This window comes from Solanum verrucosum, unplaced genomic scaffold (assembly GCF_900185275.1).
Source record: "Solanum verrucosum unplaced genomic scaffold, falcon-dt-bn FXZP01000118.1, whole genome shotgun sequence".
Classification (NCBI taxonomy): domain Eukaryota; kingdom Viridiplantae; phylum Streptophyta; class Magnoliopsida; order Solanales; family Solanaceae; genus Solanum; species Solanum verrucosum.
The window spans coordinates 1669472-1734170 of NW_026020568.1; the positions used below are offsets into that span (position 1 = coordinate 1669472).

General features: G+C 32.9%; 5 protein-coding genes across 6 annotated transcripts; 3 read left to right on the top strand and 2 right to left on the bottom strand.

Annotated features, from left to right (window-relative positions):
* Positions 1-624: 624 nt before the first annotated feature.
* On the bottom strand, positions 625-2028 carry LOC125810619 (geranylgeranyl diphosphate reductase, chloroplastic-like). The gene has a single exon (XM_049490091.1). The coding sequence runs from the start codon at positions 2026-2028 to the stop codon at positions 664-666; it is 1365 nt and encodes a 454-aa protein (XP_049346048.1). The 3' UTR covers positions 625-663.
* A 6070-nt stretch (positions 2029-8098) lies between these two features.
* On the bottom strand, positions 8099-19665 carry LOC125810456 (geranylgeranyl diphosphate reductase, chloroplastic-like). Its single transcript, XM_049489933.1, has 2 exons — positions 19590-19665; positions 8099-8874 (listed from the first exon to the last, which is right to left on the bottom strand). The coding sequence occupies exons 1-2, from the start codon at positions 19663-19665 to the stop codon at positions 8099-8101; spliced, it is 852 nt and encodes a 283-aa protein (XP_049345890.1).
* A 3310-nt stretch (positions 19666-22975) lies between these two features.
* LOC125810503 (germin-like protein subfamily 1 member 13) lies at positions 22976-26971 on the top strand. 2 transcript variants are annotated; one of them, XM_049489978.1, is made up of 2 exons: positions 22976-23126; positions 23218-23945. In XM_049489978.1, the coding sequence occupies exons 1-2, from the start codon at positions 23000-23002 to the stop codon at positions 23760-23762; spliced, it is 672 nt and encodes a 223-aa protein (XP_049345935.1). In that variant the 5' UTR covers positions 22976-22999; the 3' UTR covers positions 23763-23945. The 2 variants fall into 2 exon arrangements, with proteins under 2 accessions (XP_049345935.1, XP_049345934.1); XM_049489977.1 differs by lacking the exon at positions 23218-23945 and adding an exon at positions 26421-26971 and having other exon boundaries at positions 23000-23126.
* A 17560-nt stretch (positions 26972-44531) lies between these two features.
* Positions 44532-45516, top strand: LOC125810504 (germin-like protein subfamily 1 member 17). Its single transcript, XM_049489979.1, has 2 exons — positions 44532-44698; positions 44813-45516. Exons 1-2 carry the CDS (start codon positions 44572-44574, stop codon positions 45361-45363), a joined length of 678 nt encoding a protein of 225 aa, XP_049345936.1. The 5' UTR covers positions 44532-44571; the 3' UTR covers positions 45364-45516.
* Positions 45517-46089: 573 nt separating this feature from the next.
* Positions 46090-47089, top strand: LOC125810502 (germin-like protein subfamily 1 member 17). The gene is made up of 2 exons (XM_049489976.1): positions 46090-46228; positions 46356-47089. The coding sequence occupies exons 1-2, from the start codon at positions 46102-46104 to the stop codon at positions 46904-46906; spliced, it is 678 nt and encodes a 225-aa protein (XP_049345933.1). The 5' UTR covers positions 46090-46101; the 3' UTR covers positions 46907-47089.
* Positions 47090-64699: the final 17610 nt, after the last annotated feature.

Sequence of the window (64699 nt, forward strand, 5' to 3'; positions counted from 1 at the left end):
AATAAATAATACGAAAAAATTGCATAGAATCACGTAAAGTAAGGTTGAGAATAAGAAGAAAATGAAATATAATAATATAAAATAAAAAACAAACTTTTAGAATAATAAAAATTAAAAAAGAACTTAAAATAATAGAAGTAAAAAAAATTAAAACAAAAAATTAAAAATAGAAATAAAAAAAAAAATTAAAAAGTAATCAACTTATAATTACACCATGTAATTACCAGCAATTCACAGTCTCGTGAATTGTAGAATGTAATTACCCCTGTCAATTACACCAATTAACTGTTGATCAAGTAATTACATGTCCAACTAAACATGACAGACAATGTAATTACACTTAATTACATTAAATTCAATTATCAGGGTGTCCTTCCAAACAGGCCCTAAGTAAAATCAATTCAAATTATTATTGAAGAAATTGTTCATAAAGTAAACCAAATGTAAATTGAATATTAATATAATAAAATTTAAAATAGAAGAAGAAGAGAGATACTCTATTTAATTTATAATCAAAATTAAATATTTCCTTACCATAGATTAAGACAAGAGGAAATAAGATGTAATGAAAACACATACATAGAGTCTAGCTTGGTTACACATACAACAAATGACATAATAGTAAACATAAACCAAATTGAAATATTTGACTACTAAGATAACCTATACTCTTGAGAGAATTTTTTGGGCAGATGCTTCCACTTCTCTCCCCATAATGTTACACCTAACCAAACTTGAAATTGTGTTCATCACCATTTTAGCATCTTCCCACCTATTCCCACTAGCCAAATTCTTATACAAATAGCTATCAAATGTCATCCTTTGCACATATTCATCTCCACACAACTCCACCAATGCCTCCCTTGCTGCATTATTACCATAAAACACTTTTTGCAACACATCCAAGAACTTGAATGTAGTAAAATACTTGTCATCCCAATTCCTTAAATATTCCCTTTTCAAGTCGTCTTCATTGATCATATTCTCTCCACCCTCTGAAGCCTTCACGATTGCTTCCCCACAAATTCTTCCGCTTTTCGCCGCGAAATATATTCCTTCGCCCGAACATTTTGTTACGTATCCGGCTGCGTCCCCTACTAGAGCGACACGTCCGCGGACCCTAACCGCGCGCGGATGCTCTGGTATGGGATGAGCTTCTACTTTGATCACTTTCCCGCCTTCGATTTTTGGTTTGACTCGTGCTCTAATAGCGTGTTGAAGTGATTTGATATCGGATTTTGAGCAGACCGTCCCCGTCCCCACTGCCACGTGGTCGCATTTAGGGAACACCCAAGCGTAAAAATCGGGTGACACGTCATTCCCTATGTACATCTCAGCTAAATTTTCGTAATACCCCATTTTGTCCTCGGGTAATTTGATCCTCTCTTGGAAAGCAATGGCAGTAGTGTAATTTCCAGCTTTGATCGATTTAGCTACACGGCTATTGGCTCCGTCGGCGCCGATGATGACATCGACGGCGAGCTGATGCTGGCAGTTATCCATGGTGTAGTGAATGACGTACGGCTCGCGTGTGGATGTGGGGACCACGAGGTTGGTGACCAGTGCTTTGAGAAGAGTGGCGCCGCTAGATTCAGCCCGCTGCCGGAGGAATGAATCGAGCACTTCTCGCCGGAGCATTGCGATGAATTCATGGGGTTTTAGGGTTTTACCGAAATCGACGACGAGATTTGACGGAGAAACGATTCGCATCTGAGTGACGCGGCGATCGATGAGATTTAAAGGTATTGAGAATTCGTCGAGCATGCATAGTGGAATGGCGCCGCCGCATGGCTTGGCTGTAGCTGGACTTCGTTCAAAGAGGAAAGTTTCGATTCCGCCAGTGGCTAGAGCTTCTGCAGCTGAAGACCCAGCTGGACCGCCGCCGATTACAGCTACTCGAAGCTTGCAGACGACTGGATTTCTGGGTTTTTGTTTGAAATGATGGGTTTGGTTTTGTGGGTTTTGGATCCTGAGTGGAAATGGCAGACATCGAAGAGGGTGAAGATGAAGGTATGTTTGGGCGGCCATTGCTGATAAAAAAGGGTTTTTTTTTAGAAGGTTTGAGATTTGGCAATGGTGGTAGGTTAACTATAGTGATATTATATAAACTTATTAAAAGATAGGCGAAATATTTGTATCACTTTGTATTCTGGATCCTTTTACTTACACATTTGTTATCTGGATCATTAAACTAAATAAAATACAATGTAACAAATTTCTTTGATCATTGACCAAACTTATGTGGCATTAGAATGTCTGAGTTGATAAATATGTGTAACTACACGCTTCTTTAAGTGATCGTGAATAACATTTTTGGGTTAAAAAATATTAAAATTATAAAAGAAATAATCTTTTTAAAAACAATTAATTAAAAAAATCCTTCTTTCTTCTTCACCCACTATTCGGTCCTTTTCAGCCATTTTCATCTCATACCCACCCCTTTTTTCTTCTTCTCCACAATCTATTAACATAAATTTATCAGATCTTAGGCACATCTTGAGTCCACTGATTAACCGTGAAGGGAGAAAGCGGCGCTGATGGTGCACGCCGAAGACCACTACTTTGCAATGGAGTGAGAGAGAAAGGCGGCACTGGTCAGTGGAGAGGAGAACGAGCTGGGTGAGGGTGCGAGGTCATGGTGACGAAGAGGTTTCTCGGGCAGATCTAGTGGTGCGGTAGCTTAGGTTGTTGATTTTGTGGAGGTTGGAGGAGGAAAGGAAAATAGTGATGGTGTGCGGCGGAGATGAAGATAGGTGAGGGAGAGAGTATATGCGATTTCGCCGGCAAAATGGCCATGACGACGACGATGACTTCTCTGATTGATTTTGGCCGTGAACAGTGAATGAGGAGAATGAAATGGCACTAATAATTTTTACGTCTCTTTTAACATTTATTAAAATTTTTATATGAAGATATATGTTACCTTTTATTAAATAATTTTGTTTAATTAAATTATACATATGACGAGTATGAAGAGTATATGTTACCTTTTATTAAAACATATTATATGGAGAATCAAATTTTGGTTACCTTTCATTTAAAATAATTTTGGTTAATAAATAAAATTTTACGGACATTTATTAACATATGAAGAGTATATAATACCTTTTATAAAATAATTTTGGTTAATAATTTTAAAAAATAATTATGAAATAATTATGACATGACACTAATATATATGACATGGATATGACATGTCATTTATGTAAAGGAAAGTGAACTACACACATGGTTGGAGGGGCTAAAAAGTTTCATTCTAATTGAATCTAAGGGTTCAGTTGACAAATGGTTAAGTAAAAGGGTCCAGAATACAAACGGATACAAGTACAGGGATCCATCAGACCATTTCATCTAAAAGATAAAGATGCTAAGATTAATACTAGGCAAAATGGTCTGGTGGACCCTTGTCCTTGTATGAGTTTGTATTGTGAATCCTTCTACTTATCCGTTTGTCAATTGAACCCTTGAACTCAATAAAACACAATTTAACAAACCGCTCTGACCATTGACCATGCTTATGTGACAATAGATGTCTGAGTTGGCAAAAACATGTAACTATACGCCTATTAAGGCGAGTGAGGAACATTTTTACTTAAAAAAAATATTAAAAATTATAAAAGAAATATTTTTTAAAACCATTAATTAAAAAAATCCTTCTTCTTCACCCATTACACCTCCTTGCAGTCATATCCATACCCAGCCCAATCCCTTTTCTTTCTTTTTCACAATCTATTTTCATCTAGATGATCTTGAGCATCTCCTTGAGTCCACTAATTCACCGAAGGAGGGAGAGAGCGGCGCTGATGGAGCTCGCCGGACACCACTGATACGCAGTGGAGGGAGAGAGAGAGAGAGAGAGGCGCGGCTGGTCAGCAAAAAGGAGAACGAGGCGGGTGAGGCTGCGAGGATCTAACCATGGCGGCGAAAATGGTGATGGTGTGCGGCGGAGATGAAGGCGAAAATGGTGATGGTGTTCGGCTAGATATGGTGCGGTGACTTAGGTTGTTGGTTTTGTGGAGGTTGGAGGAGGAAAGGAAAATGGTGATAATATGCGGCGGAGATGAAGGCAGAAAAAATATGTGTGATTTCGCCTGCAAAAATGGCGACGACTTGGGCGTGAAACAGTGGAAATTGGAGAAAATGTAATAGGTTTTACTTTAAAAAATATAATTAAATATTTATTATTTTACCTTTAATTAAACAATTTTGATAAATAATTTAAAAAAAATTATGACATGACATTAATATATCTGATGTGGATATGACATGTCATTTATGTAAAGGAGAGTGAGCTACACACATGGTTGGAGGGGTTTAAAAAGCTCATTTTGATTGAGTTTAAGAGTTCAATTGACAACTAATTAAATAGAAGGATTTATAATACAAACACATACAAGTATAAGGGCCCACTACACCCTTTTACCTTAATACTATAAAGAACTGAACTTTTGTTTATTTTAATGTTTGGGGTTTTAACTTTAGTGAGTTTAGTAGGTGAATATGGTGGACACAAAAGGTTTGCAATCTTGTAATTTACCACATGACTTTGAAGTAGAAAGTGGAAGAACAGTGCGTTGAAGAAAGTGCCATTTGAATTTTGATAACATTGAAGTAGGAAGTTTTAGATTTTATTTTATTTTATTTGATCTTAGAAATTTAAAAATTGATTTAATTTTTATTATATTTTTGAAAAAGAGAGAATTATTAAAAACACCATGAATTAGGTGTAAATTATTATTTTCGTCCCGAATTATTGACTATTTAAGAACATCTTTTTACTTGATATACAATCCCTTAGTCTTACAATATGAGTAAAATTAAATTGGTACGGTCGTGTCAGCATGGGCCCAACATGTAAGTTGATGCATATTTGAAATTTTTATTCAAAAAGATGAAATGTTGTAAAGAAAATTCAAACTTAACAATTGAATAAACTCAGTTATACGTGTATAAGAAGCAATGTTAACTTTGATCAAATATACATATGATATGAGAAGCTAAGAGAATACTAATTTTTCAACTTAATTAGATGAACTGTAGGAAGAAATGATCAAACTTAAAGTGTAAATTTTCTGAACATGCTAAGAAGGAAAAACGTTTGCTGCCAAAATATTCAGAAAACCGTCACCGAATAAAAAAGTACTAAACTCCCATCCAAATATTAAATATAAGTTCTCCATAAATAAATAAAAAGTGAAGAAAATTGACGCGTTTAGATTTGGATTAATAAAGAAACAATCTAACATCAACGATATTCGTGGTTTCTATTTCCTCACCAATCGTGAAACATAGTCACAATTTCCGTTCTGACTTTGCTACAATGAATCTTCTCAATGATGTTAGCACTATCATTAGCACTTACAACTTTCACTCCCTTGTAGTTCTCTTCATTAAATATGCACATAAAAAAATTAGAAAGAAAAGTACAAAATTTTCAGAAGCAATATTCAAAAATCCATTGGGATGTGCGAACCTCGGTAGCCCAAATCTTGCTAACTTTCACTTTCATACTCAGCTCCAAGATCGAAGTGTCTTACACACCAATGCATGTATTCCTTAAAGTACCATGTATTTAAGAAATATTGTTATGAAATAATGACATCTTATTTCCTCAATTGAGTAGATATCCAAGGCAAAGGTTTAATTAGCAACTAATACCACATTAAAGAGAACAAAAATGGTCTTCTCCATGAAATTATTGTTACACAAGATAGAGGAAACTCTTTTAGTCTCAAGTCCATGTCACATGCTGAGCAAATTAACTTGCAACACTCTTATCTCCTTTCATGTTGAAAGTAATCAAATTTTGTTTTGTTCATATAAATGGGGTTATAAGACTTATGAGTTCGAATTATATATGTGAGTCATTGTATAACAATAGAGTATAAATGATCAGTCATTTTCATAACGAGAGTATATTAATTCTAAATGATAAAGTTATATAATTGGTATATCAGGCCATTTCCCTTTTAATAATAAGAGCTAGCAGATGACTTAGATCATACAACATATATACAAAAAACCTATGCCTCATTCTGAAACAAATAAGTATTATAGAAGGGGGATTAACCTGAAGCCTGAGAGTCATTAACAACAACACATATGTCCTGTAGAGGGTTGTTATAATAAGAATAAGCAGAGAACAAAAGTAATGACTCCATTGATGATTCGAACTCATCATATTTAGGAATATATTTGAGATAGAAGGTGCTTACCATTCGAGTAACCCCTAAAACCACGGTGTATTGGTACCTAAAATCACGGTGTCAGCGAACCACTCAAAGACAGTAAAGTACACTAGAATTTGTTTGTGTAGACTAAAAAGAAGTTAAGAGAATTTGTTGTTTAAAAAATGTGAGAAATCCCTCTATTTATAGATAACAAAGGATGATATGAACATGTGTTTATTGTGCTTTATCGGAAAGGTCACAACTCTTTAAAAAAGTCACAACCTTTCCAAAAAGTCACAATCCTTCAAAAAGTCGTAACTCGTCGAAAAAGTTACAACCCTTTATTTTTTATTCACACCTTTTAAAACCAAACAATTTCAACTATGTAACTTCAAAGTATGAACTCCAATATTTTACTGGACTCTAGGACACTATCCTTTTATGGAGTTCTAGTCTAGTTGTATAAGTTCGAGTTATGGGACATAATTCTGGAGTTTCACTCGTAAAAGTTGAAAACTTTTATATATAGAATAAAATTATATTAAGTTAGTATTAGTTAGTGATTCGAACTTAGATATATTGTTGACACCAGTTCTATATTATTTCTTTGTGGACCAAGGATAAAAGGGGCTTGGCAGAAAGAGGAGTGTACCATGAGAGAAGCAAGGTGGTTAACCTCTTTCAAATGTATACAACATGAAATTTAGCAATGTAATTGGACTTTCATGTCGATTCGAATGAATCATTTTCTTTCCTGCCCAGTAATTTCAATCCAAGTCGAAATAGAAAAAGCCACAAGCAACACTAGGCTTGATCGCCGATTGAACATTATGCAGGATATTCATTCCTTACTCAATAATAAAAATTTAACACATTTTCAGACTATTATAGAAGACACTGCTAACTTGACAGACAAAGTTACAGGGAGTCCAACAAAGTGGCTGATTACCTTGCAAGATTGTCCACAACATTGGACCAATCTATATTAAATCACATATTTGATCAAATTCCAGCAGGTGCTAAAGGTCCTTATCTTATATGCTTAGCATATATTAGGATTATGAGAATGTAGTCTTATTACGTAATGAAAAGGCGTACATATAGATAGACTTATTGGTTACACATGCAGCAATGACATACTAATAAACATGACCAAGTAAAATATGCCCTTTTAACTTGTCTCATTAATTCATATTTATGCTCTCCAACTTTAGGTGTGTACACGTAGACATTTAAATTTGAATAAAATTGAACAAATAAACACATACGTGGCATCCTACGTGTGTTATGTCACATAGGATTTACGTGTCTACTTGTTCAATCTTATACAAGTTTAAATGTGTACTTATACACACCAAAAGTTGAAGGACATATATAAATGTGAAATGAGACCAAATTAAATGACACATTTATGTATTATACCTAAAATATCCGCGAGAGAATGTTTTGGGCAGATCCATCCATTTCTCGCCCTAGAAAATTACACCTGACCAAACTTGAAATTGTGTTTATGGCAATTTTAGCATCTTCCCACCTATTCCCACTAGCTAATTTCTTATAGAAGTAGCTATCAAATGTCATCCTCTGCACATATTCATCTCTACACAACTCCACCAATGCTTCCCTTGCTGCATTGCTACCATAAATCACTTTTTCCAACAAATTCAAGAACTTGAATGTTGTAAAATACTTGTCATCCCACTTTCTTAAGTATTCCCTCTTTAGATCATCTTCATTGATCATGTTTTCTCCGCCTTCTGAGGCCTTCACTATTGCTTACCCACACATTCTTCCACTTTTTGCCGCGAAATATATTCCTTCGCCTGAACAGTTTGTCACGTATCCTGCTGCATCCCCTACCAGAGCAACCCGTCCACGAAACCGAATAGGACGCGGATGTTGCGGTATTGGATGAGCCTCTACTTTAATCACTTCTCCGCCTTCGATCTTTGATTTGACTCGTGCTTTGATACCTGAAATGATTTGATATAAGGTTTTGAGCACATCATGCCTGTCCCCACTGCCACGTGGTCGCATTTGGGAAATACCCACGCGTAAAAATCGGGTGACACGTCATTTCCTATGTACATCTCAGCCACGTTTTCGTAATACCCCATTTTGTCCTCGGGTAATTTGATCCTCTCTTGGTAAGCAATGGCAGTAGTGTAATTTCCAGCATTGATCGATTTAGCTAGACGGCTATTGGCTCCATCGGCGCCAATGATGTCATCGACGGCGAGCTGATGTTGGCAGTTATCCATGGTGTAGTGAATGACGTACGGCTCTCGTGTGGATGTGAGGACCACGAGGTTGGTGACAAGGGCTTTGAGAAGAGTGGTGCCGCTAGATTCAGCCCGCTGCCGGAGGAATGAGTCGAGCACTTCTCGCCGGAGCATGGCGATGAACTCGTGGGGTTTAAGGGTTTTGCTGAGATCGGTGACGATGCTTGAAGGAGAAATGATTCTCATCTGAGTGACACGACGATCAATGAGGTGGGAAGGTATTGAGAACTCGCTGAGCATGCATAGTGGAATGGCGCCGCCGCATGGCTTGGTTGTAGTTGGGCTGCGTTCAAAGAGGAAAGTTTCGACTCCACCGGTCGCAAGAGCTTCTGCAGCTGACGACCCAGCTGGGCCGCCGCCAATAACAGCTGCTTGAAGTTTAGAGACTGTTGAGATTTCAGTTCCGATTTCTTCTTCTTTACCTTCAATGGAGAAATGCAGCAAAGAGAATGAGGACAAACAAGTAAAGAAGAAGAACCCTAGGATTTGTCGGAATGTCTCAAAGCACACGAGTGGAGGCAAGACATTTGGGCTTTCTCAGACTGGGAAGACATTTGGGCTTCCTCAGACTGGGCCTCGAAATACAAATTTGAATATAGGCCCAACTTAATAATACCTAGAAGTAATTTCAGCTAGATTGTCTATTTTATCCTTTTTCTTTCTTTTCCTAGACATTGTTAAGAGAATAAAGTTTGTTATTGAATTAGCAAATAGTAGTAGGACACCTGTACAGTCAGTTAGGAATAAAATGTTCTTTTGATTTCCACATAGCTGTATATATACATGTATTTAGAAGATGATGAATACACAGAAAATTTCTAAAACTATCTCTTTACTGTTTTCTTGCAATTCCTACATAGACAACTAGATTTCTTTTCTCTCGTTTGAAAAGATGGCATTGCTTTTGTGGGTTGGGGTTTTTGATCAGTTGAAGTGGGGGACGTTGAAGAGGGTGAAGAAGGGATATTTGTGTGGTCATTTCTAATAAAAAGGATTTTTAGGAATTAATGATTTCAAGATTGACAATGCTTGTAAGGTTATAATGGATTATTTATATATATATATATATAACAAAAAAGGTAAAGATGCTAAGGTACTTGATTTCAATTTACAATGACCTTTAATTTTGGATATGCATAAGTATACACTTAAACTTGTATAAAATTGAATAAATAAACACATTCATCATGCATGGCAATTGACACCCTACATAACAATTCTGTGTACTACGTGACATCCTACATGTATTATGTCACGTACAATATGTGTGTCTACTTGTTCAATTTTATACAAGTTTAAGTGTCTATTCATGTATACCAAAAATTGGAGGGCATAACTACCAATTGAATCTAAGTTAAAAGTCATATTTATGTATTATGCCAAAAAATAATGAGTATATTAGTTGTGTCTTAGTAGTATTTTGTATGGTACATTTTTTTAGTTGACATAATACATAAATATATCCTTTATTAACTTAACTTTAGTTGGCACATGTGCCCTTTAACTTTGGGTGTGCACAAAAAATAGACACTTAAACTTGTATAAAATTGAACAAATAGACATATGCATCCTACGTGACATAATACACATAGGATTTCACGTAGGACACCAATTGTCATATAGGACGTCACATATGACACATGTGTCTATTTGTTTAATTTTATACTAGTTAATGTGCCTGTTTGTGCCCATCAAAAGTTTGAGGACATAAATGTCAGCTGAAACCAAGTTAAATACTCCCTCCGTCCCATTTTATGTGAGGTACTTTAACTCGGCACGAAGTTTAAGAAAGGAAGGGAGACTTTTAAAACTTGTGATCTAAAATGAATGATAGAAATTTGTGTGGCTGGAAATCATTTCATTAAGGGTAAAATGAACATTTTATAGTTAAATTGTTACTTTATATATAAATGTGTCATTCTTTTTGGGACTGATTAAAAAGAAAAGTAAGTCATATAAATTGGGACAGAGGGAGTAACATATTTATATACCTTTTTAGTTTATGTACATTTGTTATACACTTCATCTACTATTGAGGTGTGCATTACTAATACCATGAATTTGTATTGAGGTGTGTACTATTTATACATGAAAATCCATTATGTCAATAATGCATGTAAGGTTGACAAATGGTTGGATTGTATCGAATTTGGATGAATTGAATATATATTGTGCAAAATGGGTTGAATTACAGATCGATCTATATAAAATATGAGCAAATATAAATTTAGTCAAATATAATTTTGATAAAATAATTCTAACCAAATTTAATCTCCTGCAGCCAAATACATTACTCTCTCCGTCCCATTTTATGTGGTAATATTTGACCGGGTACGGAGTTTAAGAAATAAATGAAGACTTTAAAATATTTATCAAATTGCCCTTTAAAAAGTAGACTCACTTTTCTTTCTCCTCATAAATGTATTAGAGTATTATTTTAAGATTAAGTGGGACCAACAAGGGTAAAAGAATAAAGGCATAATACATATATTGACCCCTAAACTTGGCTTCAAATTTTAACTTTGACCTCCAACTTTCATAATGCACAAATAAACACTTTAACTATCCTACCTTTAAATAAATAAACACGTGATTTTTCGGAGCCAAAAGCGTGAAATGCAAACGCTCCTACGTGTATTAGTGACCCACTCAATGGCTGCCAACTATTCAATGCATGTGGGCCCGTTTTCCTGTCTATTTGACACCTTTTCAATTTGTCATGCATTTATTTCAATCTCTTTTAATGGATATGGACCCCACCTCACTAATTCCATTCCCTTCTCTTTATTTCTGCCCCACAACTTCTTCCTTCACTTTCATTTTGTGGTAAATTAATATTTGAAGATGTCAATTATTCAATTTATAATTTATTTGTCTTATTTCTTTTTTTTAATTTATGTGTATTCAAAGATTACATTTAAGATGCTATAAATTATTAGACTTAATATTTTAAAATTTTTATTACAAATTTGAAAATTACGTAATATACACTATTAATTACAATAATTACTAATTTAAAATATTTTTTCAATCTAATAAGAGCCTACAAACACACTATACGTTATATTTAAAGTACTATAAAACATAATTAAAATATATATTTTTTAGAAAATTTTTTGTTGACTCTTGAAATTCTATTGGTGACACATGAATTTGAATAGATGGAACAATATATATTATTGAAAGTTAACAATACTATAAGTTATTCGAAAATGACGTTAATGATTTTTATAAATTATAACAAATTAGCAACTAAAATATTTTTGAAAAAACATACAAAAAATTAGTTGATGAATCAGCCACCACACCGTGGACATGTATGCTTTCTGTGATTAAAATTGAGTTTAAGGGTTATTTTGGTCATTTAAGGATTTTTCTTTAAACTTCAAGCTTTATTAATAGTGATGTATTCATTTTAGAGTTAACATGAACGTTTACTACCATATAAATATATATAATTTATTCAAATTTAAAATTTAAAACTATTTATTTAACGTCAGTTAAAAATTAACTTTTAAATTAATTATTAGCACAGGCTCTTCATCACTAGTATATAATATAATAAGCGGGAATAGAGAGGACCTTGGGGTCGACACGTGTTCCTTTTTCCTTCTGGACAAAAAAAGACTATACATGCAGGAGGTCAACCTGTAAAAAAAAAGGGGGACCCATATTTTACTATTGAAGGATGCGTGTTTCTTTTAAATTTCTTTTACCATACTAAATAATTGTATTAAATATTATAAATCATGATAATTAATTACTTAAATATTTAGAAGATATAAAAATATATAAAAGATCTGATTGACTCTTCAAATTTTACCCGTGACGCATAAATTCGGACAAATGAAATAATATATATTATTTGAAAATTTCTTAGAAAGTACTATAAATTACAGTAATTAACAGCTAGAAATATTTCAAAGACAAAAAAAATTGATTGAATCTCAAAAAAAAATTTAGTACTACACGTTTTCCTTTTTCCTTCTTGCCAAAAAAAAAACTTCATTATAATTTTTTTTCGTAATAACAAAATTTTTTATTAAATGTCACTTGCATTTTGCAGTGAACAACAAATAATGCAAAAAAGAGGGGAAAATTGTTGAAAAAAATATAAAAAGGGTTTAATTGTCCTTTCAATGCTTTTTTTTTTACTGTTAACCCCCTGGATTTTTACATCTGACGCGCCTAATTTGAGTGTATTTCACGCATTTTGCCAGGTAGGATCCGAGTGTTTTTTTTGTTTAAGTTTTGGATAGTTAAAGTGCCTATTTGTGCACTTACAAAGTTAAAGGTCAAAGTTAAAATTTGAAGCCAAGTTTAAGGGCCAATATATGTATTATGCCAAGAATAAATGTACCTTTAAATACGTTACCATATAAGAAAATGTTACATTTTTTTAGAGACTGACCAAAAAGGAAATGATGCCACATAAAATAGGATGGAGGGAGTAATATTTTCGCACCCCCCACCTCCACCTTACTCCCACCTCACCCACAATTTTTTTAAAAGAAAAAATTACACCCCCCTCCCAACTTCCACCCTTCCCCATCGGGCCCCTTATCCCTACACAATCCATAATTTTTTTAAAAATAAAAAAATCAAAAAAATAATAATTAATTTTCTTTCGCCCTCCACCTAGACCCCCTACCCCACCTACCCCCAATTTTTTTAAATAAAAATAAAATATTTCAAAAAAAAAGTTAATTTTTTTCACATCCCCCACTTCCACCCTAGCCCCCACCCGGATGCCCTACAACCGCCCCACCCACAATTTTTTTAAAGAAAAAACGGAGAAGGACCTAAAATACCCCTCAAGTATTTGAATTAGTACAAAATTACCTTCCATCCAACTTTCAGCCTTAAATACCCCTGACGTCCACCTATTGGCTCAAAAATACCCTTATGTCTAACGGACCATACTCATAAGATGGATGGAGGGCACTATTGAAATTACTTAATATATAAACTCACATGATTGACTTTATTTTGAACGGAAAAGGGCCTAAAATACCCTCGAAGTATTGAAAATGGTACATAACTACCCCTCATCCACCTATTGGCTCCCAAATACCCTCTCCATCCACCTATTGGTTCACAAATACCCTCCCCATCCACCTTTGGGTCCAATTTTAGCCACTTCATTAACGGAGCACCATTTAAAATAATTAAATAATCCTTTTAATTACGTGGCGCTCAACCATTGGTTGCAATTTAATTATTTAATATAATTTTAAACCCACCCACTTTTAACTAAACCCGTCCGCCCCAATATAAAAAGAACCCTAAAACCTCCGTTCCCAAATTTACACTCCATTAAAAAAAAAAAGGTTAGGCATCTACTCTCTACACCCCCACCCCCCACTTCTTATCTCTTTCATTTTTTTTGATAGTTGGAACTTTTCCACCATTTGAAATTTTATTTTTTTCAATTTATGACAAACAAGAGAGAAAAAAGGAGGAAAATAACGATGCATTCATATAGAAATAATTAGTTCAATAAAAGATGACTTGATTAAGCAAATATGTACGAATATCACATTTTTCTTTTGTGTGTACCCAAATTTCAAAATAAAAGGATAAAAATAATTATTTCTCTTATTCTCAGCCTCATCCCACCATATAAATAATACAAATTAAAAGAATACATAAACATGTGAGTTCAATTCAAGTTTGAGTCCCAGATATCTTAATTAAGAATAAGAGATTTAAAAAAGAGAATAAAAGAGAAAATGAACAAGACATTTGGATAATTGATAGAAAATTTTATATTAATAAAAATAATAATTTTTTTAGATGAACAATCAGTCGGGGTGAGTATGAATTTTAGTTGGATCCTCATTTATGACTTGGGTTCCATTATAATAAGTTGGGAGTTGATTAAAAATAGGCCAATAGGAAGATATCCTGAAATTTTTCAATATTATTTTCAAGTGTATCACGTCAAAATATGAATCATATGTGGTTTTATAAAAAAAATAAAATTTTAAAAATATGATTTTTATTATTTATTTGAGAAGAGTTTAAATTTGGACCAATCACATTAAGCAACTTACTAAATAAATATTTAATAATTCAACTTTAAGAAAGCTATTAAAATTAAGGGCAAATATGAGCCAAAGGATTAACATTAAATGTATTTTTTAGCCAAAAGGTGGACGACATGGGTTTTTTAAGGCCAAAAGGTGGATAGAGGGTAATTTTATACCAATTCAGATACTTAAAGGGCATTTTAGGCCCTTCTCCGAAATTTTTTTTCAAAAAAAAAGTTAATTTTTTTTTCACACCTCCCACCTCCACCCTAGCCCCTACCTGGACCCTCTACCCCCACCTTACCCCCTACCTGGACCCTCTACCCCACCCTACCCTACCCACAATTTTTGTAAAAAAAAAAATCAAGGAAAAAATTAATATTTTTTAACCCCCCACCCCCACCCTACCCTCACCTGGATCCCTACCCCCACCAGCCCCAATTTTTTTTTTTTTTTAAATTCAACAAATTAAAAAGAAGTTTAGTTTTCTTGTCCTCGTCTCACCTCCACCTCAACAGTGCTTGCTTCTTTAAATAATAAATATATTTTTTAGTGCAATTAGTGATTTTTATTAGAGCAACGTTCACATATAACAAAAATAAAAATCATATTTGTATGTTATAACTATAGTTTGCATAATTGCGCTTCATAACAAAATTTATGTTTGTTATGGAGCTTTTAATTTGAATAATTCGCTACAAACATCCAATTTTATACAAATTGTTCAGTTTTGTATAAATTTATTTATACATTGTAATCTGTATAATAAGATCTGTATTTGTATAATTATAAGTGTATATGACGAAAATATATGAATTTGTATTTGTATATACACTTTTCTCTCGCGTTATACAAACATAAACGTATTTTATACATTTTATACCGACATGTATAAATGACTAATTGTATACCGAAAATGACTAATTGTATACAACATCAGATGACAAAAAAAGGGGATGTTTGCTGCGAATTGCAATTAAAATAAACTATGACTATAACATTTAATTTAAATTAATAGTTTGCTATTTCATACAACTTTTCCTTTTTATTATAAGTGAGTGATCTATGAGTTGGATTTTCACATTTTACCTATTTTGTTCATATTTATATGAGCTTTTAAAATAGATCAGTTCATATTTACCTATGACTTATGAGTGATCCATTTAAGTAAACGGAAAAGGGCTTAAAATATACTTAAACTATTGAAAATAGTATAAAATTACCCTTCGTCCATCTATTGGCCCCAAATACCCTTAACATACCTATAGATCCTATACTACCCTTCTTTTTAACTGCCCATAATTTAAATCTAATAAATAAATTAATTAATGACGTGACACTCATCTATTGGTCACCCTATAATTAACCTAAATTAATTTAAAAATTCGCCCATTCACAAATCAAGCCGCCCCGCCCCCCCAAATCAAATTCCAATTAAAAATGGCTTCCCCTACAACAATTTTACAATTCTGATGAAAGCAGCCGACAATATATCATCAAACAGACAAACACTCCACTTTCGTTTTACCCTTTCAATTCCACAACCCAAATCCGGTTGAACAAATCGGTGAACACTGTCCAACCTTCCTGAATTATTTTTTGATATAAAGGAAAAAAGGACAAAAATTCAGGTTGATAATCTAAAATAATAATGCAATTATCTTGGTCAATTAAATTTGGAAATGGGTGCCTTTTTTAGTCTAAAATTGATGTCATGTGTAGGTGATTGTTGTTGTTGTTGTTGAGAGCTTTCATTTTTTTTTAATTCACCCTTATGTAGCACATTCTATCCATCGAAAAAATCACAACCCATTCAATGACCATTAGTTTCTTATAACTTATGTAACATCTATCATATTCATCTACCCACATTACTAATTAACCCTCATTCTACTTATTGATTACATGAAAGACTGCTTCTCTTATAAATTGTGATGCATCTTCCTTGGGTAGGAGAGATGAAATATGTCAAGTGTGAAAAAATATTGTAGTGTGTAGTAGTGAAATAGAGCGTTGAGACAAAGAAAATATTCTAAGTAGGCGTTTGGCCATGCGATATCATATCATGATATGGTATTGTGAGATGGAATCAGCGTTTGGACATGCGATTTTACGCTGATTCCATTTCATGATTCCATATCATGAGATATGATTCCATATTCTCCAAAATCCATGATATAGAATTATATGGTAATTCCATATCATAATTTGAGATATTTTAGTACAAAAATTGATCCACGAGTTTATATTTTGTTAAAACAACCATACATTTATATCTATTAACCATATATTTCATATGTAAATAAAATTTATAATCACATCATTACTTTTTAAAATTTATTATTTTCACCGACATAAAATTTATTATTCTCACCAACATATAGTCACTTTAACTCACACCAACCGATTGTTAAAGTGATGAAATATTTATGGTCTATGAGCTAAATATAGTTGCTGATGATATTGACCAACAAATGGCTCAAAGTAACAATGTTGGTTCGTCTTCTCGGTCACATGATTGAGAAATGCAAGTTCAACGTGAGGAAATTGTCCGTACTATGTGGGAGAATTATATTAAAGACTGGTACACTACAATTTATGTTCAATTTTTTTTATTAAATTAAAGTTAGATGAAACAATTACTTAAGTGGAGAACAAATTAATTACTTTGTAATAATTTGTTATGCGATTTTATAATTTTTTGTTTATTTGATAAGATTGAATAAACAATTGGGGCTATTTTAATAGTTTTACAACTTATAAGATTTTTATGTTTATGAGAAAATATACAACACAAAAATTCCATATCGCATGTTCAAACAAAACTTCAATTTCATCTCATGATACCATATCGCATGACCAAACGGGCCCTAAGTCTTCAACTACATTGACTATATAAAAAAGAGTATTTATATGTTGAAGGATGACGTTCCTTTTTTGGACCTTTGGACTCTTAAACTAATCTGGAGTTAGCTTGAGTAGTACGATGTTGTTGGGCTGTTGTATCCCGAAGAGGACAATTCAAGAGTGATACTGTTGTATTGGTGTAGATTATACCACAATGGGCTTGAATCCCCTTAATCAGAGCGACATATCCGCGTCTCAGCCTAAATGATTTGCTTTTTCATTTTATTTTAAACTGTAGTTTATTATATTTGTGGTATGTATTACACCAACAACCTTTTTTAAACCAAATTGAATTTCTTTTGGTGTCTTTTTCGAAAAACAATTCATTTCTCATTCAAAACTTTTAAAACCAAATTGCACCCTTTCTTCTCTTAATATCTTCTCGAAAAAATCTTCATTTTTCATTCAGATCTTTTAAAACCCAATACTTTGTACATTAGTTTCATTTGCTTCTAGAAAAAATTTATGGGGATGGAAGATATAGGAGCTTATGCTCTTGTGTCAGTAGTTAATGGGAGACCCTTCATGTAACCTATTTATCCAGTCTCCATTTTCATTTCTGAAGATACCTCCTATACCAAAGCTTTTCTTGTTGGCGAAGGGTGAAAAAATTTCCACCTTTTTCTATATCTATATCTAGGGGTGTATAAAACCGAACTGAAAACCGAATCAAACCGTAAACCGAGTCAACCCAAAAAAAAAACCCCCACTAGTGGTTTGGTTTGACTTGGTTTGGTTTTGAAAAAAAAACTCGACTATATTTGGGTTGGTTTGGTTTTAACTAAAAAAAATCAACCCGAGACCAAACTAACCCGACATTATATATATAATTTTAAAATTTTATTTTATACATAAAAATATTTACTTTGATATAATTTTTAAATATTTCTTATACTTTTTGATAGTTTTTATCTTTTAATATATTATTTCAAGTTTGAAACTTAGAATTATGAATAGACCAACAAAAATTATAGTCCACATATGTTGGTAATTATAATAAAGCTTAAATCAAAATCAAATTAATACTCATGCAAAAAGAAAATCAATTCAACACTAAAAATGACAATAATATTGAATATTTGTTCTTTAGTTTTACATTGATTTAGACAATTAAAGTACATAATCTAATTTTAATTTCCTTTAATATTTAGTCATGTAACTAATACTTATTAAACTTAATTTTAGCATGATTTAGTACTTTTAAATTATGATCATTTTCATTATGACTTGTTAATTTGCAATATTTGTTTTGCGCGATTTCATTATTATTATTATTTTTGTTGGATATTTTAATGTCATTAATCATATCATATTGTGTTATATTTTTAAGAAACATCTTAAATAGTTGTATTTTGGTAGGACTAAAGAAATATTTGAAATACAAAGTAAATTATATGTTTGTATGTATACTTTACCGGAAAAACCCGAAAAACCCGAAAAAACCCGAGGTTGAAAAACCCGAGTTTTATTGGTTTGGTTTGGTTTATAAATTTAAAAATCCGACACAAATGGTTTGGTTTGATATTTGAAAAACCCGAACCAACCCGGCCGTGTATACCCCTATCTATATCTATGCAACTAGCTAGTTCTTTCATGCTTACAAATCCATTCATCTTACTTACTCAAAAGCTTGGAATATTCAACTCGAAATCTTCCTTCTAGCTTTGGGCAACTCTAATACAAATAGAAATAATGTATATAGAAGGCTAGTCTTTTCTCTCTAGGTTGAACTAGTAGTATATATACAACAACAATAATATATCCAGTGAAATTCCATAGAGTGGGGTTTGGGGGAGGGTAGAGTGTACGTAGACCTTATCACTACCTCGTGAAGGTAGAAAAATTGTTTCCAAAAGACTCTTGACTCAAGTGTATCTAACCCAAGTAAAGGAAGAAGAAAACAATGGAGAAAGCATATATGTCAATAAGAAAAGAAAAGCAATAATAATAAAAAAAAAGAGTGACCAACCAAAATATAATAAACAACGTATGACAAGAACTATAAGGGTATGAATAGTCCTACGACAGACTCTAAGCCTTCTCAAGACAAGACAAGACAACACTCTATTCCTACTAACCTTCTACCCTAATACGCAACCTTCACTCCTTCTTAGCTAAAGTCATGTATGTCGTCGGTAATATATGAAGTTGTGCTATGTCCTGTTTAATCAGTTCTCCCCAATACTTTTTCGTCCTACCCGTCTGTGGCTCTATAACCACCCTCTTGCACTTCCTCTGCACATATCCAAACCATTCCAGTCTTGCTTCTCTCATCTTATCCGCCACAAAGAGTATTGAAGTAGTAATATTCAGCCAAAATAAATGGAATGCAAATATAACATTTTAACTTGCCACTGTTCTAGTTTACCCTCTGCAAATTAAATAATGAAACTTGATATACGTTTGGTCTAAAACAAGTCATAAATGTTTGTGTGATTATAAATCATCTCATTATGAATATTTAAATTAGGCATAATACATAAACATGACCCTTAACTTGGCTTCAGCTAGTAACTATGCCCTCCAACTTTGGGCGTGCACAAGTAGACACTTAAACTTGTATAGAATTAAACAAGTAGCTAGACACATGTATCCTACGTGACATAATAACAAAATTTTCATGCAGGGTACCATGTAGGACGAATGTGTCAATTTGTTAAATTTTATACAAGTTTAAGTGTCTACTTGTACACATCCAAAATTAAAGATCACAATTGTCAGCGGAAACCAAGTTAAGAGTCATGTTTATGTATTATGCGTTTAAATTAAATTGTTAATAAATATAGAAAAAAGTCTGTCACATAAATTGGACAGAGGGAGTAATTACTTTGGCAAGACTAGGGAGTCAGGGACCAAACTAGCACTAGCAGTTCCCTATATTAAGAAGCAAACTCAGCAAAAGCTTTTGGCCAAAGGAAGAGTTAATATCTCAGATGGTCACTTAACTTTGAATAGTTCACTTAGAAAGTCAGTCAACTTTGAGTTGTTCACTTAGAAAGTCACTGAACTTTGTTTTATAACTCAAAAGTCACTCAACTATTGGTGTTTCACTTAGAAAGTCACCAAACTATTGATATTTCACTTGGGAAAGTCACTCAATCAATTTAAATAATTTTTCATTAACTTTTATTTTAAACTATTTTTTAAAGAAATAATAAGATATCTATTTTAATTATCTTATTGATCCGCTCCAATTATTTAATTATAATTTTCTGAAAAAACGTACAACCATTGACCCAAAAAAAACCTTTTCCGTTCTAGTAATTGTATGACTAGTATTAAATATGTTACAAAATTATAAAAAAAAGAGAGGTTGAAATTGATAAAGAAGTAATTAAAACTAAACGCACAGTAGCAATGTTTTACTATTTTTTAAAAAAAAAAAAACTATATTTCAACAAAATCCAATATAATAATTTAAATAAGCATCTTGTTATCATTTTTAAAAAATAGTTTAATTATTTTTTGTATTTTTACAAGATTTAATAAAAATATTGTTTAAATTGATTGAGTGACTTTCTAAGTGAAATATCAATAGTTGGGTGACTTTCAAAGTGAAACACCAAGAGTTGAGTGACTTTTGAGTTATAAAACAAAGTTGAGTGACTTTTTAAGTGAACAACTCAAAGTTGACTGACTTTCTAAGTGAACTATTCAAAACTGAGTGACTATCTGAGATATTAACTCGCCAAAGGAAGTACAAAAGCCTAAATATATATGTAAAGAAATGAATAATGTTCCTAACTCAGCCTCACCAAAAGCTAGTTTATGAACGAAGCATTACTCAAATTCATATAACTATAAGGAGTCTAAATTCATTACATCCCACTTATGTGGGACTTAAACAATATATTAGCCACAAATAAAATAATTTAGAAATGGAGCATAAGATTAAATATTACACCATTTTGAAAATTTTAAGATTCTTGACACTCTGTGACATTATCCGGAGTTTGAATTCTATAAGTTTGAAGTTTGTATTTTTGTGCATAATACATAAACATGTCCTTTAACTTGATCTTAGCTAACAATTATGCCCTTCGACTTTGCATGTGCATAAGTAGACGCTTAAACTTGTATAAAGTTGAACAAATAGACACATACGTTCGATGTGGGGTCCTATATGAAAATTTTGCATCCTACGTGGCATCGTCATACATGTATTATGCCACACGCAAGACGCTTGTGCACACTCAAAGTTGGAGGGCATAAATGCCACACGAAGCCAAGTTAAAAGATACATTTATGTATTATGCCAATATTTTACTGGATTCTAGGACTCTCGTTGCCTGGAGTTCCAATTGTATAAGTTCGATCTCTAAGACACAATTTTGGAGTTTCACTTGTAAAAGTTGAAAAACTTTTATATATATAGACTATATTATTGGATTAGTACTAGCTACTGATCGTGATTTAGTGAGTCCTTTCTTCCATGTTGAACTGTTGATATTGGCCCTACATTTTATCTTTGTGGGTCGTGGAGAAAAGAGGTTTGGACGTGGGAAGAAGAGTGTACTACGAAAGAAGCAAGGAGACCAATCTCTTTCAAATATATAACTTGAATTCTAAGAAAGTAGTTGGACTCTCGTGTCAATCGGAATGAATCATTTCTTTTTATTTCCAGTATTTTCAATCCATGCCGAAATAGGAAAAGTAACAAGCACCACTGTGCCCGATCATCGGTCAATGCTAGTAGGGTCTAATAATCATCAATCCTTGCTTAAATATGAAGGTGATAGTTTAAATCTAACTGTATGGTCCAGAACAAGCTTTTATTGATCCAAGGGCTTTTTGTTTTTATTACAAGAAGTCCACTTGCAACACTTGCTTGAAGTTCGAAAATAGATCTAATGAACGTTTGGGCGGCCATTTCTGATAGAAATTGTTTTAGAGATCAATGGTTTGAGGTTTGGTAATGCTTATTGTTATAACTAAAAGGTAAATATGCTAAGATAGTGCATAGTACTCAAGCTTGGTTTATTTTATCGAGAATGGTCAAAATTGTGCCTAAACTATTCCGTATGTTTTACTTTTATGATCTTTAACTTGACTTCAATGGATAACTATATATGGTTTTCGACTTTGGGTGTGCACAAATAGATACTTAAATTTGTATAGTTGTATATAGTAGAACAAGTAAATACATGAATCAACTGATTGATATTATTTCAATTAGGATGCTTGTACAACTTTATACAAGTTTGAGCGTTTATTTATAGACGTAAAATTGCAAAACATAGATGTCAGTTGAAGCAATGTTAAATAACACATTTATACATTATATTATGCCTTTCCAAAAAGTGAAATGCTTCTTTTATGTCATTATCTTCTTGCCAAACCAACTAGTTTCTTCTATCTATTCGTCCCTCAACACCCAACCTATTATTTTCTAGCCTAAAATTACCCCTCTTCGTAACAGAAAAATCTCTGAATCTCTCTACATAGTTTTGTGACAACATATATATAATTGGTTCATTTGGAACTCTATACATCCCTACCAAATAGACTGATGCTGAATTTTCAATACCTTTTAGTTTTTTTCTTGGTATAAGTAGTCACACCTTTCAGATTGTTTGGAAAAAAATCAAAACAAAACTTTACTATAACAATGAACATGTGGTGGTTCATAACAACATTAGCTATTACTGCTTTCATTTGTAATTCCCCTGCTTATGCTTATGATAACAACCCTCTACAGGACATATGTGTTGCTGTTAACGACTCTAAGGCTGCAGGTAATTAATCATCCTTCTATAATACTTATTTGTTTCAGAATGAGGCATAGTTTTTGTATATGCTGAACTTAATTTTATTTCACCTGTACAGTTTTCGTGAATGGAAAGATTTGCAAAGACCCAAAGTTTGCAACAGCAAATGATTTCTTTGCTTCAGGTCTTAATGTTAGTGGCACACCCGGGTCTAGTGGTGCTACAAAGTTTTTGACTGTCGACAAAATTCCTGGAGTTAACACTCTTGGTATTTCTATTGGTCGTATTGACTTGGAACCTCAAGGTCTTGCACCACTTCACACGCACCCTCGAGCTACTGAGCTGATAACTGTCCTGAAGGGAACTCTGTACGTAGGATTTCTTGTCCCTGATAGTGCAAACTTCTTTAAGAGTCGTCTCTTCTCCAAAATTTTGTATCCTGGCGATGTGTTTGTGTTCCCAATAGGTCTTATTCACTTCCAGTATAATGTCGGACACAAAAATGCTACTTATCTTGCTGCTTTCAACAGTCAAAATCCTGGATTTGTCTTTATTCCTAATTCAATCTTTAGTTCAAATCCACCCATTCCGGATGACGTTCTTACCCAAGGCTTCCAACTTAGTAAGACACAGATTGCAGAACTTCGAAGGAAATTCTCTTAGGCTATAATATTATATGCCTTTAAAAATGTGATTCTGAAAGTTGTTTGCAGCCCGTTAGGTGCTCACTAACGTCTTATGAAAGCGTTGGAATAATACTTTACTCCGAATAAAATAAAGGGACAATGTATGTAACTTTAATGTTTCTTTGCAATATATACTAATGAATAAGCACCTTGTGTAATATGAGAGTGGAATTGACATACTTAATAGCTATATATAATTTCTGAAATAAATCAACAACTTGATTAATCAAAGTGATCGATGTGCATGTGTATTAATCTATAGAATATATAAGACATTTGTTTCAGAAGCAATTCATCCGAAACCAGTAACATTTATCGGTTCATTCACTCTACCACCATTCAATTAGTATAGAAAAAACAGTTTTAAAACTGATCACCGGTCAATGTTAGTAGGGCTAATAATCATTCTATACGTAAATTGGAAGGTGACAGTCTCAATCTAGCTAGCGGCATGGTCCAGAACAAGCCTTTATTGATTCAAGGAATTTTTGTTTTTATTTATTACAAGAATCGCTTCTTTGTCCACTCGCAACACTGACTTGAAGTTGAAAATTAGATTTTATTTTGTTTTAAGGCCCCATTATATATCTATTAGGAAAAAGGTCCAAAATTGCCCTCGTCGTTCGCAAAAAGGTTTGATTTTGCCATTTGTTATATTTTAGGTCAATTGTGCCCCCCACCCCCACCCCCACTGGGCACATATTTGCCCTTATTTTTCAACTTAACCAACAAAATTATTGTTAAAAAAAAAATGAAGAAGGGCCTTAAATTTCATCCACCTTTCGGCTCCCAAATACTCCTGATGTCAACATTTTGGTTTAAAAAATAGCCTCGATATTAATCTTTTGGCTCATATTTGTCCTTAATTTTAATAGTTCTAGTAAAGTAAAGTAATTGAATATTTATTTATTATGTTGCCTAATCTAATTGGTCTAAATTTAAACTCTTGTCAAATAAATAATAAAAATCACATATGCTTCATACTTTGACCTGATTATGCTTGAAAAATAGTATTAAAAAGATTATTAATTTCATGTTATCTTCCTACTGACTTATTTTATATCAACCCCCAATTTATTATAACTAAACTCATAACTGGAAATCCGATTAAAATTCATACTTGCCACGTCTGATTGTTCATCTAATTTTGTTATTAATATAAACATTTCTATTAGTTATCCAATTATCTTGTTCATTCTCTCTTCTTTTTTTTAATCTCTTATTTGCAATCAAAATATTAGTGACTCATACTTAAAATGAACTTATGCATGTGTTCTTGTTATTTTAATTTGTATTATTATCATGGTGGGATAGGAGAAAAGATTATTTTCATTCTTTTATTTTAAATTTTGGGTACACACAAAAATAAAAATATGTACACAATTGCTTAATTAAATCATTTTCTATTGAATTAATAGTTTTTATAGGGACAAGACACAAATATCCGCCTAAACTATGACCGAGTTACGGTCTTAAAACCCCTCAAACCCATTTTCTTTTTGTAATTTTTTACACCTTTTTGGCTTGCGTGGCCTCCAAATATCTCCCACGCGGTTCAAGTAAGTGAGAGTCACAGAGTGTGCCACATAAGCCAAAAGGGGTAAACAATTACAAAATGAATAAGTCTGGGATAATAAAACCTTAGTTTAGTTAAAAATGTGTTGTCTTTGTAATTTCGGTCATAATCTAGAGGGGTACTTATGCCTTATTGCATTTTTATATGAATGTCGTCATTATTTTCCTCCTTTCTTATCCTTTGTTTTGTCATAAGTTTAAAAAAAAACTAAAATTTAAAATGTTTGGACAAGATCAAAGAAGAAAAAAAAAATTAAAAGAGAGGAAGTGAATGGGGAGGAGGAGGTGAGGGTAGAGAGTATATGGCTAACTTTTATTTTTATTTTACTATAGAACCCAAATTTAGGCCAATCACATGAGTATATGTTAGTAATTTCAAATTATTTAATGTGGAATGACCTAAAATGCCCTAAACTATGAAATTTTGAACAATATTTTTCCTCCATCTACATTATGAGTGTGGACCATTAGCAATGGAAAAAAAGTGGTTAAGAAAGGAATAGAGGCTATCTATTTATACAAGGAAAAGAGAAAAATATGTGTCCTAACTAACTTGATTACTGCCGTAATACAGTTGGCAACAATAAGATAAAATATCTAACTAACTCATAACTAACTTGGAGATCTGACTAACTATAGTTCCAATAGTATATAATTGTCTCATGTAGAACTCTATTCTAGCCCTACCTAAGACACATGAATCTCGATGCTGAATTTTGAATACCTTTTGTTTGTTTCTTGGTATAAATAGTCACACCTTTCGGGTTGTTTGGAAAAAAATCATAACAAATCCAAAGAAAACTAAACTTTGCTATAATAATGAGCATGTGGTGGTTTATAACAACTTTAGCCATTACTGCTTTCTTTTCTAATTACCCTGTTTATGCTTATGATAACAATCCTCTACAGGACATATGTGTTGCTGTTAACGACTCTCAGGCTGCAGGTTAATCGTCCTTCTATAATAATACTTATTTGTTTTGGAATGATGCATAGTTTTTGTATATATGTTGTATAATCTGAATAATATGCTTAACTTTTTTTTGTTTCAACTGTGCAGTTTTCGTGAATGGAAAGATTTGCAAAGACCCAAAGTTTGCAACAGCAAATGATTTCTTTGCTTCAGGTCTTAATGTTAGTGGCATTGCAGCGCCCGGGGCTGGTGGTGCTGCAAAGTTTGTGGATGTAAACAACATGCCTGGACTTAACACTCTTGGTATTTCTATTGGTCGTGTTGACTTGGAACCTCAACGTCTTGTTCCATTTCACACGCACCCTCGAGCTACTGAGCTGATAACTGTCCTGGAGGGTGTTATTTATGTAGGATTTCTTGTTCCTGATCCCGCAAACTTTTTTAAGAGTCGTCTCTTCTCCAAAATCTTGTATCCTGGCGATGTGTTTGTGTTTCCAATAGGTCTTATTCACTTCCAGTATAATGTGGGAAACAAAAAAGCTATTAATCTCGCTGCTTTCAACAGTCAAAATCCTGGATTTGTCATTATTCCTAATTCAATCTTTGCTTCAAATCCACCCATTATGGACGACGTTCTTGCCCAAGGCTTCCAACTTAGTAAGACACAGATTGCAGAACTTCGAAGGAAATTCTCTTAGGCTATATTATATGTCATTAAAAATATGATTTCTGAAAGTAGTTTGCAGCGCACTAGCTGAGCACCGACGTCTTATGAAAGCGTTGGAATAATACTTTACTTCTAATAAATAAAGTGGCAATATTGCAATATATACTAGTGAATAAGCTCTATGTTTGCCTTGGCGATGTACCTTGTGTAATCTTAGAGTGAAATTGACATGCTTAATAGCTATATATAATCAACAACTTGAATTAAGTGAGATAGAGAAATGGAAAGACTGGTAAAAATGAGTTTGCTGTCATGAGGGATCAAGAGAAATGGATAGCAATGATGCAAAACCAATTTTTAACCAAGAAAATATGTTAAAGATCCAATAATGGTACCTGGCCAGATTAAACAATGACAGGATTTTTCATCAATTCCAGGGATATAGAACTGTGAAAATCATCTGGTATTACCGGGGGCTTATGAGACGTTGCCTCTGTAGATGCTTATCCTACAAGTTGAGGACTTCTTCTTCAAAGAAAAATTGATCTCCAGATTCTCAAACAACATTAAGTCCTTAATTTTCCTCGGTATCATTGACGTTTTCTCTATCCTCCCCTCTGGATCTTCACTAGTATAGCAGTGGCCATTTCATGAAAAGCACATGATTCTTCTGTGAGATCATCTGTTCCAGGCAGCTGTAACTTCTCTATCAACCGCCTTAGGACAACTGGATGTATATCAACATCGTTTCCCTTACTGTAAGCGACAATAATACTAACACAATATACAGATTCATATCAAGTACGTACTTTAAAATTGAGATGGTTTTCCTGGAAAGGACATACATTTTATTAGTCGATTCAGATGCTTTCCTGGAGTTCCAACTGTATAAGTTCGAGCTCTAGGACACAATTCTTGAGTTTCACTTGTAAAAGTTGAAAAACATATATACATGTACTATAATGTAATGAATCATTTCCTTTCCTGTTTGGTATTTTCAATCCAAGTTGAAATAGGATAAGCCACAAGCAGCACTAGGCTCGATCGCTGGTTGAACATCAGTAGAATCCGATATTCATTCCTTACTCAGATAAGAAGATAACAGTCTCAATCTAGTGGCATGGTCCATAAAAAGCCTTTGTTGATCCAAAGTTTTTTATTTTTTTTATTACAATAAATGTTTCTCTGTTCACTTGCAACACTTACTACTTTAAAGTTGAAAACTAGATTTTATGCAAATTGCACACTGGTATAGTTGTCCCGGGCTAATAATCTACAAAGAAAGGAGAGGAAATGACATATCAATCTAAGATCCTACTCCTCTTAGAAAGGGGAGGAAAGGTCCAAAATTGCCCTTGTGGTTCGCAAAAACGTTTGATTTTGTCCTCTGTTAAAGCTTAGGTCCATTGTGCCCCCGCTGTTATCACATTTGCCCTTATTTTCAGCTTAGCTAACAAAATTACAAAAAAGGGATTTGAAAACGATAAAAAAAAGAGACAAGTTCTAAAATTCTCCGGGTGATTATCATGGGTGAAGACATTGAAGAGGGTGAAGATCTAGGAATGGTTTCAAGTTCGGCAATGCTTGTAAGTTATAATGAAATTATATATAACTAAAAGGTAACTATGCTAAGATAGTGCGAGTACAGAATCTTGGTTTATTTTATCGAGAATGGTCAAAGTTGTACCTATCCTATTTCAGTATGTCTTACTTTTATACTTTTCAAAAGGTTTAATACATAAATATGTCATTTAATCTGACTTCAGCTGATAACAATCCTCTCTAACTTTGGGTGTGCACAAATACACACTTAAATTTATATAAAGTTGAATAAGTAGATACATGTTTCAACTAATATGTATTGTTTCATGTCGGATGTATGTGTCTACTTGGACAACTTTATACGAGTTTCCAACTCTATACAAGTTTAAGTGTTTATTTATGCACACACAAATTTGCAGTAAAATGATGCCAATTGAGGTTAAGTACATTTATACATTAAATTACAGGTTTCCAAAACTGAAATGCTTTTTTATGTCATTATCTTCTTGCCAAATGAACTAGTTTCTTCTATCTATTGGTCCCTCAACGCCCAACCTATTATTTTCTAACCTAAAATTACCCCTCTTGCTAACGGAAAAATCTGTGAATCTCTACACAATTTTGTGACACCACATACCTTACCAAATTTACTCGACGCTGAATTTTCAGTACCTTTTGTTTTTTTCTTAGTATAACTAGTCACACCTTTCTGGTTGTTTGAAAAAAAAACATAACAAACCCAAAGAAAACAGAATTTTGCTATAACAATGAGGATGTGGTGGTTCATAACAACTTTAGTCATTACTGCTTTCATTTGTAATTCCCCTGTTTATGCTTACTAGTTTCCGTGCACGCGCGTTGCGCGTGTTAATGATATTTTAAAAAATACATACATATTTAGTTTTGAAAATTAATGTAGCAAAAATTTGCAATTAAGATTATTTTTGAAGAATTAACATAAATAGTTGTTCATCCAATTGATTAAACTATAAAAAAATCGGTGAGTATATAATATATTATATATGTATACTTCATTTGTAATGTGTACGATCATGTGTAACCAATATATATATATATATATATATGTATGCCGGCTAGAAAATGTAATAGTAAATCTACCCGACTATTTAAGAGAAGATACCTATATTTTGTGGTAGCTAAAATAGTTTTTATTCAATGATATCATATCAAAATAAAAGAAAATTTTCCTTTTAAAGTTTGATACTATATTTATATATGATGCAGATACTCCTAATTCTTTCTGTACAATGAATCAGTAAATTCAAATATGAAGATACATATGAAGACACATTACAGAATACAAAAAATTACGAAATAATTTTTTCAATACCAATCACATGATGCCATGAAGGCATATAACCTGTGATATCCAACTACTATATCAACAATAACAAACAAATTGAGATGAATGTCAGAGATGTAAACTTTTAACTTGGTAGTTCCCAAACTTTTAACTTGGTAGTTCCCACTTTTATAGTAAAATACTACAAGATATCATTTTATAACTCCCTCCAAATACACAAATAACGTCGCATTTATCTATAGCCGTAAACAATTATAATTACAGTACATTATAAGAATAAATCAATTAATGAAAATTCTAAAATCAGTCTTCCAAATAAACCAACTTCCTCCTTTTCATAGCTCATGAATTTCTGCAATACGGAGATAGTAGTCTTCATATATCATCCAATGAATGTTGAATGTTGCATGTAAATTGATATGACAATTATTCAATTCCAACATGTATCAACTTTACATGTTTCTCCATCTCCCATTTTATTTATTTCATGCAAAAGGAAAAATTTAAAGGAAAAGAAAGAAAATGAGAAGGAGGCCAGATTTTTTTTCGCTCAACTAAAGAAACAAAACTTGAAGGAAATGGAAATTATTTGTTACCTTTATATAGTGTTTTTTTTTTTTATGTTCTTTGAAATTCCTTTTAACATAATATGTAATTATTAACCTACACTTAAATACTTAATGAACTATTCAAATTCTACTGATTGTTATATTAATAAAGATTGGTTACTAATTTAAAAGTGTTAGAATTTGATAAGTCAAGTTAAAGAAAATGAAAAGAAAAATTATAGGAATTGTAAAAGTTAGGTAAAGTAATACATGATGTGTTAATTTAAAGCAATTAATCATGTATTATGTGAATTCCTTGGATATGTTTGTCTGAGCATTAAAGTACCACTTTTCCACTTCCAAATCCCGTTCAATTTATGTAATTGAAAATTTAATTAATTGAATTTTATTTAACTTTTACTTAAGGTGCGCAAAATAATATTTTTTAATTAGATATTTAATTAAATGTTTGATTTAATTAATATATATATATAATTGTCAATTATTATTATTATTAATAATAATTCAATTGTGAGAGGTTAATACATATTAAATATTGTAATTATAGGTTGCATAAAAATTCGGTTATGAATACAAATATTTATTAGAGAAAACTTATTGAGAATTCTAATATTTGACTAATTAAATATTTTATAACATTTTAACTTATAGTAGGGTAAAATGGTAATCCAACTTTGAAGTTAAAAGCTTCCCACTTTTAATGATATATATATATATATGTGTGTGTGTTGCTGTTAATGACTCTCAGGCTGCAGGCAAATCTTCCTTCTATAATACTTATTTGTTTGGGAATGAGACATAGTTTTTGTATATATGTTGTATAATCTGAATAATTTGCTTAACTTTATTTTATTTCACCTGTGCAGTTTTCGTGAAGCTCCTAACCTCAAAGTTGAATTACGAAAATATCCTTCACTATTTTTTTTATTAAATAAATAATGAAAAGTTAATTAGACCAAATATACATGGTTAGGTGTTAGAGTTTATCATTTCTTAATGAGGCTTTAATTGTTATCCTTTGAGCTTCTTCCGTTTACACTCATTCCAACATTAGTTTAATGCTTCACACTTAAGTTATGATTAAGTCAGAACATGGCCATTGTTACAAATCCACTTAATTGTGTGGATGTTTCTCTTAATTCATCTCTAATGTAATGTATGTATTCATTGTATTTATTATAGTTGTATTAACGTATTTGGTTAAATGATGAAAACGTGTGTTTTCTAAATTCTATAAAAGGGTAGTCTTTTCATCCTTGTGAGAACACACTTGAAGAGTTTTAAATAATATTCTCCACTCTATACTTCTCATCACAATTTGTCTTCCTTACCTGTTTAGTATTATTATATTTTTCTCTCATTTTACAACAACCATTCACTATTTGTTTAGTTATTAAGATTGATTCTACCTTTCATCTTCCGCATTATTCTTTCGTCTTCCGCATTAATATTTTTCTCTTAAAACCTTTTCTTATTCTTTACATTGCAATACTCTATAAAAGCTTACAAGTTGTCTTTGCCCTATTATTCTATTTGTGTTCTATCGGTCAGAAATTCTCCCTTTTCAGGTATATCTATAATTTATATGTATCTATATGTGGTTTAAATCTCATTCTTGAGATGTTTGAGATGGTATATGTTATTTAATATTAAAAAATAATTATCTTTTAAATTTTCCCAATGTAAGATTTAGTAATGTACAATACACTTTTCACTTAATGTTATAAACATAGAGATTAATTGTTTTATATGTATATACTTCCATGCATACTGTCAGAGAGTAATTCCTTTAATACTTTGTTAATTTTATTCGGTTAGAAATTTAATTTATTATCTACTTGCATATTGCAATTTGGTGTAGAAGTTTTTAGATTAAATGACTTTTTAATCGTCTTTAAACTGAAAGAGTAGATCATATTTGCTTAAGAAAAAGTTCAAATGAAATTCAAATAAAAATATCAATTTATCAATTTTTGTTCCCCATATATAGCTTTTATTGACGGGATGCTAGGTATCCGAACAACCTCTCTTTGTAAAGAAAGAAATTTTCTCTATCTTTGTTATGACAAATGTTATAGGCTTAGACTTTGATCTTCATCTTCAATTATTATTACATACTCCCTCCGTCCCTTTTTATATGTCACATTTTTACTTTGCACTTGCATTAAGAAATGATGTAACTTTACCCTTCTACCCTTATTTAATGTTTTTTTAAGTCAACTTTATTAATATATGACAAGATTAATTAACTGCTCTATCAAGGGTATAATAGGCAAAATATGGTAATTTATGCATAAATTTTATAAAATGACAAGTATTGTGATCCAGCTATTTATAGAAAAGGATGACATATAAAAAGGGACGGAGGGAGTACAATTTATAATTAACTTGCTATAATAGGCATACTACTTGCGTTATTATATATTAATAACTTAGCGATACATTCTTCTTTCTTTAGGTCATTTTTGGAAATGCTTAAAGTAAAAAATGATGTTAATGTAAAAAATCGTGTCGCAAATCAATAACATAATAAGTTGATACAAAAAAACACCAAGAACTAGAGAGATATCAATATCTACAATAAAAGTTTTGATCATGATAAAGAAATTGAAACATCGAAGTAGAATATATACAATTAAAAATAACATCTATAAGACAGTATTTGGTACAATATAATTATCACATATTTACACCTAATAATATTACTAATAAACTCATTTTATACCGTGCATATCTAACTAAATTATATAAGTACAGTTTTCAAGTTTAGATGACATTGAATAATCCACTTAATTTTTTTACTATTCTTTAAATTGAGCATGTAAGCCTTTTCACATTAAATTTTCTATTTATCATCATACACATATTTTAATATTATCTTTATCTATCTATATATATATACTAATTTACACCTGACATAACACTTATTAGAGACATGTTTTGATTATCTAGATTGTTATAAAAAATATTACCAATTAAATTAGGATACATGTGCGTGGCACGTGGCTAGAAACTAGTTTTAAAAAATGGAGATGGGCCTAAAATGCCTCTCAACTATTTGAATTGGTGCAAATTTACCATCCATTCACCTTTCGGGCCCTAAACCAGTGGCAGAGCCAAGACTTTCATCAAGGGTGTTCATACTTTAGAACAAGTAAAACAACAAACCTTGTTGGTCAAATTATAAAGATTGGAACATCACTTTTGTTCTCTTAAAAAAGAAACTAAATTTTTAAAAAACAAAATGCCTTAGTCTGGGCTCAAACTTAGGCCCTTGAGAGTCGACTTTGAGCAACCTTAACCATTGAGCTATCTTTCTTTAGTATGTCAAAATTGGTCAACAATTAGTTTATATCCAAAATTATCGATATTTAACATATATACTCGTAAAAATTATCCGACGAAGGTTGTTCATCTGACCACTCATGCTAAGGTGTATCTCCGCCCCTGCCCTAAACACCCTTGATGTAAATGTTTTGGCTCAAAAAATACCCTCGGTATTTGTAACACCCCGTATCTAGAAAGAACTAGAAAGAAGTTAACAAGTGGAAATAGTCATTTTTGGAAAGAATATAAAAATCTGGAAAATTTGTTAAGAAAGTTAAGTTGGATTTTTGATCAACTTCAAACGACTATAACTTCTAGCTCAGGATGAGTTAGGTGTGTTTCCAGATATCGTAGGAAAGATCTTAGAATAATCTTTCCAATGCCGCTAAGTTTACGCGATTCTGAGTTCATATGAGTGATATATAACCAATTGATGTTTGGTTGATCAAATAAGGAAAGTCCAATCCGGATTTTGAAAGGGTAGTTTGGTCTTTTCCTTACCCAATTAATTTTATTCGTTTTAGTGAATTAATTAAGGGTCAAAACTGAATTTGGTTAGTTTAGAAAATTGGAAACCTATGCTAGGGCTTGGAGAATGGAGAAAGGAGAAAGAAGGAGAAAATGCAAGATTCGTGAAGAACGTTCAAATTTGATTGTGGATTTCGCCAAGGATTCAATCCTACGAGGTATGTGAGTTCACATAGCGTTGGGTTCATTCACCCACGCGCCAAATATGTTTATTTCAGTATGATTTTCGTCCTAAAAGATTGAAACTTTGATGTTCTTGAGTTGTATTCTTGAATTGCTTTCGTTCTTGAATTTGGGATGAAATTGAGGAGTTCTTGAGGGTTTAAGATCGATTTTAGAGTTGTTTTAAGTTAGATTCTTGTGTACATTCGTTGGGTATCTGAATCTAAAAAGATATGGAGAAAAAAATCGAATCTAGGCGAATTGGGGCTAAAAAATGAAGAAGGAAAAAGTCGGGAAAATCTGGGTACCAGGTCTGTGTCGCGGACATGTTCCTCAGGATTGTCAAAATTTTCTCCACGTCACGGAGTAGTCACGGACCGTTCTGCCTCAAAATTTATTTCGCGACCAAATAATTAAATGCATCTCCGCGTCGTGGACTTGCTTCCAAACAGTGATTTCTTGATCTTTTCTCATGTTTAACTATCTAAAAACACTTCTAAGCATCATGAGATCTTTCCTATCACAAATCACAATCCTTGAATCCATAATTCAATTCAAAGATTAGTTAAAAGCCTGTCAAGAGAAGTTCATAGAGTCTTCCAAAAGTCTTTTACAAATGTTTTAACTTTGTTTTAAGACTTGAGTTTTGAGTTGAGTAAAAAGTAAAGATTGAAGTTCATTTCTTCAAAAAGAGTATATTGGGACTATGTATTCCCAAAGAGTAAATGTTTTCACATTTAAGCAAAAAAGGAAACTTTGATTTTCAAAAGAGCCTTTGAGCTAGTTTTTCATAAAGAGCCTTTGAGCTAGTTTTTCAGTAAAGAGCCTTTGAGCTAGTTTTTCAGTAAAGAGCCTTTGAGCTAGTTTTTTCCAGTAAAGAGTAAATGCTTTCACAATTAAGCAAGACAGGAAACTTTGATTTCCAAGATAGCCTTTGAGCTAGGTTTTTGAGCAATTATCTCAAATTACAGAAAGAAGTATGTTTTTTAAAACATAAGAGCTAGTATTAAATTTTGGGAGCAGTATTGAGCACCGATATGGGGGAGAGTTCAGACAACTCGCAGCCCCCATAAACCATGTAGCCACCATGGGTATAGGACGGCCCTGGCAGCGTGAGGCAAAATGTTGTATTATCACGATAGCTCTTAAGTGATGGTTGTCGGTTAGAGAAACTCCCACATCAATATTTTGTATTCTTATATACATAGAGTTAATTGTATATTTATATACATTCAGAGTTTATATTGTATCTTTACATACATACATAGTTATTATTGTATTTCTAAATACACAGAGTTGAAACCATGTTTTAAAGCTTTTCTTTATACTGCATTTATTTACACTGCTTTATATTGAAATCAGTTAAGTTGAGTTGAGCCAGGTAAGTTCTTCAGTTCCTTTCAAGCTTATGTCTTGTTTTAGATTTCCTCTCGCATACTTGTACATTCAATGTACTGATGCTATTTGACCTACATCTTCTTATGATGCAGACACATGTAGCCAGGATCAGCATCCAACGCATAATTGATTCTAGATGACCACTCAGAGTCAGTTGGTGAGCCTCCTTGCTTTCCGAGGATTCCTTTGGTTATGTTTTATTTTATTGCTTGCTTATATCAGTTGTAGTTGTTAGGATGATTGGGGGTCTTGTCCCGACATCCCTCAGAGTTTAGAGGCTTCATAGACAGAGTTAGTTGATGTTAGTTCACGAGTCTTTACTTTTCCCTTTTCAGTTAAGTTGATAGTTGAGTTGCCACTTTAGTAGTGAATGTTATTTATTACATTCTCAGTTATTTATTGAGCAGTTCAGTGTATTATTTTTAAATATATTTATCTTGAGTAAAGTCTTTCGCTGAGTAAGAAAGCCAGGCCAAGGGTTTGCTTGGGACCTGCAATGGTTCTCGAGTGCTAGTCCCGCCCAGGTATAGGCTCGGGGAGTGACAAACTTGGTATCAGGGCACAGAGTTTAAGAGTCCCATGGAGTCTATGAAGTCGTGTATGTAGAGTTCTAGTTATCGGTGTGAAGCACGGCACATCTATAATTAGGAGGCTGCAACATTTAGGAATTCCTTCACTTTTTTCATATTTATTTCGTGCGATAGAGTTAATCTCTATAAAGTTTCTTTTTACTCATGCTTAATTGTGAGTTGGGCTTTATTTTAGGAGGCCTTCATGGGGAGTTTCTTTCCCCGTGAGCTAAGAGATGGTTGCTGACATAAGGAGCAGGATGAGTTTATTCGTTGTTGGGTTGACTCGTTTGTCAATTAAGAAAAGTAAGGGAACCATGCTAATAGGTTACATGGCATAGCAAGACTGATGATCCATGTGCAACAAGTTGAGGAGGACTAGCTGAAGGATAGAGAAGAGTTTAAGAATAAGAGGGATAAGACATCAGGGAATGAATCTGGGCATCAAAAGAGTAATGCGAACCGGTCTTCTTTCCAACATAAGCAGAAAGGACCTACTCCATCATTTAGTGCACCTGCACCAAGGAACAAATGTGAGTACAATAGTCAGAATTCTCATAACTTCAGAGCTAGACCTGCGCATTCGCAAGGTAGTAAGGCACAATGGGCTACTAAGACTCCTGCATGTGCTAATGTCATTCTTGGTATGGACCTGTTATGCCTCAGTTGATTGTAGAACTCGAGTTGTCAAGTTCCAGTTTCCTAATGAGCCAGTCTTAGAGTGGAAAAACAGTTCAACAGTGCCTAAGGGTTGTTTCATTTCGTATCTTAAGGCAATGGAGTTAGTTTCTAAGGGGTGTGTCTATCACTTAGTCCGAGTTAATGACTCTAGTGTTGAGATACCTCATATTCAGTCAGTTTCAGTAGTAAGATAGTTTCCAGAAGTCTTTCCTGATGATCTTCCCGGAGTCTCTCCTGAGAGAGAAATAGACTTCGGTATAGACCTTCTTCCAGATACTTGTCATATATCTATTCCGCCATATAGGATGGCACCAACAGAGTTAAAAGAGTTAAAAGAGCAGTTGAAAGATCCTTTAGAGAGATTTTATTCAACCAAGTGTCTCACCTTGGGGAGCTCCAATCTTATTTGTGAGAAAGAAAGATGGTTCCCTTAGGATGTGTATAGATTACCGTCAGTTGAATAAGGTTACCATCAAGAATAAGTATCCTCATTTGAGAATTGATGATCTTTTCGATCAGCTTCAGGGTGCTGCTTGTTTTTCTAAGATAGACCTCAGATCTGGCTACCATCAGTTAAGAGTAAGGGAATGTGATATTCCAAAGACAGCTTTCAGGACCCGTTATGGTCACTATGAGTTTGTGGTTAAGTCGTTCGGTTTAACTAATGCTCCTGCAACGTTCATGGACCTTATGAATAGAGTATTTAACCCTTATTTAGATATGTTTGTTATCGTGTTCATTGATGACATACTAATCTATTCGAGGAATGAGAAAAATCATGCTAGTCATCTTAGAATAGTTCTCCAAACTCTAAAGGATAAAGAGTTGTATGCTAAGTTCTCTAAGTGTGAATTTTGGCTTGAGTCTGTGGCATTATTAGGCCACATTATGTCTGGAGAGGGGATTAAAGTTGATACTCAAAAAATTGAGGCAGTGCAGAATTGGCCTAGACCCACATCTCTAATTGATATTAAGAGTTTCTTGGGTTTGGCTGGCTATTATAGAAGGTTCATAGAGGAGTTCTCATCTATTTCATCCCCGTTGACCAAGTTAACTCAGAAGACAGTGAAATTTCAATGGTTTGAAGCTTGTGACAAAAGTTTTCAGGAATTGAAAAAGAGGTTGAGTGCTGCCCCAATTTTGACATTACCAGAAGGTACGCAATGTTTTGTTGTCTATTGTGATGCGTCTAGAGTTGGTTTGGGTTGTGTGTTATATCAGAATGGCAAGGTTATAGCTTATGCCTCTAGACAGTTGAAAGTTTATGAGAAGAACTACCCAACCCATGATTTAGAATTGGCTACTGTGGTATTTGCTTTGAAAATATGGCGCCACTATCTCTATGGTGTTCATGTGGATGTGTTCACCGATCACAAGAGTCTTCAATATGTGTTCACTGAGAAAGAGTTTAATCTCAGATAGAGGAGGTGGTTAGAATTACTCAAGGATTATGACATGAGTATTCTTTACCACCCATGTAAGACTAATGTTGTTGCTGATGCCTTAAGCAGGTTGTCTATCAGTAGTACCGCCCATGTTGAGGAAGAAAAGAGAGTGAGTGAGCGAAAGATGTGCATAGACTTGCATGCTTGGGAATTCGACTGATGGATTCCACAGAAGGAGAAGTGGTTGTGATGAATGAGGATGAATCATCATTAGTGTCAGAAGTAAAAGAGAAGCAAGACCAAGATCTTATTTTGCTTGAATTGAAGACAAATGTTCATCAACAAAAAGTACTAGCTTTTGAACAAGGGGGAGATGACGTATTGAGGTATTAAGGTAGATTGTGTGTACCAAGGGTGGATGAACTCCAAGAGAAGATCATGGAGGAAGCTCATAGCTCCAGATATTCCATTCATCCGGGTTCCACAAAGATGTATCGCGATTTGAGAGAAGTTTATTGGTGGGGTAGTAGGAAGAAGGGCATTGTAGAATTTGTTGCTACGTGTCCAAATTGCCAACAAGTTAAAGTAGAGCACCAAAAGCTCGGTGGTATGGCTCAGAATATAGAACTTCCAGAATGGAAGTGGGAGATGATTAATATGGATTTCATCACGGGTTTACCAAGGTCTCACAGGCAACATGATTATATTTGGGTGATTGTCGATAGAATGACAAAATCAGCCCACTTTTTGCCGGTAAATACCACCCATTCAGCAGAAGATTATGCCAAGTTGTATCTTCAAGAGGTAGTTAGACTTCATGGGGTGCCAATTTCAATTATTTTAGATAGAGGTGCACAATTTTGGAAGTCATTCCAAAAGGGCTTGTGTGATTGTTTTCAAAGGTAATTGGGATGATCACCTACCTCTTATTGAGTTTGCTTACAACAATAGTTACCACTCCTATTAGATGGTTTGAAGTTGGTGATGTAGGGTTGATGGGACCATATTTAGTTCATCAAGCTATGGGGAAGGTGAAAGTGATTCAAGAGAGGTTGAAAATGGTGCAAAGTCATCAAAAATCCTACATTGATGTTAGGAGAAGGGAGCAAGAGTTTGAAGTAGATGATTGGGTATATTTGAAAGTTTCACCCATGAAGGATGTTATGAGATTTGGTAAGAAGGGGAAGCTTAGTCCCCGGTATATTGTCCCTTACAGAATATTGAAAAGGGTAGGTAATGTAGCTTATGAGTTGGAGCTACCACAAGAGTTAGCCACGGTTCATCCGATTTTTCAGATCTCTATATTGAAGAAGTGCATGAGTGATCCTTCATTGATCATACCAACTGAAGCTATTAGCATAAAAAATAACTTATCTTATGAGGACATTCCGATTTAGATTCTAGATCGCCAAGTTCGCAAGTTGAGGACTAAGGAAGTAGCATCAGTCAAAGTCCTTTGGAGGAACCAATTTGTTAAGGAAGCTACTTGGGAAGCTGAAGAAGATATGAAGAAGAAGTATCCACATCACTTTGAAACCGGAGAAGTTCCAGACCAAGGTACTAATTCGCTTCTTAGTACTCTTTCATTTATAAGTTAGCATGTTGTCATTGCATTGATTGTTGGGGGTTTGAGCTGAATGTTACATGTTACACCCTTAGCCTACTAAGAGTAAGCTCATTCGAGGACGAATGGTCCCAAGGGGGAGATATTGTAACACCCCGTAACTAGAAAGAAGTTAAAAAGTAGAAATAGTCATTTTTGGAAAGAATATAAAAATCTGGAAAATTTGTTAAGCATGTTAAGTTGGATTTCTGGTCAACTTAAAACGACCATAACTTCTAGATCAAGACGAGTTAGGTATGTTTCCAGATATCGTAGGAAATATCTTGGAATAATCTTTCCAATGCCACTGAGTTTACGCGATTCTGAGTTCGTATGAGTGAGATATAACCAATTGAATTTGGGTTGTTCAAATAAGGAAAGTCCAATTCAAATTTTGAAAAGGTAGTTTGGTCTTTTCCTTACCCAAGTAATTTAATTCGTTTTAGTGAATTAATTAAGGGTCAAAACCGAATTTGGTCAGTTTAGAAAATTGGAAACCTACGCTAGGGCTTGGAGAAAGGGGAAAGAAGGAGAAAATGCAAGATTCGTCAAGAACGTTCAAGTTTGATTGTGGATTTCGCCAAGGATTCAATCCTACGAGGTATGTGAGTTCACATAGTGTTGGGTTCATTCACTCACGCGCCAAACATGTTTATTTCAGTATGATTTTTGTTTTAAAAGATTGAGACTTTGATGTTCTTGAGTTGTATTCTTGAATTGTTTTCGTTCTTAAATTTGGGATGAGATTGAGGAGTTCTTGAGAGTTTAAGATCGATTTTAGAGTTGTTTTGAGTTAGATTCTTGTGTACATTCGCTGGGTATCTGAATCTAAAGAGATATGGAGAAAAAAAATCGAATCTAGGCGAATTGGGGCTAAAAAATGAAGAAGGAAAAAGTCAGGAAAATCTGGGTAGCAGGTTCGCGTCGCGGACTTGTTCCTTAAGGTTGTCAAAATTTTCTCCGCGTTGTGGAGTGGTCACAGACCGTTCTGCCTCAAAAAAATTATTTTTCAACCAAATAATTAAATGCATCTCCGCGTCGCGGACTTGCTTTCAGACAGTGATTTCTTGATCTTTTCTCATGTGTAACTATCTAACAACACCTCTAAACATCATGAAATCTTTCCTATCACAAATCACAATCCTTGAATCCATAATTCAATTCAAGGATCAGTTACGAGTTAAGAGCCTAGTCAAGAGAAGTTCATAGAGTCTTCCCAAAGTCTTTTACAAATGTTTTAACTTTGTTTTAAGACTTGAGTTTTGAGTTGAATAAAGAGTAAAGATTGAAGTTTTCTTCAAAAAGAATATATCGGGACTATGCATTCCCAAAGAGTAAATGTTTTCACACTTAAGAATGAATGGAAACTTTGATTTTCAAAAGAGCCTTTGAGCTAGTTTTTCAGTAAAGAGCCTTTGAGCTAGTTTTTTCTGTAAAGAGTAAATGCTTTCACAATTAAGCAAGGGAGGAAACTTTGATTTCCAAGATAACCTTTGAGCTAAGTTTTTGAGCAATTATCTCAAATCATAGAAAGAAGTATGTTTTTTAAAACATAAGAGCTAGTATCATATTTTGGGAGTAGTATTGAGCACCGATATGGGGGAAAATTCAGACAACTCACAACCGTCATAAACCATGTAGCCACCATGGGTAGAAAAGGGTCATACTTTTTAGATGATTCCTTCAGTGCTTTTTAGCATAGACTTGTGGGGTCCCCTTAGTAGTTCAAGTTCTATACCCCTGACAAGGTATAAGACGGACCTGGCAGTGTGAGGCAAAATGTTGTATCATCATGATAGCTCTTCAGTGATGGTCGTCGGTTAGAGAAACTCCCACAACAATATTTTGTATTCTTATATACACAGAGTTAATTGTATTTTTATATATATATTCAGAGTTTATATTGTATCTTTGCATACATACAGAGTTATTATTGTATTTCTAAATACACAGAGTTGAAAACCATGTTTTAAAGCTTTTCTTTATACTGCATTTATTTACACTGCTTTATATTGAAATCAGTTGAGTTGAGTTGAGCCAGGTAAGTTCTTTAGTTCCTTTCAAGCTTATGTTTTGTTTTAGATTTCCCCTCGCATACTCGTACATTCAATGTACTGATGCCATTTGGCCTGCATCTTCTTATGATGCAGACACAGGTAACCAGAATAAGCATCCAGCGCATCGTTGATTCTAGTTGAGCACTCAGAGTCAGTTGATGAGTCTCCTTGCTTTCCGAAGGATCCCTTTGGTTATGTTTTGTTTTATTGCTTGCTTATTTCAGTTGTTAGGATGATCGGGGGTCTTGTCCCGACATCCCTCAGTGTTTAGAGGCTTCATAGACAGAGTTAGTTGATATTAGTTAATGAGTCTTTACTTTTCCATTTTCAGTTAAGTTGAGACTTGAAATGCCACTTTGGCAGTGAATGTTATTTATTACATTCTCAGTTATTTATTGAGCAGTTCAGTGTACTATTTTTAAAAGTATTTATCTTGAGTAAAGTCTTCCGCTGAGTAAGAAAGTCAGGCCAAGGGTTCGCTTGGGGCCAACAATGATTCTCGAGTGCCAGTCCCGCCATGGGTGTAGGCTCGAGGCGTGACAATATTAATCTTTTGGTTTAGAATTACCTTTATTTTTAATAGTTCCCGTAAAGTAAAATCATTAAATATTTATTTATTATATTGCCTACTCTGATTGGTCCAAATTTAAACTCTTGTCAAATAAATAATAAAAATCAAATACGATTCATATTTTGAATCGATACGCTTGAAAATAATATTCAAAAAATTATTAATTTAATGTTATCTTTCTATTAGCCTATATTAAATCAACCCCAATTTATTATAAATAAATTCATAACTGGGAATCCAGCTAAAATCCATACTCGTCCCGTCTGATTGTCCATCTATTTCTTTTATTAATATAAAAATTTCTATCAATTATCCAATTATCTTGTTCATTTCCTCTTTTTATTCTTTTTTGAATCTCTTATTTTTAATTAAGATATCATGGACTTAGACTTCAAATGAACTTACATGTTCTGATTCTTTTAATTTGTATATTGTCACGGTGGGGATGAGGATAGGAGAAAAGATTATTTTCATTCTTTTATTTTAAATTTTGGGTACACACAAAAGAGAAATGCAGTATACGTGTATACAATTGCGTAATTAATCTTCTATTGAACTAATTATTTTTATATGAATGTTGTCATTATTTTCCTCTTTTTCACCTTTGTTTTATCATAAGTTGGATTATTATTTTTTTGAAAATGTTGGACAAGATAGAAGAAAAAATAAAAGAGAGGAAGTGAAGGGGGGGGGGGGGGGGGGAGGATTTTGCAGATTCAGTTACGTACTCTTTTGATTCTTATTTATAAAAAATGACCCTTGGGTAGATAGTAGAGGACTAACTTTTTATTTTATTTTTAATCTACTATAGAACTCAAATTCAGGACAATCATATGAGTCTATATGTTAAGTAATTTCAAATTATTTTAATGTGGAAGGGCCTAAAATGTACTTTTTTTTTACGCTCCCCAGGAGCTCCCACCCCTTTTTGCTCCCTTGGTGACTCGAACTCGCAACTTTCGGGTTAGAAGTGAGGGGTGCTTACCATCCGAGCAACTCCCTCTCGTCCTAAAATGTACTTGAACTTTGTGATTTGGTACAATATTTCCTCCATCTACCTCATGGATTAGAAATAAGGGTATTTTTATTCCAAAAGATTTACTTCAGGGTATTTGGGGGTCGAAAGGAGGACAGATGATAATTTTGAGTGGAAGTGGACGACAATGAAGATGGATCTAGGAATGTTTGGGGGGCAATCGTTTTAGAGATCAGTGGTTTCAAGTTTGGCAATGCTATTAACTAGTAAGTTATAATGAAATATTCTAAGATAGTGCTGAGTACGGAGCCTTGATTTATTTTATCGAGAATGGTCAAAGTCATACCTAACCTATTTTAGTATGCTTTACTTTACTCTTTTCAAAAGGCATAATATATAAACATGTTTTTTAACTTGGCTTTAGCCGGACAATTATATATGTTTGTCAACTTTGCATAATTTCGTGACACCATATATGGTAAATCCAGCTACTTAAGCTTCGATTGAAGCTTCACGATCTCTAATAATAGTGAATACTTGACTCCATTGATAGTTAACACAGAATGGAAAGAGAGGAAACTGCCTCAGATTTTCATATTCTGGAAAAAAGTGGTTAAGAAAGGAATAGAGGCTATCTATTTATACAAGGAAAAGAGAAAAATATGTGTCCTAACTAACTTGATTACTGCCGTAATACAGCTGGCAACAATAAGATAAAATATCTAACTCATAACTAACTTGGAGATCTGACTAACTATAGTTTCAATAGTATATAATTGTCTCATGTAGAACTCTATTCTAGCCCTACCTAAGACACGTGAATCTCGATGCTGAATTTTCAATACCTTTTGTTTGTTTCTTGGTATAAGTAGTCACACCTTTTGGGTTGTTTGGAAAATATCATAACAAATCCAAAGAAAACTAAACTTTACTATAACAATGAGCATGTGGTGGTTCGTAACAACTTTAGTCATTACTGTTTTCATTTCTAATTCCCCTGTTTATGCTTATGATAACAACCCTCTACAGGACATATGTGTTGCTGTTAATGACTCTAAGGCTGCAGGTAATTAATCATCCTTCTATAATACTTATTTGTTTCGGAATGAGGCATAGTTTTTGTATATATGTTGTATAATCTGAATAATATGCTTAACTTTATTTTATTTCGCCTGTGCAGTTTTCGTGAATGGAAAGATTTGCAAAAACCCAAAGTTTGCAACAGCAAATGATTTTTTTGCTTCAGGTCTTAATGTTAGTGGCATTGCAGCGCCCGGGGCTGGTGGTGCTGCAAAGTTTGTGGATGTAAACAACATGCCTGGACTTAACACTCTTGGTATTTCTATTGGTCGTGTTGACTTGGAACCTCAACGTTTTGTTCCATTTCACACGCACCCTCGAGCTACTGAGCTGATAACTGTCCTGGAGGGTATTCTGTATGCAGGATTTCTTGTCCCTGATCCCGCAAACTTCTTTAAGAGTCGTCTCTTCTCCAAAATCTTGTATCCTGGCGATGTGTTTGTGTTCCCAATAGGTCTTATTCACTTCCAGTATAATGTGGGAAACAAAAAAGCTATTTATCTCACTGCTTTCAACAGTCAAAATCCTGGATTTATCTTTATCCCTAATTCGATCTTTGGTTCAAATCCACCCATTCCGGATGACGTTCTTACCCAAGGCTTCCAACTTAGTAAGACACAGATTGCAGAACTTCGAAGGAAATTCTCTTAGGCTATATTGTGTTTCCTGAAAGTTGTTTGCAGCGCACTAGCTGAGCACCAGCTTCTTATGAAAGTGTTGGAATAATGGTCTACTCAATTAGTCCTAATAAATAAAGTGGCAATGTATGTAACAATAATCTCTCTTTGCAATAAATACTAATGTATAAGCACTATGTTGGCCATGTACCTTGTGTAATCTGAGAGTGGAATCGACACGCTTAATAGCTATACATATTTTCTTAAATAAATCAACAACTTGAATCAAGTGATGCACATATGTTAAGAGTCCCTTACAATTTCAACTGGATCCAAATTGGTTCAACAGAACTAAAAAAATGCAAGATAGAGTAATGGAAAGACTGGTAAAAATGAGTTTGGTGTCATGAGGCATAAAGAGAAATGGATAATGCCAAATAACAAGAAAATATGATAAAGATCCAATAATGGTACCTGGCCATATTAAACAATGACAGAATATAGAGCAGTGAAAATCAATTGGTATTACCGGGGCCTTATGAGACATTGCCTCTGTAGATGCTTATCCTACACATTTATACATTATATTATGCCTTTCCGAAAAGTGGAATGCTTCTTTTATGTCATTATCTTCTTGCCAAACCAACTCTATACTAGCCCTACTAAATAGACTTGATGGTGAATTTTCGATACTTCTTGTTCTTTTCTTGTATAAATAGTCATAGCTTTGTGGTTGTTTGGACAAAGTCTATTTCAAATCAAAAGCATAACAATGAGGATGTGGTGGTTCATAACAACTTTAGTCATTACTGCTTTCACTTGTAATTCCCCTTCTTATGCTTATGATAACAACCCTCTACAGGACATATGTGTTGCTGTTAATGACTCTAAGGCTGCAGGTAATTAATCATCCTTCTATATTTTGTTTGGGAATGATGCATAGTTTTTGTATATATGTTGTACAATTTATGTCAGCTCTTATTATCTAAATAATATGCTTATCTTCTTTTTATTCCACCTGTGCAGTTTTCGTGAACGGAAAGATTTGCAAAGACCCAAAGCTTGCAACAGCGAATGATTTCTTTGCTTCAGGTTTTAATGTTAGTGGAAATGCAGTGCCTGGGTTTGGTTTTGCTACAAAGACTGCGGATCTGAACAACATGCCTGGACTTAACACTCTTGGTCTTTTTTTTGGTCGTATTGACTTGGAACCTCAACGTCTTGCTCCACTTCACACGCACCCTCGAGCTACTGAGCTGATAACTATCCTGGAGGGTACTATCTATGCAGGATTTCTTGTCCCCAATCCTGCAAACTTCTTTAAGAGTCGTCTCTTCTCCAAAGTCTTGAATCCTGGTGATGTGTTTGTAATCCCAAAAGGTCTTATTCACTTCCAGTATAATGTGGGAAACAGAAAAGCTACTTATTTCGCTATTTTCAACAGTCAAAATCCTGGATTTGTCATTATTCCTAATTCAATCTTTGCTTCAAATCCACCTATTTCGGACGACGTTCTTGCCAAAGGCTTCATGCTTAATAAGACAGAGATTGCAGTACTTCGAAAGAAATTCTCTTAGGCTATACTATATGTTATTAAAATAATGATTCTGTGTTTTCTGAAAGTTGGTTGCAGCACATAAGCTGCTCACCAGCGTCTTATGAAAGAGTTGGAACAATACTTGACTCCTAATAAATAAAGTGGCAGTGTATGTAACTATAATCTTTCTTTGCAATATATACTAATGAATAAGCACTATGTTTGCCATGCACCTGGTGTGATGAGAGTGAAATTGACATGCTTAATGGCTATCAAGTGTAAAGTTGAAATGATTTTCCTGGAAAGGACATATATCTTATTAGTCGATTAAGATGCTTTCCTGGAGTTTCAATTGTATAAGTTTGAGCTCTAGGACCAATTCTTGAGTTTCCCTCGTAAAAGTTGAAAAACTTTTATATACTTATACTATTATTTTAGATTAGTATTAGTTAGATCCAAACTTAGTGATGAACTGTTGACACTAGTCCTACATTTTTTCAACTATACAACATGAAATCTAGCAATGTAGTTGGACTCTAATGTCGATGCGAATGAATCATTTCCTGTAGAATATTTTCAATCCAAGTTGAAATAGGAAAAGTCACAAGCACCACTAGACTCGATCACCGGTTGAACGTCAGTAGGATCCGATATTCATTACTTACTCAGATAGGAAGTTGACAGTCTCAATCTAGTGGTGTGGTCCACAACGACTTTGTTGATCCAAGGGGTTTTTTGTTTTTATTGCAATAAGTGTTCCTTTTTTTCTTTTAACTTGCAACACTTGCTACTTTGAAGTTGAAAACTAGATTTTATGCAGATTGCACGCTAAGTCTTTGGTATAGGTGTCCCGGGCTAATAATCTACAAAGAAAGGAAAGGGAATGACATATCAATCCAAGATCCTTCTCCCCTTAGAAAGAGGAGAAAATATCCAAAATTGTCCTTGTGGTTTGCAAAAAAGGTCTGATTTTGTCCTCTGTTAAAGCTTAGGTCCCATCGTGCCCCCGCTGTTATCACACGGGCACACATTTGCCCTTATTATCCAACTTAGCTAACAAAATTATTAAAATGGATTTCAAAACTTTTAAAATGATAAAAAAAAGGTTCTAAAATTCTCCGGGTGATTGTGGCTTTTGAGTGGAAGTGGAAGACATTGAAGATTTAGGAATGTTTGGGTGGCCATTTCTGATAGAAGTTTTTTTCTAGAGATCAGTGGTTTCAGGTTTCGCAATGCTTGTAGATGACACCGTGCCTTACAATGAGATGATATATAACTAAAAGGTAAAAATGCTAAGATAGTGCCGAGTATTGAACTTTGACCCTCCAACTTTGGGTGTGCACAAGTAAACACTTAAATTTGTATAAAATTGAACAATTAAACACATGCGTATACATGACATCCTATATGACAATTCACATCCTACATAGCGTCCTATGTGTTGACATCCAATTTTGGACCTCCACAATATAAATTAATCATCGAGCTTCCTAAAATCTAAATGATTTAATATAATTGGCTTTATAAAAATAATTTTCAAGACATTTTAAGTAGTTTTGTCATTTTTATAAATTTTAAAATAATAAATATGATATTTTATATAATTATGTGTCTAATTAGTATATTTTATGAATGTTCGAAAATTGTCTCAAAAGGATTTTAGTTTTATTTAAATATTTGGTTATTTAGTTTAAATTAATTAATAGCTTATATTTTAAGTTAATTAGTTTGTAATTAAGTTAATTATTGTATAATTATGTGTCTAATTAGTATATTTTACGAATGTTCGAAAATTGTCTCAAGAAGATTTTAGCTTTATTTAAATATTTGGTTATTTAGTCGTTTATATTGTTAAATTAATTAGTTTATAATTAAGTTAATTATTGTTATTACTAGCCGAATCTATCTTAACTAAATTGAATTGGTTAAGTTTTTCTAATTCCCTTTCAACCGACCCCACCCCTATTTTTTTTTTACAATTAATACCATACCCATACAATTACAATACATGCTCTACTCCACCGAAAATTTTCGTCCCTTTTTCCATTTATTCCGAACCCTAGTTTCTTCTATATATTCTGGGATTACTCATTTGTAAAAAAAAAGAAAAATTTTACTTAAGGCAGCGAAATTATCTAAAACACCATACTAAATATACTTCAAGGAAAAACAGAGGAGATACTCTTGTTTTAGTGCTTGGGTTTGATATTCTTGCCCGGACTTCTCGGCTACTGTTCGTGCTCAAGTTTCCGTGGTGAAGGTTGTCATTTCGCTCTTTTGTTCTCTGTTTCGCTGCCCCGAGAAAGGTGAGAATATCGCCTTTATTTCTCTTGTAGCCTTTTCTCTTCTCAACCTTTGTGTATCTACTTCGGTCTCTCAAGTAGTTGTTTTCATTAAGATGTCTTTGTGTCATTTTCAAAGTGATCTAGTGCTTACTTGAATATGCTTTCTCTGTTTGTAGTCTGCTTAAGTCCTTGGTTGTTGTTCTCGTTTTAAGCTCGGCCTATTTATTCTTTGATCACTCCGACTTTGTTTTGTCTCCAGCGGTTTTGGATAAATTTTTTTGCCTTGTTTATATGCGCTGAAAATGTCCATGAAACTATTCTGTCACTCCTTTGTATATTCTCAGGCCTAGATTCGAAATTCATGCTAATGTAAATAGGCGTATATTTATTTTGCTTTTTACGATCGTTTTATGTTTTAGATGATTTCGCTATGAGGCCTATTTATTGTTTCTTCTATAGTTCTTGTTCTATCAATGTTATTATGTTTTGCTTGCTGGAATGATATCTGAAAAGAATGCTAAAATGTGTTCCCCTTCTCTTCCCCGTCTTAATGAAGTCGTAAAGATGTTGAAGCTCCTTTCCCGTTCGTATTTGTGGGTTCTTTTCTTACTCTATTAATACTGTCTTTGGTGCATGTGAAGCTTGTAATTTAATTTTAGTACCATACGAGTCGTTTGCCATTTTGGTTAATCTTATGAGAGCATAAGGTGTTTATCTTCATTTAATTATTAGGAGTTCACTGATTACTAAGGATGAGAAGATTTTTTATGTGCATTTATGCTGTAATAAAGAGCTAAATATTTGTTTACTGTGGGCTGTTCTAGCATTTTAGTATTCCCTTAACTTCACATGTTTCATTTTGGAGTTTAGTCATATTGATTTATGTAATAAGAAGCATGCTTTGACCCTTTTATTTTCCGCTGCTTGTTGTCACTAGTATGTATTTTCTCCTTTAAATATTTTGCTATGGAATTATTATTGGGGTATAGGTTTATGAAAGTCATGTGATCACAAGTTGACCATGGCTTGACTATCTCAAATTATAAATAAAAAAATAGTGTCCTTGCATTATAATTTGTTTGTGCTAGTTGAATGGATTATTTTTAATGCTATGTTTGTTGGCTGCCTTAGTTCTAGACTAGTATTTAATCTACTTTTTCAAGAGTTATAAGTATGTGCTTAGTCGCCTCTTTTTAGTTAATTAAAGGAGTATTTATCTAAGTTGGGCTACTTTTTCCTCAAAATTTATTATGTAGTAATAGATCATGTGCTCATTTATGATAATATGACATATTGATTAGTTTATGTTATGATTGAATATGTAATCTATGTCAGTTGATGTAACTCGGCATGTGACTTTGATATGGAGCTACCATGTGACTTAGTTTAATTAAATAATGTGTCGTGTGAATACTCGTTCTCGGTAAAAATGTAGTAAATTTTATAAATTAGTCAATGACACTATGTTTTGTCTTGTATCTTAGATTTTAACATTAGCTTACACCCAATTGATGCCTCATTTAATTATTGTTTATAACAATTCTAATTTCTTATCATTCTTTTTGTTACATGTGAAATCTGTCCGAGTCCATTAGGAACTCACATCTTTCCCTTTCATTCCGGGAGAGCCATAAAGACTCAAATTCCTTTATCGAGTCTACCGGCCATTGAAAATCGACGAACAGGTCCCGGAGTTGAAAAAATATTGAAGCAGATCGGAGAATTGAAATAATTCCAAAATTGTATTTTGTTACCTTTGGGCCTAAGCCCATTTATCTATTATTTTGCTAGAATTTAGGACAGGTGAAAATTGGGCCTAAGGCCCAAATAATATTTTATTTTTGTGTTAGTTTAGGACATCTACATGTGATTCAAATGGGCCAAAGGTCCAAAAAAGAAAATGGGCCCAAGTACTAGCCCAGGCGGACAGGAAACCAGACTTGGACCCAAATTCCTTCTCTACTCTATTATTTATATTTGTTTGCCTATCGTTACTTGCTATTAATCTTAAGGTTATTGCAACTTAATTTTCCCGACGGATAGCCATTCCGAATTAATGTTCTAAAAATCGACTTAAAACACTCACTTCCTTTTAATAGTTAATAAATTAATTTTATATAACACATAAGTAATAACAATAGGTTTTATATTTCAAGCATGCATTTATAATATAATTTTTTTATGCAATTAAAATTAAACTTCAATGAATTAAAGTATAAAATATTGAGAACCTCTTAAATTATATATCAATTAAAATGAAAGTAAATTGTTAAATTATGTTTATAATAACATTATAATTGGATTATTATTATTATTATTATTATTATTATTATTATTATTATTATTATCATTATCATTATCATTATCATTATCATTATCATTATCATCAGTTCTATTTTTTAGATAAAAGGTTATATGTTATTAAGAAAATATTTATTTTAAAATGCAAAAAAAAAAAAAAAACTGAAATAAAACTTAAAATATTAAATGATATTTAAATGTAAATTTTAAAAGAAACTTCCGTACTTGGGGTTTTTTAAATAAATAATTTTAATTTAAAAGTTCTTCAATTTGTTTAAAAGTAGGAGTGTAATGGGTATTAAAACTCCCTATTTAATTGGGTATTTTTTAAAATTCAAAATAATGATTAAAAACCCATAATTTTTTCCATACGTGGTTTATTTTAAAATAAATAATTATAATTTAAAAGTTCTTCAATTTGTTTAGATGTGAGAGTGTAATGGGAAGTTTTAAAACTTCCTATTTAGTTGGATAATTATTACTATTTTTTTTTTCAAAATAAAGATTAAAAGGATAGGACATATTTAGTTGGCAGTTTTTAAAAAATAATAATAATGCATTATTATTAGTATTATTACATTATATTATTATTAGTAGTTTAATTTAAACAGAAGTCTATTATTATCCATCATCATCATCATCATCATCATCATCATCATAGATCAAGCAAGTCAATATCCTTAGAGGTAGTCCAACTACATAAGAATCGAAATACACAAGAATTTTAACATAGTTTATCAGACTGCATGGTTTAATTATTTTACCCAAGCAAAGGGCCTGTCAAAAAGCTAATACATACTTTTATTAAGCCCATGTGTCTGATAGTTCTAACCGGGTATGAGGCGCCCTACTTATCAAACTCAATTTCGGGCTAAAAACCACGGCTCATCAGACGGAGTCATAAAGACAAAACCAATAAAAGTAGTACTAGATCTGACTGTACCTCAATCTCAGAACCAAGTCGAGAAGTCATACTAAAATTCTTCTATATTTTAATAAAGCTTAGATCCGTTCATAGTCTATATAAAAGAGAAGTTAGTTATCCGGCATAGATATAAATTTTTAGCCGGACATAGTCACAACTTCCAGATCGGAGATATAAAAAGATTTATAAATAAAAGTAGAGAATTAAATTACTTTGTATCAACAACTTTATTACTTTCGGCGAACCTCCGGCAAACCGAGAGCTTTACAAACTAAGAGAAATAAACAACTTAAAAAAAAAAAACTTTTGAAGAAAGAGTGTTTTTCGACGCCCCTCCTTCAAACTACAAAAGACCTTATTTACAGAAGAAAAAAACATCTATCTACTGTGATCTACAGTGATTTACAGTGACCGATCTATAGTGATTTATAGTGACCATGGGTCCCAAATGTACAGTAACAGTTTTTCTACTATGGGTTAATAGTGTATCTACTGTTAATCAATAGTGGTCATCTTGTCTTTCTTTTTCAACTCCCTAAGTAAATCTTCTGCTTTAGACAACATATCTTCTGTCACAGGTTTTGCCGATTCACAAAGCTGGGCCTCTTGAGCATCATCTGCGATATCATCACTTGTTTCACTTCTCATTGAAGTGTCTGATTTTTCATAGTGAGTGATATTGAGGAGTAGATTCCTCCTTATTTCATCCAAATACTCTTTTATCATTTCTTCTTTATTTCCATCTTGAATGGAAATTCTTCTGGCAATATGTTTTACGGAGTTGTCAGCAATTATTCCTTTGTGAGGAATAGTACCATAATCTTGGATTTTTTGAGAAATAGAGTCCAATAATTCTTGTTCATATAATGATTTAGTCATGAGATCCTTCTTCATTAATTTATCCCAGAAATTATTATAATAAATCCGATATAAGCATGGAATTTGTTCTTCAGTAAAACCTACTTTCGGGGTCCATTTATGGATCCATGGAATCGAGAATTCAATGAAGAAATAAATTTGTTCAATTTGTTCTATATAACAAACATGATCTGAGTGGTATAAATCATTAAGGTCTGGTGAAACCTTAACCCAGTTTTTGTATAACTTTAAAAAGGGATCAAGTAAAATCTTTACCGTCGGTCCGTGGTATGACCACCAGTTCAAGAACCAGTTAGAAATTGGGTCAACAAATATCTTTGCACACACCTTGATAAACCAAGTATGCTTATGCCTTTCATTGTTATAGTAAAGGACTTTGCTGAAAGCGTTAATATAATCCCAATAAGTGAAATTGGTAGGGATTTTATTGAGGCTGATATCCCTTTCTTTCATCGAGGATATACCCCAATCTTCAATTGATATAATCTGCTTTATGATCATTTTGGAGAAGTTATAAACGTTCTCGCTGGTGTTATAACCTGAGAAGTGCTGAAATTCAACACTACCTGTATTCGTTAAAATGATCTCGTAATATAAGCGGGTATTGTATGACTCTCCTGGGAAGTATAATCTGTTAAGTAAATATCGCTGGAATATCTTCTAGGGTTCTTCTTTTCTCTGTATCTCAGAGTTTTCAATAAGAAATATCATTTCTTTCTTTACTACCCTTTCATAAGATCTAATATCATCAACCTCTTCTTTCGCCACCGATGCAACAGTATCACTTTGCTTTTGAGATAAATATGCTCTTAGTTGGGCATATAATGGATTATTTTCTGGAATATCATCCAGATGTATCGAAGAAGTAGCTTCTTTTGAAGAGCTTGTTAGTTTTACCAAGCTCATTCTTTCCCTTTGTATAATTGGAGAGCTGGATGAGGATCCGTATGACGATCCTGATGTTTTTGAGGAGGAGGATCTTCCCCTTCCGCGAGTATAACTGCCCCTTCCTCTTGCCTTGGTTACCCAAGGAGAATCCATCCTGCAAAAATAGCATTTAGTTTTAATCATCTAAAAGGTCATAAACTTCGGAACAATAAAATCTTTCATAAAGTTCTTGTTTAATCATATAATTAGCGACGATATCCATCACCATTCCGTCTATAATTCTCCATAAAATACGTTCCTGTAAATCTCTATTAAGAGGAACTGCCTTCAAAATTGTAACCAAAGTAATATCAGTAAAGAAGTCAAGAAAACCCATTTTTTAAAGAAGAAAGATATTCTCTAGATAAGAAGTCTGGGAGGGAATTATCACTTCCCTTTTTATAATGAATTTCAAAATCAAAAGGGGCTAATTGTGCCTGCCACCTAGCAAATATTAATTTTGATGCATCATCTTTAAAATCTTTATCAAACATATATTTGACTGATTGAGCATCTGTTTTTATCACAAATTTCTGATTGTAAAGATCATCCTGAAATTTTAAAACACATTTAACGATAGTTAACATTTCATGAGCTATCGTTGCATATTTTTTCTGAGCATCGCTCCATTTTCCTGAATGAAACCGAATAAGGTATTCAATTTTATCATGCGGGTTAATCTGTTTTAATATTCCACCATAACCCATATTGGATGCATCTGTCTCAACGATCTTTGGCCAAGCAGGATTAGCAAGGGTTAAACAAGGCAAAGATTGAACTCTTTCTTTAATAGTCTTTACAAGATCTGTGAGACTATTAGTGTCACGCCCCAAACTCAAAGGGCGCAACTGACTCCTAAAGCCAAAACTCAGGCCCGAGCCGACCCTGCCGAACCATTTGCTATTAGCGCATGGCAGTCACATGCAATTAAGAAAACAAACAAGTATATCTCGGCTTAAAACTAAGCCCTCGGCCGGCAAGGCCCCTGTCAACAGATCTACAAAAGAACCAGCTACTCCCAAGAGTTCATATAAAGAAATATCCAACTAGCACAGAAGTCCTGATTGGGCCGTCGAGGCCACCATGATATCTATACCAAAACTAAAAACAGGTAAATATCAGTACAATACATCAAACAGCTCACAAGCTTCAGCAAACCAACAACATAGGCCAGCATGGCCATAACGTAGCTATAAACCCCACACACTAGTCTGCAAGCCTCTAAGAGTAGTAAAAATTGGTGGGACAGGGCCCCAACCTACCCATGAGAATATATACAACAAAATGTAACAAACCTCCCAACTCTGGCAGCTCCGGAGGAAAGGGGCTGACCAATCGGATAAAAGTCAAGTCTGCTGATATGGAGGTCTACTCGGTCATCTATCAGGACCTGCATGCATGAATGCAGCGCCCCCAAGGCAATGGGGCGTCAGTACAAAATAATGTACAGAGTATGAAAGGCAATAGACTATGATGAGGTATCATGTTATACTGGAATAATCTGATAAATAAATTAAGGATAAGATTATTGTACTGACCTGCTTCTAAATCTAAATTTATCAAAAATAATAAAAACAACAACCTAACCAAGCCCCCATAAGCTCGGTAGGTACAAACAACAAACAAGACCACCTACTCAGGCCCCCATAAGCCCGGAAGGTGCCAATCAACCTGTATACCCCTATCGGTAGTCCCCTAGCCCCGCAGGCAGTCACATAGCCCTCTTAGGCAACAACATAGCCCTCTTAGGCAACAACATGGCCCTGTAGGAAGCACATAACCTTCTTAGGCGTTAATATATATCCCTGTAGGCAACTCATAGCCCTTCTAGGCATCAATATAGCCCCGTAGGCAACTCATAGACCTTCTAGGCATCAATATAGCCCCGTAGGCAACTCATAGCCCTTTTAGGCATCCATATAGCCCTGTAGGCAGAACATAACCCTGCTAGGCATAGATCACATTCCTGCAGCTAACAACAATAGCCCAAAGGCAACAATAACAATCCAACAGCTAAAAGTGAGCAATTTAGTTATAGACAACCTATACAAATAGCCTCTAAGTCGTGTCCAACATACGAATGTTACTACTGAATAAGAATCTCGATAAAAGAGGATTATACGCACTCGAGCAGCCAATAATCAACAATAATAGCTATAAGTATAACAACGATAACAACTCAATTACATTGCTCCTGAGCTTTAAGAAAACATGCCATAGGAAGAGAATAGCCTTAACATACCTTTTTCGCTAAATTCACGTGGCCTAAAGACTTTAACTCATAACTCCCTCGATACTACAACAAGGTAGGACCATAATCAACACATAAAATAAAAGATACCATGACAATACAATAAAAGATATGTATTTTCGTCGCAAATTGATATTTGCTGCTTATAAAAGCTAGAGTCGATGAAAGAAGGGTCTTACCACGATCTTAGGTTCGTAATTCACCTCAAAACCTTCAAATATATTCAAACCCCTGCTGTCCCAACTCTAAAATGCGATATGCTACGCAATCGATAAAACAAATTATACCACGATGATGAGCCCAACGCGTAGAACAACTTTCCTCAAGGACTTATGTCGAGAAAATCTATATTTCACTTGATCCTAAAAATGGGTTTCTATGTTTTCTCTGTATATTTAGCTTAAAATGAAGAAAAAACTCGAAGAAGAAGATATATACACTTTCCACCGACCTAGGGCCCCACCTCACGCGCTTGCTTGCACAGTCCCACGAAAATGCGAATATCTCTCTATTCTGAAGTCGTATGAATGAACGGTTTGATGCGTTGGAAACTAGACTCGTAGACCTTCGATTCAATAGTTTGTGGGCCCCATAACTCTTTATAGATTGGGCAGAAAACCTCCAAGACATTTGACCCAAATTTCAGAGAAATCTTTAAGAAGGATATTACGATAACTTCCGCCAACTTTTATTTTGCCACTTACCTAACTTGAGATGCAACACTTGAACACTTAAAATAGGACATACCACATCATTCTTAATTTATTACTCACCCTCCTTGTCTTTCCACGAATATACGAGTTAATTTAGACGTTTTGAAAAGTCGGGGTGTTACAATTAGTCCAAGACTTCTTATGATCTTTTTTTAGCCTGTCGTATAACGGAGCTAAATCTCTAGACAAATTTTTGTAGAAGAGGGAAATATAATTTAAACTTCCCAGAAACCGCTGCAATTGCGTCCTATCTGTAATAATATCAGGAAATTTTGATGCGAATTCAATAGATCGCTGAATAGGAGTCATTTTTCCTTGACAAATCAAATGACCCAAAAATCTAACTTCTGTTTGAAAAAGACTCATTTTAGGTTTAGATATGACCAAACCATTTTGAATAACTATTTTCTTAAAAATGTCTTGATGCTTAATATGCATTTCAAGAGTCTTTGAGTAAACCAAAATATCATCAATATAAACTATGATGAAATCCAAATAAGGATTAAAATATCATTCATAATCTTTTGAAATTTCGAGGGAGCATTTTTTAAACCAAAGGGCATTACATTCCATTTGTATTTTCCAAATGGAACATTAAATGTCGTTCTATAAGAATGGTCTTTAAATATTTGGATTTGCCAATATCCAGATTTTAAATCAAATTTTGAAAAGATATTAGCATCATATAATCTTGATAATAAATCCCTTTTGTTTGGAATATGATACCTAATCCATTTTAAAAATTTATTTAAAGGTTTATAATTTATAACTAACATGGGAACACCTCATTCTTTTTCTGCTGCGTTATTAACATAAAAAGCAGTACACGACCATGGTGATTTGGAGGGCTTTATCAAACCTTTTTGTAATAAATTATCAATTTCCTTTTTGCAAAATTCAACCAATTCGATATTCATCTGACAAGGACGTGATTTGATAGGGATATTTTCCTCAGAGAAATCATCTTCATATGGAAGAGTTACAATATGCTTTTTCCGATTCCAAAAGGCACTAGGATGATCAACACAAATATCAATGGCCATTTTTCAGAAATGAGTTTAATTTTTTCCTGTATTTTAGCAGATTTTAAAGTATCGAATATATTCATACTAAATATCTCAAGTTGTAAATAATCAACATGCTTTTGTTTCATTTCAATTAGAGCATTAATATCTCTAGAAATAGGCTCGGTGATAAAAGTATAACTAATATCTTGATTTTTATAAGTAGCAGAAAATTCTTTAGCATTTATATTAGTAAAAGGATAAATTGCATTTATAAAAGGAGTTCCTAGAGTAATAGGAGGGTATAACTGATTTTTTACTAAGAAAAAGAAGCGAGGAATACAAACTTTATTCTGGCAAATACGAGTATTAGATAATTTATACTTTATATCTAAAGCATGACCAGATGCAGATTTAACCATATGAGTGGTTTTTTCAAAATATTTAGTAGGTACTAGACCTTCTTGAATGCAACTCACATCAGCGCCACTATCAATCATAACAATGTTAGTTATAGAAAAAGTATTATCAATTAATATAGTACATTTAACATACCATTTATGAGCTGTAACAATTTGCATCATTCCTAAAAACATATTTTGTTTCGGATCAATATTCAAAGTATTGGCAAAAGTATTTTCTTCAGCGGTAGAATCATCAACCTTATTTTTTCCTTTGCTATTAGCAGACTCAATCTGAGTAAGACGGTGATCATAAATAATATGATTTTGTTTAAGAAATTTAATTCCTTCCTTCAAATGTTCAATTTCTCCTTTTAAATCATCAAAAGAGGTATCGCGAATAATCATGGTTTGTTTAGAAGAGAGTCTATTATGAATTTCAGACAAGGAGTAAGGAGCAGAATAATTAAACTCATCTTTAACCTTTTTATCATTAGGAATATTAGATGAAGAGCTAGTTTTACCAGCAACCAATTGAATGATCTTTTCACGAAGAGTATTATCGGTAACTTTTCACGCAGAGTATTTGTCTGCAGTGATAGTGAACATATTCATGTCTTCGAACTGAGATTGTAGCTTGTAGAATTCATCATGTTCGCAGTGACAACTATCACCCTGACATTTGCAATCATCATTCGAATCTTGTTGAACCTTACTAGATGACTCAAGTTGCTCATCCTCTGTTGCATAACTTGCTTCAGAATCATCATAATCTGATTCGGAACCAGAAGTATATAGAAAACTATAAATCTTCTCTTGAATATCATCATCAAGTTCTAGAGTCTTAAGCTTTTCTAGCTTACAATTTGGAGCTATATGCCCAAATTTTCCACATTTATAACACTTAATCTTATCAAGATTTCGCCTTGACCTATTCCTAGTAAATCTATGAGATTTACTATGAGCCCTACGCTCATCTCTTTCTTCTCTAGTCCTTCTTCTAGATCTTCTTTTCTTATGATGAGATCTATGAGATTCTTATTTAGAAGTTTCTTGGTTGGTTCTTTTTGAAGCATCCGGTAAACCGAATTGAGTACAAAAATCTCCTAATTGAGACTTTTCTCTAAGCTTATCCATTTTAAGCTGTCTTGAGAGTTTTAACTCATTGCACAAATTTATGCCTTCTTGCGTACAAGCTCCAATAAGCTTTCCATAAGTAAAATCATTATAGGGAATAATTCCTTGTGGATTTCTAAGAGTCTTCTTTACTCTTTCTGCAAATAAAGAAGGTAAGCCATCAATAAATTTGACTTTCTAGAATTCTAAACCATTTTCGGGAAGTTCCATTACCCGACTTAAATAAGTGTCTTTATACCATCTAAACTCACCTAAATGTCTACATCTAAGACCATTTAGTAGAGATCTAATGGTTTCATATTGATTGGTAAATCTACCACTAAAATGTTCAAGAATAGTCAAAATAAGTGTATACACAGCGTCTTCTCTATTTTGAACAAGGGCAAAGCCTAAATTATCAACTCCTTCATTTACTGCCTTAGCATTAATTACTGCTGCTCTCGCATCAGAGGGCATATAATTATCCCACCATCCTCTTAGTTGACCGGTAAATCCTGCAATAATCATCTTGCAAATGGTCTTGTCAGTGTTACTAACACTTTTGCAGATAGTAGCATACATAAGCATCCTATGAACCATAATCGTCAACTGCCTATCAGTTAGCCCATCGAGATTCCATTAATAAATCTCACTTCCACTATAAGAAGTGTTAGTTTGATTCCAATCTCTTTCCTCTATTAAAACATCTTGAGGAGTAGGCCTGTGATAGTAATATGTTTGCATGCTAGGTTTTCTAGCATAAGCAGTATTACCACTATTCTTCTTTGGATACCGATGAAGTTTATTAACTTCCATTTCCATTTGAGTTTTGAAATCAAAAGTGGCTTCCATCTCATCTGCAAAATCTTCAGCGAGACTTATCGGTTTCACACTTGCACCAAATTGAGAAAACTTTTTATCAAGAAGATTTTCAAGGTCGTGCAGAGGTCTAAGAATAAAATCCTGAATCTCAGGAGGCCTTTGAATATGAACATCAGGCTGTTTTGACGAAGAAGCCTGTTCCGAAACTTGTTTCACAGATTTTAGCATATTATCAATTTGAACAATCAGATTAGACAGGCTATCCAATTTTTTGTCTAGAGAATAAATATGTTCACCAATAACTTTAACATATAGACCCAAATAATTATTTTGAGAAATAAGACGATTAATTTCATTTATACTTACTGCTGCGACTTCATTATCAATAAATTTATGAAAAATAGTAAAAGTAATACCAGTATTATTTGGTAAAATAAATGGAGCTTGAGGAGGATACATGGATTGAATAATATTACCTGATTCATTTTTGTAAGATCGTTCAAGAACGTTGATGAATAAAGACAAATAACTGGTTATAAACCAAGGCACAAAGAACATAATATGATTATGTAATGCACAAGTTTCATAAAACCCTTGAGAAATATTATTTAAATCTTCTTTACTATAAGTGTCAAAAAACCAAGTTTTAAATCGGTTCCATTTTTCATTTAAAAATTCGTTTTGAATATATTTTCTTGCCAGTGAACCTGGACTAAAATCAATTTGATGTTCACTCATCATTAAGTATCATTAAGATTAAAATCCATCTCGGATACAGAAGGAATATCTTTATCAGAAACATCAGATGATTTATCATTCGTTTAAACAATGTTTAACCGAGAATCAATTTTAATTTTTTGTTTTTCTGCAGATATAACTGTTGATAAAGTATGTAATGAAGCAGCGCGATTTCTAGCTGGACCATAACAAGGTTCTATCGGAGAAATATGTTGAATATCCAGTCTTCTATCAGATGCAAAAGAATGTCTACTATAAGGAACATTTTTTTCATCAAACTGCATACAAATTTTTCCATCTGAATTTTGACTAATATGAGAATATTCAGAATTAGTGACAGCATCGGTCATTTGCTCAGGTGGTATAACAGATTCTAAAATCCAAGTGGTAGGAAAATTAATTTCTTCCTATTTTATAGGTCTTCTAGTAGTGACCTTTGATCTGGCGAAATTAGTTTCTACCAAAATAGTTTGATCAGATGTATCATATAACTTACATCTATGATTCAAAGTAGCAAGTAATTTATAATAGATTCTATACGACAAGCAAATTAATTCAGATCCAGGTGCATAGTTATAACCATGCGTTTTAACATTCAAAGTTAAAACATCTAATATATTAGAATTAGTCAAAGATAACTGCAAATTGGGCTGAGCATTAAAATAAACTGGACCATAGGCCACCGTAGATTCTATCGAACCCATCAAGGATTGACGAAAATTTAAATTCCTCGCATCTCGTAGAGCAGCTAAGAAAGTCTCTGGTAACCCTTTAAGAGTTAAAGGTTTAAAAACAATTAGAACCATGCCAATATGTAAAAATTTATACTGAGATTTATATAATTCAATATCACGCTTATTTAATAAACGAATAGTTTGTTCGGACGAGTTTAACGCCAATGATTGTTCAGTTGTTTTAATCAGCTGTTTATTAGAAATCTTATCAAACCAACCATAATCATAAATGGTTTTTATATTAACTTTCGAAATAGTCCATTTGTTTAACAAATCAAGGTTTTGAAGTATATCTACCTCTTCTAGACGAGTGCTTTTAATATCTTCTTGATCCATAAAGAGAGAATATATCTATGCCAAAATTCTTCACATCAATTGTATATATACCATGAAACTTCCAAGGCTCTGATACCAATGGAAAAAATAATGTTGATGATTCTACTGCTGAAGAAAATACTCTTGCCAATACTTTGAATATTGATCCGAAACAAAATATGTTGTTAGGAATGATGCAAATTGTTACAGCTCATAAATGGTATGTTAAATGTACTATATCATCATCATCATCATCATCATCATCATTAGTTTGATTATTTTATATATAGGTAAATATAGAACTTATAGATTATAGGTTCTATTAAGATAACTATTGATAAAATAAAAGATTATCAACAGTTAATGGGAAGTTTTAAAACTTCCTATTTAGTTGGATAATTATTACTATTTTTTTTCAAAATAAAGATTAAAAGGACATATTTAGTTGGCTGTTTTTTTTAAAATAAAATAATACATTATTATTAGTATTATTATATTATATTATTATTATTAGTTTAATTTAAACATAAATCTATTATTATTATTATTATTATTATTATTATTATTATCAGTATTATTAGTTTGATTATTTTATATATAGGTAAAGATAGAACTTATAGATTATAGGTTATATTAAGATAACTACTGATAAAATAAAAGATTATCAACACAGTTTTTCATTGATTATAGGACTCCGTAGTAAAGGATGGAGAGTTATGAAATTGTTTTATCTAAAACTATTTTTTCCATTAATGTGTGTGTAGGAACTTTTAAACTAATAATAATTAAGATTAGACTAAAATATATAATTATGCATGAGAAAATAATCCGAAATTGATTTTGTTTTCACGCATATTCGTTTTTTAATTAGCTTTTTAATAGTTAATAAATTAATTTTATATAACACATAAGTAATAACAATAGGTTTTATGTTTCAAGCATGCATTTATAATATAAATTTTTATGCAATTAAAATTAAACTTCAATGAATTAAAGTATAAAATATTGAGAACTTCTGAAATTATATATCAATTAAAATGAAAATAAATTGTTAATTGGTATGTTTTTTTTTTTATATTAAACTTGTGTGTTTTATGTCAATTCACAGTTTCTATTGCATTACTTTATTTTTTGTTAAATTTCAAATGTCAGTTTTTATGTTGTTTTTTTTATTTACGAAATACAGTTTTATAATATTTATTTTTTAAAAATACTGCAAGTATAGGTACTTTCATTACAAAATACAGTTTTATAATATTATTATTTTTAAATACTGCAAGTATAGGTACTTTCATTCCAAACCCATCCTGTTTTAGGATATAGTCTTCTAGCATTGATAAGAAAAGCCTAAACTAAAAACAAATACATCACTTTCAAGTAATTAAAAATAAAATAATCTAACACAGTCAAATTTTAATAAATTTAATGAAAAGAAACAAAGAAAGTACATCTCCTTTTAAATGGTGTAATAAACTATACACAATTGCAAATCAATAATTAGATGAGCATCAAACTGATTCAGATTAACTTCAACTGATTAAAGGTTTACAACAACTTCGAAGTAAATAATCAAAGATAACAAACGAAGACCTTCACATAATACTCTATGATTTGCACATAAGAATTTGATAAATAAATTTTAAGAATAAACAAAATAGAGGGTATATGTATTAATTCTAATTTTTACCTTTTGAAAGTTTGACAAATATTGTTTAGGTATAATTAGAGTTACTTCAATAACTCAATATTTGCATATAACCTTGTGTTCTTCTCGCAATCAAAATCCTCACTCGACCTTTTCATCTTGTAAAATCATCTCCAAAGAGTAAGGTATTTCTGCTTTGAATTTATCAGGAACTATCCACAATGAATAACACGAACTTTCAAGTTCCAATGCATTGATTTGGATGTAATTTTTGAGATTGTGTTAAATTGGAAAGCCACGTATTGTTGAATATAGGAGAATAATGTAAAGTTATTACTGAAAATATCTATATATAGTACGTGACTTTCAAGATGCAGTGAACAATGTAGTTAAAAATTCCTTGTTTAGTGGATGGTTATTGAGAAGTTATATTAAGGAGTTATAGAACTGCCTTATTTGTGTTTATCTGTAAAAATATATTTTTTTTTGATATAAATTTAAATAAAAATACTGATATATTTAGACTCCTTACGTAAAATATATACTCATTTATAATAAATGAGTATATTAAAAATGATAAAATTGTGAATCCAATATCTGTAAAAATATATTTATTTTTTGATATAAATTTTAAATACAAAATACTGATATATTTAGACTCTTACGTAAAATATATACTCATTTATAATAAATGGGTATATTAAAAATGATAAAATTGTGAATCCAATTTTCCTTGATTAAATGATTTGTAAAAAATGATTATTTAAAATTATATGT

Coding starts and splice junctions, on each gene's coding strand:
- LOC125810456 (XM_049489933.1), bottom strand. CDS start 19,665: ATGAGAGAAGCAAGACTGGAATGGTTTGGATATGTGCAGAGGAAGTGC. Junction 8,875..19,589: donor GGTTATAGAGCCACAGACGG/GTAGGACGAAAA, acceptor TCTCCATTGAAG/GTAAAGAAGAAGAAATCGGA.
- LOC125810619 (XM_049490091.1), bottom strand. CDS start 2,028: ATGGCCGCCCAAACATACCTTCATCTTCACCCTCTTCGATGTCTGCCA.
- LOC125810502 (XM_049489976.1), top strand. CDS start 46,102: ATGAGGATGTGGTGGTTCATAACAACTTTAGTCATTACTGCTTTCACT. Junction 46,229..46,355: donor TAATGACTCTAAGGCTGCAG/GTAATTAATCAT, acceptor CCACCTGTGCAG/TTTTCGTGAACGGAAAGATT.
- LOC125810503 (XM_049489977.1), top strand. CDS start 23,000: ATGAACATGTGGTGGTTCATAACAACATTAGCTATTACTGCTTTCATT. Junction 23,127..26,420: donor TAACGACTCTAAGGCTGCAG/GTAATTAATCAT, acceptor TCAACTGTGCAG/TTTTCGTGAATGGAAAGATT.
- LOC125810504 (XM_049489979.1), top strand. CDS start 44,572: ATGAGCATGTGGTGGTTCGTAACAACTTTAGTCATTACTGTTTTCATT. Junction 44,699..44,812: donor TAATGACTCTAAGGCTGCAG/GTAATTAATCAT, acceptor TCGCCTGTGCAG/TTTTCGTGAATGGAAAGATT.